Raw genomic sequence first — 71875 nt, forward strand, 5'->3', positions numbered from 1 at the left:
GCTGAGAAGTGTTTTGCTTCCAATTATGTGGTTGATTTTAGAATAAGTGCTATGTGGTGCTGAGAAGAATGTATATTCTGTTGATTTGGGGTGGAGAGTTCTGTAGATGTCTCTTAGGTTCACTTGGTCTAGAGCTGGGTTCATCTGTTTTGTTGATCTGTGTAATATTGACAGTGGGGGTGTTAAAGTCTCCCACTTTTATTGTGTGGGAGTCTAATTCTCTTTTCAGGTCTCTAAGAACTTGTTTCATGAATCTGGATGCTCCTGTATTGGGTGCATATATATTTAGGATAGTTAGCTCTTCTTGTTGCATTGAGCTGTTTGCCATTATGTAATGCCCTTCTTTGTCTTTTTTGATCTTTTTTGGTTTAAAGTCTGTTTTATCAGAGACTAGGATTGCAACCCCTGCTTTTTTCTTGCTTTCCATTTGCTTGGTAAATATTCCTCCATCCCTTTATTTTGAGTCTGTGTGTGTCTTTGTATGTGAGATGGGTCTTCTGAATACAGCATACTGATGGGTCTTGACCCTTTATCCAATTTGCCAGTCTGTGTCTTTTAATTGGAGCATTTAGCCCATTTGCATTTAAGGTTAATATTGTTATGTGTGAATTTGATTCTGTCATCATGATGCTAGCTGGTTATTTTGCATATTAGTTGATGCAGTTTCTTCATAGTGTCATTGGCCTTTATATTTTGGTGTGTTTTTGCAGTGGCTGGTACTGGTTTTTCCTTTCCATATTTAGTGCTTCCTTCAGGAGCTCTTGTAAGGCAGGCCTGGTGGTGACAAAATCCCTCAGCATTTGCTTGTCTGTGAAGGATTTTATTTTTCCTTCACTTATGAAGCTTAGTTTGGCTGGATATGAAATTCTGGGTTGAAAATTGTTTTGTTTAAGAATGTTGAATATTGGCCCCCACTCTTTCCTGGTTTGTCGGATTCCTGCAGAGAGATCCGCTGTTAGTCTGATGGGCTTCCCTTTGTTGGTAACCTGACCTTTCGCTCTGGCTGCCCTTAACATTTTTCCCTTCATTTCAACCTTGGAGAATCTGACGATTATGTGTCTTGGGGTTGCTATTCTGGAGGAGTATCTTCATGCTGTTCTTTGTATTTCCTGAATTTGAATGTTGGCCTGTCTTGCTAGGTTGGGAAATTTCTCCTGGATAATATCCTCAAGAGTGTTTTCCAACTTGGTTCTATTCTGTTCATACTTCAGGTACAACAATCAGTCGTAGGTTTGGTCTTTTCACATAGTCCCATATTTCTTGGATACTTTGTTCATCCTTTTCATTCTTTTCTCTCTAATCCTGTCTTCACACCTTATTTCATTAAGTTGATCTTCAATCTCTGATATCCTTTTTTTCTGCTTGATCAATTCGGCTATTGATACCTGTTTATGTTTCATGAAGTTCTCATGTTGTGTTTTTCAGCTCCATCAAGTCATTTATGTTCTTCTCTAAACTGGTTATTCTAGTTAGCAGTTCCTGCAACATTTTATCAAGGTTCCTAGCTTGCTTGCATTGGGTTAGGACATGCTCCTTTAGCTCAGAGGCATTTGTTATTACCCATCTTCTGAAGCCTACTTTTGTCAGCTCATCAGTCTCATTCTCCATCTACTTTTGTGCCCTTGCTGGAGAGGAGTTGCGATCATTTGGAGGAGAAGAGGCATTCTAGTTTTTGGAATTTTTAGCATTTTGCATTGTTTTTTCCTCATCTTTGTGGATTTATTTACCTTTGATCTTTGAGGCTGATGACCTTTGGATGGGATTTTTTCTTTTGTGGGGGTCCTTTTTGTTGATGTTGATGTTCTTGCTTTCTGTTTGTCAGTTTTTCTTCTAACAGTCAGGCCTCTTCTGCAGATCTTCTGGAGTTTGCTGGAGGCCCACTTCAGACACAGGGGTACCATTTTAAAATCTTTTATCCTTTTTCTTCTTTCTTTTTTTTTGGAGAGGTGGAGTCTCACTACATTGCCCAGCCTGGTCTCAAATATACCATATTTTTACTGCACCTTTTCTATATTTAAATACATAAATATTTACCATTGTGTTACAATTGCCTACAGTATTCAGTACAGTCACATGCTGTACAGGTTTGTAGCCTAGAAGCAATAGGTTATACCATATAGCCCAGGTGTGTAGTAGGCTATACCATCTAGGTTTATGTAAGTACATGCTATCATGTTAACCCATGATGAAATTGCCTAATGATTCGTTTCTCAGAATATATCCTTAAGTAATGCATGTGTGTAAGAGGAAAATTTTAACACACCTTTCACAGTAAATGATACAGTGATACGTTCACAATTCTTTGGGATTTTGGCAATTTGGATGACACAGTTAACAAAATTGACCTAGTGACATCTATAGATGACCATATCCTGAGTGTAGAATATATAATCTTTTAAATCTTACATAGATTTACAAAAAGTTGACAAGTTTTGTTTCAAAGGATTGAAATAATATACTGTATGTTTTCTGATAGGTGGGAATTAGAGTTCAACAATAAATGATAAATGATAAAATAATGCAACTATTTTAAAATTCAACATGTAGAGAAATTGGGTAAGACCTCTCTTAATAAGCAGTGGATCAAAAAATCACTATAATAATTAGAAAGCATTTTGAATAAAAACAATAACACTTTCGGTTATCCTTTGTAGGTTACAACTAGAGAAATTGATGGTGTAAAATTATACATTACAAAAGAAGAAGAGCTGAAAGGTATAGTACTAAACAACCATTAACAGACATTTGAAGAAATGAATTCCAAGAATGAGAGGTAAATAATTAAACTAAGAACAAACTACAATAGAAAGCCTCAATTAGACATAGATGTAAAAGCTGTATATAAAATATTAGAAAAATCAACTCCAGAAATACATTAAAAAACATATGATCAATTGGGTTTGTGTCTATGGTGAAATTTAGATTTAGTATTAAAAATGTATTAAAGTTTGTTACCACATTAACAAATAATGTACTTAGTAGAGCACAGTAAAAAATTTGATAAAATTCAATATTCAGTGGTGATAAAAATGAGTAAACTACAATGCCATCCCCATCAAGCTACCAATGACTTTCTTCACAGAATTGGAAAAAACTAAAGTTCATATCGAACCAAAAAAGAGTCTGCATTGCCAAGTCAATACTAAGCCAAAAGAACAAAGCTGGAGGCATCACGCTACCTGACTTCAAACTATACTACAAGGCTACAGTAACCAAAACAGCATGGTATTGGTACCAAAACAGAGGTATAGATCAATGGAACAGAACAGAGCCCTCAAAAATAATGCCGCATATCTACAACTATCTGATCTTTGACAAAGCTGACAAAAACAAGCAATGGGGAAAGGATTCCCTATTTAATAAATGGTGCTGGGGAAACTGGCTAGCCATATGTAGAAAGCTGAAACTGGATCCCTTCCTTACACCTTATACAAAAATTAATTCAAGATGAATTAAAGACTTAAATGTTAGACCTAAAACCATAAAAACCCTAGAAGAAAACCTAGGCAATACCATTCAGGACATAGGCAAGGGCAAGGACTTCATGTCTAAAACACCAAAAGCAATGTCAGCAAAAGCCAAAATTGACAAATGGGATCTCATTAAACTAAAGAGCTTCTGCACAGCAAAAGAAACTACCATCAGAGTGAACAGGCAACCTACAGAATGGGAGAAAATTTTTGCAATCTACTCATCTGACAAAGGGCTAATATCCAGAATCTACAATGAACTCCAACAAATTTACAAGAAAAAACAAACAACCCCATCAAAAAGTGGGCAAAGGATATGAGCAGACACTTCTCAACAGAAGACATTTATGCAGCCAAAAGACACATGAAAAAATGCTCATCATCACTGGCCATCAGAGAAATGCAAATCAAAACCACAATGAGATACCATCTCACACCAGTTAGAATGGTGATCATTAAAAAGTCAGGAAACAACAGGTACTGGAGAGGATGTGGAGAAATAGGAACACTTTTACACCATTGGTGGGACTGTAAATTAGTTCAACCATTGTGGAAGTCAGTGTGGCAATTGCTCAGGGATCTAGAACTAGAAATACCATTTGACCCAGCCATCCCATTACTGGATATATACCCAAAGGATTATAAATCATGCTGCTATAAAGACACATGCACTTGTATGTTTATTGTGACACTATTCACAATAGCAAAGACTTGGAACCAAGCCAAACGTCCAACAATGATAGACTGTATTCAGAAAATGTGGCACATATACACCATGGAATACTATGCAGCCATAAAAAAACGATGAGTTCATGTCCTTTGTAGGGACATGGATGAAGCTGGAAAACATCATTTTGAGCAAACTATCACAAGGACAAAAAGCCAAACACCACATGTTCTCACTCATAAGTGGGAATTGAACAATGAGAACACATGGACACAGGAAGGGGAACATCACACACTGGGGACTGTTGTGGGGTGGGGGGAGGGGGGAGGGAGAGCATTAGGAGTTAAATGACGAGTTAATGTTAATGTTAATGTTAAATGACGAGTTAAATGTTAAATGACGAGTTAATGGGTGCAGCACACCAACATGGCACATGTATACATATGTAACTAACCTGCACGTTGTGCACATGTACCCTAAAACTTAAAATATAATAAAAAAATGAGTAAACTATTAACATAAAGAAATTCCCTTATTTTGATAAAGGTTCCATCAAATATACCTGGTAGTTAGAAAACATTAAAAAATTACAATAGCATATAAATAATAACTATTTTGAATAAATCTAACAGAACCTTTGTAAGAATGTAAAGGGATAATTATAATGCTTTACTCACGGACACTAAAGACGTAAATAAATGGAGGGATAATATGTTCATGATTTGGCAGTCTTGTGGGATATAGATTGATTCCAATCACAATAAAAATTGCAACCATTTTTAAAAACATTTTATCTTTATACAGCAGTTTTAGGTTCACAGCAAAATTGAGAGGAAGGTATTTCATATTTCCCCTGCCTCCACATATAATTGCCTTCCTCATTATCAACACCCCCAAACAGAGTGGTAAATATGTTACAATTGATGAACTTACATTGACATATTATTATCACTCAGAATCCACAGCTTACACTAGGGTTCACTCTTGGTGTTATACATTCTATGAGTTTAGATCAATGTATAATGACGTATATTCACCATTATAGTATAATACAGAATAGTCTCACTGTCCTAAAAGTCCTCTGTGCTCTGCCTAATTATCCCTCCTTCCACCCAACTCCTGGAAACCACTGATATTTTTATTATTCCTGTAATTTGGCCTTTTCCAGAATATCATATGGTTGGAATCATACAATATGCAGCCTTTTCAGATTGGTTTCTTTCACTAAGTAATGTGCAAATATTTTAGGTTCCTCCATGTCTCTTCATGGTATGATGATAGCTCATTTCATCTTGGCATTGAATAATATTCTATGGTCTGGATGTACCACAGTTTATCCATTCACCTATTGAAGGACATCTTGGTTGCTTCCAAGTTTTGGCAATTATGATTCAGGCTGCTATAAACATTTGTGTGCAAGTTTTTGTGTGGACATGAGTTTTCAACTTCTTTGGTTAAGTACCAGGGAGCACATTGCTGGAGCAGGCACTAAGAGTATATTTGATTTTGTAAGAAACTACCAAGCTGTCTTCCAAAGCGGCTGTACCATTTCCTATTCCCACCAGCACTGAGTGAGAACTTCTGTTGCTCTACATCCTCACCAGCAACTAACTGGTGTTGCAAGTGTTCTGGATTTTAGCCATTCTAATAGGTGTGTAGTGGTATCTCATTCTTTGAATTTGCATTTCCCTGATGACATGTGACATGCAGCATCCTCTCATATGTTTATTTGTCATCTGCATATCTTATTAGGTGAGGTGTCCAGGTATTTGGCCCATTTTTAATTGCATTGTTTGATTCTTTATTGTTAACTTTGAGTACTTTGTATATTTTGGATAACAGTTGTGGAGATAAAGCAACTACATCTTGAATGCTAATTTGCCATGTTGACTTTTGATTAACCCTGGTTCTAAGAAGGCCTCTTAAGATTTCCAGTTTATCTATTGCTCCCTAGGTAAGAGTGTGTAAATCCTGCCTTTAGGTCAAAACAACCTTCATGTCATCGTACTTCAGTTGTCCTACACATCTCTTCTGAATCATGTATTTCCCTTCCCTATGGTATACACCTCTGGATCTAGGGGAAAAAGGCATGGGATCCACCATCTGGTCTCGTTTCCACTGAGGCACAACATGGCTACATGGTTTCTAAGTCCCTATTAAATGTTTCTTTTTAAGAAACTGGATTTGTCAACCACTTTCTTCTGCCCCTTCAGCTTCCTTGGACTTTGGGGTCAGTTTGCATAGATCTGCCCACTCCAGAACAAAAGTCTTTTATCAGTTATGTCTTTTGCAAGTATTTTCTAACAGTGTATGTCTTGCCTTCTCATTCTCTTGAACGATAGGTTTTTTTTTTCTAAAACTTGGCAAGCTGGTCTTAAAATTTACATAATTGGTCAAAAAAATGGGAACACTTAAAAAAAAGAAGGAGGACTTACTGTAACAATATCAAGATAAATCTATGGTAAACAAGATATATTTGTATTGATACAGGAATAAATAAATAGATAAATGAATAAAATAGAGGCTCTGGAAATAGGCATACACACCTTGACTTATGAAAGACAGACTGCAGAACTGTGGATAAAGATGGACTTTTAAATAAATAAATTATTTCAATCCCCAGATGGCTATCCATATGGTCAAATATGCTTTTCTATTCACAAAAATCAATTCCAAGTAGATTTAAAACCTCAATATGATGAGCGAAATTATAAAGTTTTTAGAAGAGAATACTGGAAAAAATTGTCATGGATTTCAGATCAATAAAGACATTAAAAGAGACATAAAGTGCACAAACTCCAAAGGAAAAAATTAGACCATAGTAATATTTAATTATTCTGTTTATTATCATTAAATAAATATGCCATGAGGAAATTAACAAGGTTACCTACTGTATTATTTGGGCTCTCTAGAGAAATAGAATCAATATGAGATGTATATGTCTGTATAATATACCATATATATGTGAGATATATACACACACACGTATACACACACATATACAATAAGGAATTGGCTCCTGTGATTCCCAGTGTCTCAGAAGTCCCAAGATCTGCAGTCAGCAAGGTGGAGATTGAGAAGAGCTAAGGGTATCGTTCCAGTGCAAGTCCAAAGGCCTAAGAACCAGCAGAGGTGACGGTGTAAGTCCTAGTCTAAATTCAAGTCAGGAAAAGGAGAAGACCAATGTTCCAGCTGAAGACAGTCTGACAGAGAGAGTGAATGCTGCCTCTCTCAACCTTTTTATTCCATTCAGGCCTTCAACAGATTAAATGAGGCTCACCCACATTGGTGAAGGCAGTTTGCCTTACTCAGTCTACCCGTTTGAATGTTCATCTCACTGAAAAACGCCTTCACAGTCACCCCCAGAATAACGTTAAACCAAAGATCTGTGCACCTTGTGGCCCAATCAAATTGACATATAAAATTAACCATCACAGTACAGAGTGGTAGAAGATATTCACAATACACATAAACCAGGAGATTCATATTCAGAATATATAAAAGTCTTTTGCAAATTAACCTTAAAAATACAGACAACGAAATAGAAAATTTGGAAAATGATTTCACAATAGAGGGTGTCCAAATGGTCAGTAAATGTTTGAGAAGGGGCTCAACCTCATTAGTAGTTCAGGAAATTTAAAATTGAACCACAATGAGAGAATGATGGTGAGATGAAATCACAAATGTGTCACCTGTGTCAGTCTCCTGATGCTTTTTAAATCCTAGGGCTCTTGTTCCTTACAGTTTAATTAATAAGTATCACAGGTAGGTGTGTAGGACTTCACTGAGACACATCCATATACCTAGAGATGTATAATAGATTGAGTAACTTTATTTACATCATGATTTCTAATTTTAAAATAATTTTTAAGAAGTTGGTAGTCAAGTGGCCCAGACTAAAGCTATGCTAAGAAAAATGCCTCTCAAATTTAATATGCAGGTGAACTACTTGGAAATCTCATTGAAATGCAGTTTGTGATTGATACTGTAAGTCTAGAGTGAAACCTGTTATTTTGCGTCTAACAAGCTCCCAGGTTGCCTATGGCACAGGTGAAGTGTTGCAGCTACTGCCAGCTGATGGGCCATGTTTTGAGAAGATGCTAAGGGGTTTCCCTGGGCTGCCCCAGCAGAGGGTAATTGCAGACAGCTGAATGTGGCCAAAGGTTTATAAGCACTCAAGGAACCCCCAGCTCCTTGCCATTTCTTGTTTTCTATGTTGTGTCTTGGAGTCTGGAGCAATGAAGACCTCTGTGCTCTTAGGTAGGTCCTTCCTCTTTTCTTTATTGTTTTGGAATTCTTCTGGATTCAACCCAGGTATGCATAAGAAATATCTTCAGAGGTGGTGATTTAAACTGATAAGATTACTTTCTAAAACACTGCTGTGTAAAAAGCTGAGATTTTTTTTTTTCCCCCTGATTATAAACCAACAGGTAGGGCTGCCTGTTTCTATTACTCAGTTAAGAAAAAATTACTCTTTCTGGTCACATAAACTGTGCTCAGTCTTCTTTCTCTATAAGCCAATTTGAAAGTTCTCCAGTTTTAGTTTATCTTATGCCATTATCCCTCTTCTAATGTGAGACCCATGTTTCTAACATAACTGGGGCTCCTATAATTTGAAAGAACCAGGGAAAGGAAGGACTACCTTAGAGATCTCTGGGTTTCTGGGGAGGATTACAGGCTCTCTTGGCCTATCCATGGTGCTGGAGAGATAGAATGAAAATTATATAGAGAGTAAGCAGCTGAATTTGGATGAGTTCTAATTGCTTCCTCTATATACTGAAGTTTGGGAAACAGTTGAGCCCCAGCATTGTACTTGTTAGCTGCATGAACTTGGGCAAGTTACTTTTGAAGTCTCTCTAATTTTGGCTGCCAGGAAAAAATTACTAGGAATGTATAGTGTCTTAAAATAAGATGATGAGAGGCCCCGTGAAATGAAAACACTCAAATCTTAGTGCTGGAATTACCGTGAGGTAATGAGAGAATAGTTGTTTGGTTCAGTGCGCCAGAGTGATGTCGGCTGCGTCTAATGTCAGTGTGAGAGGTTTGCCAAATAAAGCAGCCTATGGACTTTCTCCTGTTTCTGTAACCATGCACTGGTTCTCTTCCACCTTTACATTAGAATACTGGTTCTCAGCGGGTGGTTTTGCCCTCCAGGGGACATTTGGCAATGTTTAGAGGGATTTTTGGCTGTCACAACAGCGTTTGTCACTCGTATCTAGTGGATAGTGGTCAAGAATGCCACTACACATTCTGCAATGTATAGCCAACAACCACAAAATCTCTTTGGTTATAATCTCAGTGAGGCTGAGTTGAGAAACCCAGCCTTGTGTTTTATTTTAGCTTAGAAGCACTTTAAGGCACATATTTGTGAGACCCCTTTTCTAAGCAAAACCAGTGCCAGACCTGAAACCAGCTGAAACCACTGCTGCGTTTCACATAATCTTGATTTCTAACAACCGAAGCTAATGACCGCCTCTTTGTACTTCTCAGAGTGAATAAGATTTGTGGGGGGCTACCCAGTATCAAATCTCAAACCTGCGATTACCTTTCTCATAATCAGACTTGGCTTCTCTGTTACACCTGAGTTTGTTTGATCTTTCTTTGAGATTTCAATGCCTTAATGTCTTTTTTGTATGTGGGTCTTTCTCTATTACCATTCCCTGAGACCAAAATTAGGGTATGTAGTTAAGGATGAAATTGAGAACTAAGTGTACTTTAGTCACATTAGACGAATCTAGGGAAACTTAGGGAGTAAAATGAGTTAAAAACCTAGTGCCTGTAGGCCGGGTGCAGTGGCTCACGCCTGTAATCTCAGCACTATGGGAAGCCGAGGCAGGCAGATCACATGAGGTCAGGAGTTCGAGACCAGCCTGACCAATATGGCGAAACCCCGTCTCTACTAAACAAAAAAATACAAAAATTAGTCGGGCATGGTGGTGCGTGCCTGTAATCCCGACTACTCAGGAGGCTGAGGCAGGAGAATCACTTGAACCTGAGAGGCAGAGGTTGCAGTGAGCTGAGATTGCGCCATTGCACTCAAGCCTGGGCGACAGAGCGAGACTCTTTCTCAGAAAAAAAATAAAAAAAAATAACCTAGTGCCTGTAATCCCAACACTTTGGGAGGCCTAGGCAAGAAGATCGCTTGAGCTCAGGAGTTCCAGACCAGACTGGGCAACGTGGTGAAACCCCATCTCTACTAAAAATACAAAAATTAGCCAGGTGTAGTGGTGCATGTGTGTCCGGAATTGGTGGGTTCTTGGTCTGACTTCAAGAATGAAGCCGCGGACCCTCGCGGTGAGTGTTACAGTTCTTAAAGGTGGCGTGTCCGGAGTTTGTTCCTTCTGATGTTCGGATGTGTTCGGCGTTTTCTTCCTTCTGGTGGGTTCGTGGTCTCGCTGGCTCAGGAGTGAAGCTGCAGATCTTCGCGGTGAGTATTAGAGCTCTTAAGGCAGCGCGTCTGGAGTTGTTTGTTCCTCCTGGTGGGTTCGTGGTCTGGCTGGCTTCGGGAGCGAAGCTGCAGACCTTCGCATGAGTGTTACAGCTCATAAAGGCAGTGTGGACCCAAACAGCTGCAGCAAGATTTATTGCAAAAAGCCAAAGAATAAAGCTTCCACAGTTTGGAAGGAGACCCCCAACGGGTTGCCAGTGCTGGTTCAGGCAGCCTGCTTTTATTCCCTTATCTGGCCCCACCCACATCCTGCTGATTGGTCCATTTTACAGAGAGCTGACTGGTCCGTTTTGACAGGGTGCTGATTGGTGCGTTTACAATCCCTGAGCTAGACACAAAAGTTCTCCACATGCCCACTAGATTAGCTAGATACAGAGTGTGGACACAAAGGTTCTCCAAGTCCCCACCAGAGTAGCTAGATACAGAGTGTGGACTGGTGCATTCACAAACGCTGAGCTAGACACAGGGTGCTGATTGGTGTGTTTACAAACCTTGAGCTAGATACAGAGTGCCGATTGGTGTATTTACAATCCCTTAGCTAGACATAAAGATTCTCCAAGTCCCTACCAGACTCAGGAGCCCAGTTGGCTTCACCCAGTGGATCCCATACCGGGGCTGCAGGTGGAGCTGCCTGCCAGTCCCATGCAGTGTGCCCGCACTCCTCAGCCCTTGGATGGTGGATGGGACTGGGCACCCTGGAGCAGGGGGCCCCCGCTTGTTGGGGAGGCTCCTGCCGCTGCAGGAGCCCACGGTGGGGGAGGAGGCTCAGGCATGGCGGGCTGCAGGTCCCCAGCCCTGCCCCGCCAGGAGGCAGATAAGGCCTAGCGAGAAGTCGAGCACAGCAGCTGCTGGTCCAGGTGCTAAGCCCCTCACTGCCCGGGTGGGGGCGGGGGCCAGCCGGCGGCTCCGAGTGTGGGGCAGCGGAGCCCACGCCCACCCAGAACTTGCGCTGGCCTGCAAGCACAGCGAGCAGCCCCGGTTCCCGCCGGCGCCTCTCCCTCCACACCTCCCCGCAAGCTGAGGGAGCTGGCTCTGGCCTTGGCCAGCCCAGAAAGGGGCTCCCACAGTGCAGCGGCGGGCTAAAGGGCTCCTCAAGCGGCCAGAGTGGGCGCCAAGGCCGAGGAGGCGTGGAGAGCGAGCGAGGGCTGTGAGGGCTGCCAGCACGCTGTCACCTCTCACATGCTTGTAGTTCCAGCTACTCCAGAGGCTGAGGCAGAAGAATCACTTGAACCCAGGAGGTGGAGGTTGCAGTGAGCTGAGATCTCACCACTGCACTCCAGCTTGGACGACAGAGGGAGACTCCATCTTTCAAAACAAAACCTAGCTCCTGCTCCCAGAGTACTACCAATCTATTTTTTATGGCATTTTTGTAACTGTGGTCTAGCCATAATGCTTGGCACACACAACGTCTTCCATCCTTGCACTGGAAAGTATTAGTTATATAAAAATTGAATGAATGGCTATGTGAAAGAAATCTGGCCTCTCATCTATCCTTCTCTTCACATGTTTTTACCTGCTTTTATTATATTCAGTGGTCATCTTGCAGCTCTGAATGTTGGTACCTCTTAGACCAGTTCTCAAACTTTGTATATGTAAGTCATCTTGTTATTAAAATGCAAACCGAGTCAATAGGTTAGAGATGAGATCTGGAACTCAGTATTTCTAATGAGTTCTAAGGTGATGTTGATGTTACTGATTTGTGGACCAGACTTTGATTAGTAAGGCTATAAACAAATTACTCACCAACTAGCATTATTAATAGAGAATAGAGAATTCTCTGTGAATAGAGAATAATTAACTGAAACCTGAGTCAGGCACTTACTGTTATTCTAATTCTCACTTTTTCACTCCTACCTCTCCTAAGACACAGATGTTCAGTGGACAAAGAAGACACTGTTTAGATTGCAGCAATGACTGAGTTGACTACTGATGGCCTAGATCACTGTCTGATTGGTATTAGGGCCAGCCACGTTATGTACCGGACTTAAGATTCTTCAAGTAATTTAATGGTTTGAGCATTTAATTTCTTATCTGGAAAATGAAGACATTATCTGTCCTATCTCAGGTTTTCTTTGTTAGACTCAATAACAAGAACATAGGCCGGGTGCCATGGCTCACGCCTGTAATCCCAGCACTTTGGGAGGCTAAGGTGGGGGTGGATCACCTGAGGTCAGGAGTTTGAGACCAGCCTGGCCAGCCTGGCGAAACCCTGTCTCTGCTAAAAATACAAAAAGTAGCTGGGTGTGGTGGCACATGCCTGTAGTCCTAGCTACTCAGGAGGCTGAGACAGGAGAATCACTTGAACCCAGGAGGTGGAGGTTGCAGTGAGCCAAGATCCTGCCACTGCACTCCAGCCTGGGTGACAAAGCAAGACTCTATCTCCAAAAAAAAAAAAAAAAAAAAAAGAATGTGGTGAAATTTGACCTAGGAATTGGTACATAAACAGCAGAACTTCTTATTTAATGTGACAATAAATGTGGGAATCCCCATGGGAACAGGCTTGTGGTCTAACATATTAACCCCTCAATGACAGCCTGGCCCTGCAAGCTTTGCTTTTTAAGATAAATATATCTATCCTTGGGATACAAACAGAAAATACATAGGCTACAGCTCCTTTCTTAGTCTGAATAAAAGGAGGGACTTGATAGTAATTACAATTCCCGTTTCGACATGGACCAAGAAGGACATTGTACCATAGTCCTGCTGCTATGAGGTAAGTGGATTGCAGATTTTTTTTCATCCTCACCCTAAACTTCACTTCTGCAGCTGTCATCACTGTATTTACTATCAGTATCTATCAACTTTCTTATATGAATAACTTATGCTATTAATCTCTCTAGGAAAATGGTTTCTCAAAATTCTAAATGCTGAGTTCCATGTTGTACTTGCGTCTCTGTTCTTCTAGCTGTCCCAAAAAGCATGTATCAAGTTGGTAACCTCAGGTTTCTAGGCCAAATAAGGCTCATTCTAAGCCAAACATTTTACGGAAGACAGAGTTCTGTAGATCCTTGGATACTGCCAACTGTCCTGGGATTAAAACCTGGGTCAATGTCTTCTGTGGTTGGACTAGTCACTTATTTAATTAAAATTCATACTGAAGACCAAATACATGCCATATGGGGATAAAGAGATGAAGATGTGGTTTTTTTTTTTTCCCCTAGGGGTGGGGAGAGATAATAGTAAAATGTGAAATGTCACTGTGTGCCTGATATTGTAAAAATGTTCCTAGGATATAGCCACAGCTTCTTCAGGTTAATATGAGAAGATTGGACTCTGAAACCTAATCTTTTATATAGTATTAAATTCTGATCAGGTTTAGTTTAATTGATACTGAGGATGGATGGATGGAGATCTATCTCTATGGAAGGAATTGGTGGTGGTAGTGTCTTATATAAAGACCATTAAATTGTTTTTACCTTAATAAACATTAATTGAGCATTTAAGTTCTAGGCAGTGTTCCAAGATCTTTTATATGCCTTATTTCATTTAATCATCACAGAACCCTAAAAGGTAGATAATAATGACTACGTTCACTCTAAATATGAATAAATGGTTGCAAAGAAATTAAATAACCAACTAACCTCTCTGTGGATTTTTGCAGCTGTGTAAAGTACAGAGTAGCACAGCAGCCACCGCCCTCAAGGGGCTTTTGAGCACATGAAGTGTGGCCAATTTGAATTGTGCTACAAATACAAAACACACATCAGTTCCAGAAAATTAGTATAAGAAATCTAATCTCAATTTTTGTTTTGTTACATGTTAATGATCATATTTGGGATATATTAGCTTAGATGAAATATATTTTAAACTATACCTGCTTTTTTAAATTTTAATTTTAATGTCTTTTTTTGAGATGGGGGTCTCACTCTGTTGCCCAGGCTGGAGTGCAGTGGCATGGTCTCGACTCACTGCAGCCTCTGCCTCCTGGGCTCAAGCAATTCTCCCACCTCAGTCTCCCAAGTAGCTGGGATTACAGGGGCACGCCACCATGCTTGGATAATTTTTGCATTTTTAGTAGAGATGGGTTTCACCATGTTGGCCAGGCTGGTCTTGAACTCCTGACCTCAGGTGATCCACCTGCCTCGGCCTCCCAGAATGCTGGGATTACAGGCATGAGCCACTGTGCCTGGCCTATACCTGCTTATTTTTGAACATGGCTAATAGGAGACTGAACGCTACCCATGTAGCTTGTGTTATATTTGTCTGTCAGCACTGATAGTGTAATGTCTTGGGAGGAAGTATACTACCATATTACTTTTTGGATTTTTTTTCTTTTAGCAATAACTGCAATGTGCTCTGATGATTGGTTGTTAGTCAGAATGAAAATAAGGCCTTTTGATAAGAACACAGACATTAGAATTGGCGACATACACCTGAGAGATAACTGTCCTGTAACAAGACTGTTGTCATTTAACTACGCGTTTTCTTATCCTGTCACTTCTTGTGGGATCAAGAAAATTGTAAGTGCCATGATGCTTTTCCCTAAAACATATACTGAATTTTTTTTTCAGGGCTACATAGTATCAAAAGTTCCTTCCTAATTAAAATTTTCAAGCATCTTCCTATCTCTTGCAGTGATCAATTGTTAGATAGGACCAGGTGCTTATCTACTTAATTGGGACATTTCAGATAAGGGACTTTAAAAAGGTCATAAGGGGCTGGGCATGGTGGCTCACACCTGTAATCCCACCACTTTGGGAGGCTGGGGTGGGTGGATCACCTGAAGTCAGGAGTTTGAGACCAACCTGGTCAACATGGTTAAACCCAGTCTCTGCTAAAAATACCAAATTTAGCTGGGTGTGGTGGTGGGTACCTGTAATCCCAGCTATTTGGGAGGCTGAGGCAGGAGAATCACTTGAACCTGGGAGGCAGAGGTTGTAGTGAGCTGAGATGGCACTATTGCACTCCAGCCTGGGTGATAAGTGAAACTCTGTCTCAAAGTCATAAGGTACGGTCTGTGCCTTCTCAGTTTTACTACCTCCATCTGCTGTCAGATTTTAATAGCTGGGAACATTGTTTATGAATATATGCAATTGTACTACTTTGGAAAAAGCACATATACTTTAAAACAGACCCAGAGACAATTTTCTCCTATCCCCCATCTGGTATTAGAGATGGGGGCAAAGAAGTTGAAGGACCAGGAGAAAAAGGAGAATAAAGTATTTCTCATGAGGTCTACTATTTTATATCTGTTAAATTAATGTAAAATGCCATTTCCGGATTTTCCTAAAGCAGATTCTATTAAGATCATTAAGCCACCAAAAGAATTTAATGCCTTCTAGTATTAAAACTCTCAATTGTTTCAGATGTTCCAAACAAATGATGACGCCATATTATCAGAGATCAGTTACAAACCAAGGTTGCATACTACCTATGAATTTCCAGTGGTTTGCTTTGTGAAGAGGTATGAGTAGCTACTTCTCTTACACATTCTTAAATTTATTATTTGGTTGATAGATGTTTCTGTTAAGAATGCAGCTATAAAAATGCCCTGGAGGGATGTGTATGGCATAAATTTCTAAAGTTTCTCTAACTCTAAGGAAAATGTTCAAATGTACAGAATTGAAGGAATTTATATATAGTACCTAGATTCTACCATTTTGCTAAACTTTGTTACACAATCATTTCCCCATCTATCAATTTTGATGCACTTCCAATTGAAGACATGAGTACACTTTTCCCTAAGTGCTTCAGCATGCGTATCATGAATCAAGGATCAATAATTTACTTGAAGAAGAACTCACATGCAATTAATATATAAATGTTACACAAGTTAATGCATTTGTCAACTGAGCTTTATGTTTAACATAAAACCCTATTGACATGAGTAAGACTGATTGCTGCAGAAAGTGGATCTTCCCAGTTGGTTCCTGCAGCCACACCTCACTGTTCTTGTCTCTTCTATAACTTTGTAGAAATAGAATCGCAGCATGTATGCTTTTGTGTCTAGCTTATTTCTTTCAGCAGAATGTTTGAAACTCGTTTATGTTGTATATTCCAGTAGCTTGTTTCTTTATATTGCCGAGTGGTATATTTCATTAGATACGTATTATTTGATGAAGACTTGTGCTGTTTTCAGTCTCTGGCTATTATGAATAAATATGCTATCACCATATGTTTGCATATCTTTGGGTGTATGTTTTTGTTTCCTTTAAATACCTAAGAATGGGACTGCTTGATCATAGAGTATGTTTAGTTTTGTAAGAAATGATGAATATTTTCCCAAAATAAGGTGTCCTTTTTGGCACTAATACGAGGAATGTATGGGAGTCCAGTGGTTTCACCCTCTGATGTCAGTTTTTTATTCTAACCATCTGAATAGGTGCATAGTCATATTTAATTTGCATTTTCTGATAACTAATTATTAGTGCTCATTGGCCATTTTTATGTCTCTTGTGAGCCATGTCTTTTGTTCATTTTTACTCTGCATCATCTGTCTTGAGTTGTAAGTGGTCTTCATATCTTAAAGACCAGGACTTTGTCAGATGTATTTCGCCCCAGTCCCCACATTGCTTATTAATTTTCTTAATGTGTTTTTTGATGAGCAGACGTCTTTAATTTTGGAGTTTAATTTATAGACTCTTCCTTCTAGTTATTGCTTTCTGTTCTGTCGTAAAATTCCTTGCTATTGCCAAGTGTTATTTTCTTCTAGAAGTTTTATGGTTTTGAATATATTTGGGTTTATAATCCATCTGAACTTAATTTTTGCATGTAGTGTAAGAAAGGTCAAGATTCTTCCCTCTCCATAGGGACATCCTGTTGATACAGTACCATTAACTGAAATGAAATTTCTTTCATCCTTGAATTGCTCTGACTCTTTCGTTATATCAATGACCTTATAAGCTTGGATTTCTCTGGGCTCTTATTTATGTCTTAATGATCTATTTGATCTTTATCTTGACTACCTAAGTTCATTTGCAACTTAGCAATGCCATTTTCAGCTGTTCAGGATGATTTCAAACAAATTCTCACTATATCCTTATACTTCTTGAAGGGTGGAAAAGGTCAGACAAAATTAAGGCACCCTGCAAGGAATGACTTGAAATCAGCTTTTAAAAGGAACCTCTGTTCTTCAAACTTCGCCAGTCATCTCTAAACCTTTGCTGTCTAACATAGTAACCAGTAGCCACTGGTAATATTACATGTAAATTACTAAAATTAAAACAACAAAAAATTGAGTTGCACGAGCTATTTTTTCAAGTGCTCAGTAGCAGCATGTGGTTAGTGGTAACATTTGCACAGTGTAGACTTAGATTTTTCTGTAATAAAGATTTACTAATCGACAGTGTTGCTACATCAGGATAAACACAATTGTTAACCAGACAGTAGCTAAATATCATAAACATTCATGTTGATCTTAAAGTGGTTCTAACCTTTATTTTTAATTTTCTAAATTTTAACTCTTATTTTAGATCCAGGGAGTACATATATAGGTTTGTTACATAAGTACATTGCATGATTCTGAGGTTTGAGATACTATTGACCCTGCTATCCAGGTACTGGGCATAGTCCCCAGTAGGTAATTTTCTCATTTTCCCCACTCCCGCCCCCACATTCCTTTTCCTCACTGTCACGGAAGGAAAGATTTAACAGTGGGAATGAACACTACAGCTCCTAAAGTAGGATGGTGAAGGGTTGAAATGATAGCCAAAGGTGGTGGAATCTAACTGCTTTTTAGCCTTGGAATGGGGTGTCTCCCTCTCTTGCCTGGCTAAGATTTTGGTGGTAGTCTTTGGTTTTTTAAAGAACATGCTTCCCTGACCATGAGGAATTTTTACAAATTGGTATGAGTCCCCCATACTTCCTGGAACGGGGTAGAAAATGTACCTCTGTTGTATCCTCTTTTAATCTGAGAAAATATGTTTGTTCTTCCAGCCCCCAATGTCTTCTCAACCTCTGTCTATAATATTAGCTGCTATATTGTTATAGGCACCTCCTATCCTCTTCCACTTTATTGACCCAGGGGTTAGCACCTGACTTGGACAATGCCAATTAGTTTTTCAAACAGCCTTTGTAAACTTGTCAGCCTCTAAGCAGGTAAAGGCTATGATATTAAAAAAAAAAAAAAAAAAAAAAAAAGATGATCCCAGCACTTTGGGAGGCCAAGGCAGGCAGATCACTTGAGGCTAGGAGTTCGAAACCAGCCTAACCAATGTGGTGGAACTCTGTCTCTACTAAAAATACAAAAATTAGCCAGGCCTGGTGGCACATGCCCATAATCTCAGTTACTTGGGAGGCTGAGGCAGGAGAATCGCTTGAACCTGGGAGGTGGAGGTTGCAGTGAGCTGAGATAGCGCCACTGCACTCCAGCCTGGGTGACAGAGTGAGATTGTCTTTAAAAAAAAAAGCCGTTAGTCTCCTCCTTTTGGATCATGGAAAGAAGTGGTACTTATGGCAATGGAGTCAAGGCAATGAGCATATAAATGTGGTGATAAGTTACATGTCATTTAAATTCCTACTTCTGATTCCTGAGATCTAGTTGCCTTTTTGCAGTTGATATTGTCATATTCACCTTTTAATTATCAGATAGTCTAAACTTGCAGAAAGTAGTTTCGTAGTCACTGTTTTTTTTTTCTTTTTTTGAGACGGCGTCTCACTCTGTTGCCCAGGCGGGAGTGCAGTGGTGCGATCTCAGCTCACTTCAACCACCGCTTCCTGGGTTCAAGCGATTCTCCTGCCTCAGCCTCCAGAGTAGCTGGGATTACAGGCATACCCCACCATGCCAGACTAATTTTTATATTTTTAGTAGAGATGAGGTTTCACCATGTTGGCCAGGCTCGTCTCGAACTCCTGACCTCAAGTGATCCACCTGCCTCGGCCTCCCAAAGTGGTAGGATTACAGGAATGAGCCACTGCACCTGGCGTGTAATCACTGCTTTTATGCAATGTAAATTTTTCCTCAATGTTTGACATCATCTTGAAGTTCATTTTCTGGTTATTAGACTTGTGAAGCCTAGTGGAATACAACTTAATACTAGATTTTCATACTTAGTTTTCTTCCTTCCCTTCTTTCCAGTTCCAGCTACGCTGGGGTTTGAGTTTTGGAGTATATTCTTAAATGTGATCTTTCTGTGGTTTTAAAATCTATTCTCTTCCCCTACTTTTCCTGTGTTTGCTGGGATAGAGTAATGGTATTAAGACATGAAAAGAGAAAATATCTCTTTGCTGAAATTGTTGTAGGGGTCTTTTGGCCAACACTGAGCATAGATGCCTTCTCCACGGTGGGTCCAAATGCCGGTCTTCCTCACTTAATGACTTTTTGAGTGGGTCTATCATGAACATCAGATTTGATCCTTGGATTTCTCACTTGGTGCTGGCCGTCTTAAGGGGAATCTTAGCAGATGGGATTGAACTATATTGCCGTCTATATAGGCATCCACTGAGCTCTCAAAAAAAAATGGTTTCAATAGCAGATTATAGAAGTAAAGGCTATTATGCCTTATCTATTCGCAGTCCATTTTTCTCCCAGATCAAATAGGCCAGGACATATTAGCCCTTCTAAATTCAACAAGAGATATAGAAAATTTGAATGAGATTTTAGCCTCCCTTTACACATGTACTCTGAATCTGAATCATTCTCCTGGAACTGCCTACATGCTGGCTTTGAGAGACGAGCAAACCACATTCCTTTTTCTTACATGCAGGGAAGGAAAGAGCAGCAGTGGGAATAAACACTACAACTCCTAAGATAGGATGGGGAAGGGTTGAGATGGTAGTTAAAGGTGGTGAAATCCTTTTTAACCTTGGAATGGGGTGTGTCTATGTCTCTATTTCCTGCCTAAGATTTTGGTGGTAGCATCTTTTTGCATACATATGGGTCTCTGTTTTCAATTTCTAATCTTGGGATGTGTGTGTGTGGCCTGGCTTGGTTGAGTCATAGTCCATTCAGCATAGATAGAATGTTTGTCACATCTAACAATCATTTTGCTCTTCAAAACTTTTATTGACCCCGGAGCCTCAAAGTCAAGTCAAGGATCAATTCTGGATCAATAAGTACCATCCTATTCAAGGTTCTGTTACAAACTCTTTATTTAGATTTACTGAGCTACTTTGCCTTTCCTCCACAAGTCAGTTATTTTGGGTTATCACTTATAACGAACCTATCTAATACATATTTTTCCCACAAAAAATCTGTACAGCTATTAATCCTGTGCTTTTCTTTTGTTTGCTCTGCATTTAGGCTTAAATTCCCCTCTGTGATGCATTTTGGAATGAGTGGGTTTGATGCCCACACCTTGAAAGAAATCCCTCAAAAAACAAAAGGACAAGAGTCACCAACTCCCACACAAAGTAAAACATGGACACTTAATTTTAACAGTGTTAATAAGGTGAGAATATTAAGGTTGTTTATTTTATAGTTAACCACAATTTGTTAAATATAACTTCAAGGAAGGCAATGATGTAAATTCCTATTTGAATGCTGCATGCTGAAATTGCTCTGGTTTTAATATGAACCCTGTAGAATTAGGTACCGTAGTCTGTACTTGGATATAGTTATCATTTTCTTGTTGCAGATGAACATGAATAGGTTCCATACTGGTCAGTTTCCTTACCTATTCTCTCAGGTACTAAACTGTTCATTTTCAATATAGCCTGTGACAAAATGAAATTGTTGTCATAGAAGGCCCATACCAGATCTCTAATTTCATACTAATATTTGTAGAAAAACATGTCTATATACATATATGTGTATAAAATAAGTAGGCAGATAGGTAAACTAGGCTTAAATTCAGAGGAAGTCACTACATCTAATTCGCACTTTTCCTAAGATTAATACCTGTAGAAAACACTCTTTTTAATCAGGATTTTTCTACTGAGCTTATTTTAAAAGGATGTCAGAAAACTTGTGCATATTGACAATAGCCTTGAAGTTGACATTTCATAAAGAAATAAGCTTTGTTCTAGAGATCTGAAAACCACTTAAAATCAAAGTTGAAATGTATGATGTAATTACTTGATAGTCTCAGAAAGGCAGTCATCTAGCCAACACATAGATGCTAATCACTTCTAATAGCATAATATCTAATGGTTATATTTGATATAGCTGGTTAGTTCCATAGATTACATTTTAGGGTAGAAATGTGATTTTTTTTTCCACATTACTTCTAATTGAGCACCCATGAGTTCTCTGAACGTGTTTTCTTTTTAGGTAAGGTTATATTTAAGCAGCTCTTAACTGCTTTTCCCCCCTATCCTACAGGAGCAACTATCCAAGAAGTCACTGTATCAATAATGCCTGTGTTATAACACCCTCTCCTCCCTAAAGCAAGGGAACAAGTGATACATCTTGTCTGAAAACCAGTTTCATCAATACTGTTGATGTGTCTGTACAAAGATGAGTAGCAACATCTGTTACCAGTTTCACTACATTTTGGAGTTTTGAATAACATATCTATACCATGATATTTATACTTTTTAATGAGTTAATTTTAAGTGAAATTGCCATTCTAACTCTGAAATCAAGCTCATACATAATAAAGCTTGCCCATACCCAGTGTGTTCTTTTCTGAATTAACATTCAGCATTTTTATGATTTAGTTGCTCACTTTAGTTTTACCCATTATTCTTCGTAACCGTGTCTTAGTGAAATATATTGAAGTCTCCCTCTTTTATAATGCACTCAAAAGGAGGATTTTCCCATGAGCCCTTCATCTGTGGCTTTCTATACTGCTTTTTTCTTTTCTGTTTCCTGATAATGTCTCATGAGGAAACATTGTAAACTTATTTTGACATTGTGCATTTCTTTTCTATTACCTTGATAAAGCAAGAATCTAGAAGAAAATATTTCAGTTGCTTTTTGGCCTAATTCTGAAAGTGTTGTAACCATACAGGGCCACAACTACACTGTCACACCACCCTTCCCACCATCAGTGCTTTGGTGGAGATTTTCTTAGTGAACAAGATGACTTGCTCTTCCTTTTGAGGCTCCTGAATTGATCGGCAAAATGTCGAGTAGGGAGATCCAGCTATGAATCCCAAATAAGAATTCCCATTGCATGGAGGGTGGCAAAAATAATAGTGCCAAGCACCAGGAGTGGGAGCTCACATATCTAGACCCACTGAATCTATCTTGGAGTTGCCAAGGATGACTTGGCACACACAAGGCACTGGTTGGAACCAGTGTCTTTTTTTGTGTGTCCGGAGAGAAGGAAAGGTGAAGCAAGGAGAAAAGATGAAGCAAAATCAGCATTTGTTGTGTGTATTAGTCTCCCATGTAGGTCCCTCCTGATAGCCAATGCAAAGTGGGGGATGCATGCACCCCTCTGGAGCTGTAGGCAAAGACCCTGATACCTTACCACAGGGGGTAGGTATACCTATACCGATACCAGCCAAGTGCCATGTGACACCCACACCTTAAGCAATACAGCGAATGTGCCTTGTGTACCCAGAACAGGGAAATGATTTATTCTAATAAAGAACCTGGAACCAAGTGACAACTTCGCTCCCAGCTTCCATATAGCACAGTGTCCCAGGCCCAGTGAAAATCCCTTAGAGGGACGGCAGGCTCCACAATAGCTGCTTATTCCAACACAAAAGTGCTCAAAACTCAGATCATGCTGATCACAGCTTGCATCCCAGGTGGAAAGATATCTAATTCTTCTCTTAATTTAAATTGCTTAGTATATCTCTGGAAGTGAAGTCTTGTGCCTTTGAGTATACTGTAAAAGAGTACAGGTGCCAAACTCATTCCAGGGAGCCTGAACCAGAAAGTACCACATACATGAGCAGGGATGCATGCACACAAATGATCTTTACTCAAAGCAGGGTCAGTCTTCTTCCATAGGGAAAATGTAGTTGGGGCAGAACATTCTTATGGCTAGACTTCTTGCTCCTGGGAGGGAGAAAAACTCATGGACACAAGAAAATGTGAAAAAGGTCTCTCTCCACCTCTTTAGACACAATTTATTTTTGCTAAATCTGAAAGTACCTCTCTTTCCCCTCTAGAAATGGGGATTTTTGTTCCAAGAGAATACAAAGACATCTAAATTTGAGTCATCTAGAACTGCTAAATAACTTAGCTGAGCTGCTGGGCTTGGTTGACTAACAGGTACCTAACTATGTCAATTTCCTGATCTTCAATCCTTCCCAAGACAGCTGAAGCTGGAAAAGAGCTGGGATTGGTTGAAGGGACTGAATACTTTTGTTTTTGAAATGAAAATGACAGTAAAATTTTGTCATCTGAATATATGTGATTCTTTTACTATTTTTATTTCTTTCCACCTTGAGTAAAATTAAAGATGCAGCATGACTTGGCCTGACCTTTCTTTTTTATTTGATTTTTGAGATGGAGTCTCGCTCTGTCACCCAGGCTGGGATTCAATGGGCACGATCTTGGCTCACTGCAACCTCTGCCTCCCGGGTTCAAATGATTCTCCCACCTCAGCCTCCTGAGTAGCTGGGATTACAGGCACCCATCATGCCTGGCTAATTTTTGTATGTTTGTAGAGATGGGGTTTCACTATGTTGGCCAGGCTGGTCTTGAACTCCTGACCTCAGGTGATCCACCCACCTCGGCCTCCCAAAGTACTGGGATTACAGGGGTGAGGACACTTGGCCTAATCTTTCATTTCGATAAACCCTAGTAGATTTTTGACTACTCCTGGAAATATAAATCCCAATTAAAAGATATTTTTGGGCTCTTATAAAAAAGTTAAAAAAATTACAGATGCTTGCCAGGTTGCAGAGAAAAGGGAACAATTACCTACTGCTGGTGGGAATGTAAATTAGCTCAGCATTGTGGAAAGCAGGGTGGCAATTCCTCCAAAAACTTAGGGCTATCATTCGACCCAGAAATCCCATTATTGGTTATATACCCAAAGGAATATAAATCATTCTACCATAAAGACACATGTTTGTCCCAGCACTATTCACAATAGCAAAGCCATGGAATCAATCTAAATGCTCATCAATAGTAGACTGGGTACAGATAATATGGTGCATATACACCATGGAACTCTACACAGCCATAAAAATGAGGCATGTCCTTTGCAACAACATGGATGGAGCTGGAGGCCATAATCGTAAGTGAAATAATGCAGGAACAGAAAACCTAATACCGCATATTCTCACCTATAAGTAGGAGCCAGACCTTGAGTACACGTGGAGACAAATCAGGGAACAACACACACCAGGGCCTACTTGAGGGATGGAGGGTAGGAGGAGGGAGAGGATAGAACACTACCCATCAGTTACTATGCTTATTACCTGGGTGACTAATCTGTACACCAAGCCCCGTGACACGCAGTTTACCTATATAACAAACCTGCACATGTACCCCTGAACCTAAAATTTAAAAATAGCCATCTGTGGCCCTCATTGCAATAGGATACATGCATTTATTTAACAATCACTACAGTAATGAGGCAGGTACTCATTAACTCAACCTAAAAAGTCTCAATGGTGAATTCAATTGACCAAAATCTCTACATGTCAGAATGAGGTTTTGATCCAGATGCTTTTGGTTTTAGATCTTAATTTTTGACATTTAATGTCTGATACTTTGAAAAATCTTAAGTTTTTAAAATTAACTTTTAATGTAAGTATTCACTAATTCCAATAATAATGATTTCAGGGATATACAGTGTATCAAAGGGAGATCAGATGGATAACAATCTGTTTTATTTTTGACAAGGATTTGTGCAGCTGTGAAATTGAAGAAACAATGTCTCTGGGTTAAAGAATCTTGTTAATTTCCTGGAGACATAGCAGTAACAGGCTGACCAGAAAGTTGGCGAAAATTGTTTTTGACTTGAAAGGTTAGAGCCAAGGGTCAAGAGAAGTGGTACAATTGAGGATATATTTTGCGGGATATTAAAACATACAAATGGTTTGGACACAGAGTGTGAGAAACACACTGGAATCAAGCATGTCTCCTGTGATTGGGGGCTATAAGTGGGTGACTTGTGGTGCTATTTAGATGGGAAAGATTTCTTTGGGAGTCAACACTTAATGTTTGTGCAGGCTTAAAAATTTAACATCTTTTAAATTTAGCAGTTTTTGTGGTTTTCTTTCTATCTTGCGTTCTTCATCAGTATTCAGACAGGATTTTTGCTAATCACTCCAAAAAAGGCTGGACTCAAACTTAATGTGGTTAGGGGAGTTAGCAGGTTTTGTCCTCCTTAGTAGTTGTGACAAAATGTAGAATAAAGGCAAACTGAAAGTCAGTCCTGTGGGTGCCCTGGTCAGAGAATGGGACAAAGTGGGGCACAGGGAGGTGTCAGATAGGTATGATCAGAGATGGCCTCTACAACTGCTGGCACCCGAATAATCCTAACAAAGGAATTTAAGTAATGCAGTCTTCCCATCCCTTTACTTCTAGCATATATAGTGTAACCTAGATAGCTACAGAGAAAACTGCTGTAATATTTATTGTTTAATTTTGATAAAGCTAATCAATTATTTACACATATGAGTTCATTATGCTAAGATATGCTTTGGGTAATACAAATAATTACACATGGGGTCTCTGCCAAGCATACTCTGAACAAAGTGTGTATAACAACTTTAAAATTTCCTTATGCACTTGCTTTATTCTGCATGTGTATCATAGAAAGGTTGTTTTACATTGGGATAAGGTCACAGTGGTGGTATAGTTTGAGTTGCCCCAAATCTTACACAAACAGACAGTGCAACCAATATATTGAAACAAAGCACACAGACTGTTATCTTTAGAACTTAGTGATCAGGTATCCCTAAAAATTGTAGAACACAATGAATGGGGCCAACCAACTGCCAATATGAGGCCCTCTACAGGGTTTCATGAAAACTCGGGAACAATTACTAATGGGATTCTTTTATTCTCGTTTTTTTTTTTTTGAATTGGATCAATGAATCCAAATTAGCACATATGACTGCTTTAAGTTTTTTTTTGAGTAGTAATATCCATCATGCTTGTTGAATTTTTAATCAGTTTAATAATTTGTTAGTTGATTCTCTTTTTTTAATAAGTTGATTATATCAGCTGAAACTAATATTGATATTAACTATTTCAGGCCAGGCACAGTGGCTCACACCTGTAATCCTAGCACTTTGGGAGGCCAAGGCAGGTGGATTGCTTGAGCCCAGGAGTTTGAGACCAGCCTGGGCAACATGGCAAAACCTCATCTCTACAAAAATTAGCCAGACATGGTGGTGGGTGCCTGTAGTCCCAGCTACTCAGGAGGCTGAGGTAGGAGGATCATCTGAGCCCAGGAGGTCGAGACTGCAGTGAGCCATGATCATGCCACTGCACTCCAGCCTGAGTGACAGAGTGAGATCCTGTCTCAAACAAAAAGTAACTATTTCAAATATATAAACTTTTTGTCTCTTGTCGGAGTGCAATAAGTTTTTTTTTTCTGCAATAGCAAAGTTAGAGGCCTTGTTTTGTGCTTAGTTTTAATAGAAATAATTATTCTCAGTATGATGTATCTCTGGGTATATTATTGATATATTAATTCTTCTGGCCAAATTTTTAAAAAATCTTGCTTCTGCAATAGCATCCTTTCTCAGTGATCACTGTTTGTCTTTAGTAGATCCTCTGTGGTTGATATTTCTCTTCTTTTCTAGCTTATTGGGGTTCCTAGGGATTGGACATTGAACTGCTCACCCCATCTCTACATATCCACTCCCTTGGAGAGTTCATTCAATCTCATTGTTTTAACTAACATCCCTGTGCTGATGGCTTCAAGTTACATCTCTATCCTGGACTTCACCCCTGAAATGCAGACTCAGTTATTCATTTTCCTCTACAACATATTCACGTGGCTGTTCAAAACACTGTTTAACCAAAGTATGTATAACATGAATGCTCCTATTTGGAGGTTTGTGGAATGGAGGTTTCCCACTCCAAACCTCCACCTTTAGCCTTCCCTATCAGAATGTCACAAAGATATTCTGTCCTACGTATTTCTCTTAAAAAATTACAGTCTTGCTTTTCACATTTAGATATGTAATGTAATAGTTTTAATTTTATTTTTAATAAGATCATATAACATAAAATTTACCATCTTAACCATTTTAAGTGTACAATTCTGTAGTGTTTAGTACATTTACATTGTCATGTAACAGAACTCTTCATCTTGTAAAACTGTAACTCTGTAGCCGTTAAACAACTTTGCAGCCACAATGCAATAATGCTGGCTGCTTAGACTTTAAAAACTTTTTAATTTTTGCAGGTATATAGTAGGTGTATATATTTATGGGGTCCCTGAGATATTTTGATACAGGCATGCAGTGCATAATAGTTGCACCATGGAGAATGGGATATCCATCTCCTCAAGCATGTACCCTTTGCATCATGAAGAATCTGATTACACTCTTCATTATTTTAAAATGTACAATTACGTTATTACTGACTGTAGTCACCCTTTTGTGCTATCAAATAGTCTTATTCTATTTTTTTTGTACCCGTTAACCATCCCTATCTCCCCCGTACTACTTTTCCCAGCCTCTGGTAACCATCCTTCTACTCTCTATGTCCATGAGTTCAATTGTTTTGATTTTTAGATCCCACAAATAAGTGAGACCATGTGATGTTTGTCTTTCTATGCCTGGCTTATTTTACTTAGCATAATGGCCTCTAGCTCCATCCCCGTTGTTGCAAAAGACGGGATCTCATACTTTTTATGGCTGAATAGCACTTCATAGTTTATATGTACCACATTTTCTTTATCCATTCATCTGTTGATGGACACTTAGGTTGTTTCCAAATCTTAGCTATTGTTAACAGTTCTGCAACAAACAGGAGTGTAGATATCTCTTCAATATACTGATTTCCTTTCTTTGGGGTATATATGCTGCTCAGAATTTTTGATGTCAGGACTCCTTTAGACTGTTAAAAATATTGAATTACAAAGAGCTTTTATTTATATGGGCTTTATCCATCCACATTACCACATTAGAAATTAAAACTGAGTTAAAAATATTTATTAAATAATTAAAATAGCTAATAAACCCAACAGGTGTTAACATAAAATAGTGAACATTTAGTGAAAAATTACTGTTTTCCAAAAAAAGAGTGACATCATTTTATATTCGCATTTTTGCAAGTCTCTTGTCTGGCTAACTAGAAGAAAATTGGATTATCATATCTGCTTCTGCGTTCGGTCTTTGTAATATGTCACTTTGGTTAATGTACATAAAGAAAACCCTGCCTCACACAGATACGTGGTTGGAAAAAAGGAGAGTATTTTAAAAGCCTTTTCAGATAATTGTGGCTTTTTTTTTTTTTTTGATACTGCACCAAAACTTACTAAGGGGCAGTATCTTCGAGGTTTGTTGCAACATGGGATCTGAAAATATATCAATAAACTCTTCATACTTATTCCCATTAAAATCCACTGGTCCCTCTTGTACTTTGCCCATGAATGTTTCTGTAACATCATGTGCAGATAATTGGGAAAATTTTAGTTCAGAGTTATGCAGATGTTTTAAGTGATGATATTTTATTATGCAATACAAGAAATCATAGTTAAGATATCACCAGTGAGCTTCCAAGCTCATAGTAGAGAATACAACTTTTTCAAAATGCTAATTTTTCCTTTAAGCTTGAATTTTATCACTGAGTTTAATTGTTGTTAGTTGTTTTCTTTGAAGTGACAAGTTTACATCATTCAATTTCAAAAAATGTCGAATACCCACGGGCGAATAATCATTGTTTGTCTGATAGTCATTCTTTAAGTAAAGATGGTGTTCTATGTAACAAGTGGCTAGTTCAGCTCACAGCTCCAATAACTGCACAGATTTTCCTTGAGACACTCTTCATACTTTGATACGCAGCAAAAGTGTATTATGCATACTTTCTATTTTATCACTCTGAATAGTAAAAAGGCATGCATTCAACGGTTGGCATTTAATAAAACAGATACTTTTTACTGCTTCAAGACTTAAGTGAAACTGGCTTTTTCCCTTTACTGTGAGTGCACAGGGGTGAAGAATACAATGGTGACTAACAAACTAACACATTCTTATGCTACTACCTTGATTGGTGCTCAAGAGGCAGGAGCATTTCCCACCACTGTTTTTGCACACCTGTGCAAATGTCGACATTATGAAAAAGAAAATGTGTTATTGTGAAAATAGATCTGATCCCATGGACCCCTCCATCATCTAAGTTCCAATTATTGAGAAGCACTCTAGTAGAAGAATGGCCTTATTTGTTGGATATATACTTCAAAATATTTACAGTCAAGGGAACATCTTACCAGCAACCTGCTCTCAAAAGGTCCAGGAAAAAGAAAGTTTTTTTGTACTATAGTTGCAACATTTCCCTAAGTTATAAATTGTTTTAAAATATTTGTTTTATCTCTGCTTTATCTCCATTTTACATTAAAGTTATATTTAAATTCCATTACTGTTTCACAGTAAAATTCTGTATTAAAATTGGAATTTTTGGAAAATGAACTTTGTTCATTCTGCGGCTTTGAGTAATCCTTGAAACATTGCATAAAGTCCTGTTACTAACTGTGCTTCAAGATACAGGAAATAGTCATATATTAGATATTTTTTGTACGCTATTGACTTGAGCAAGACAGTTTACATTTGCTATGTCTTATTCACAATAAGTTTAGAGAGAATATATCTCCTTTTTACAGCGTATGAACAGCAGCCTTAGCTTGTTTAACTTTCTCAAACTGAAATACAAGAAACTGGCCAATGATTCCTTTTGGAACAATATTAGATGTTTACATAGGCAAGATTTAAAAGCTGCATATGAAGTTAATAAATTTTAGATCCTGAAAATGTTCTTAACATCAGAAAAATGTTTAAAGAAATGAAAGATGAAAAAATAACATGTAGACTTGCCCTTCTCTTTCTCTAATACTCTTTCCCCATTGGTGGTTGGGCGACTGGATTCTCCAGGCTTTCCTGATGCAGAGCACTGTGTGGGTCACAGCTTTGGGGATCTCACTGTCCACAAGAGAATGTAATGTCAGAAATAGAAGTCCTTCTTAAATGCATAGGGAAGCTCTGTGCATGTAGTCATTTGACAGCAGACTGTAACATTGAAAATATAATTCAGATATGACTAAAAGCAATAATAGGCATTTAATTCAGCCTCTTTGAATTTTATTTACTGTTAGCCTTTGATTTTCAATTACCCTTAAAACCACGCAGTCACATTCAGGCCGTGACTAACATTTTAAAAAAATACAATAAAAATCTTTGGCTGGAACTTTTATTCTACTTCAGTATTGAAAAAATCATAAATATAAATTATTATACATATACAGTTATGTGTATATATATGCATATAAAATATTCTCTTGTCTCAGGTTTGAAATGACTAAAGTTACCAACACCTTAATTTAGAAAGAATCAACAGAGAGGGAATTGTCAACTTTCCTAATACCAATAGACTTGACTTTCCTTTGGGTGCCTGTCCCCTCCTAGAGATTTATGTTCCTGGTCAAGTCAGTTTATCATGTCTGCTTTGCTTCTTCCAGCCAAACCCATAGAAATGAAGAAATAATAGTCTTTTGATTTCAAGTATGAAAGATCTAGGCTGTTCTCATATTAGATGGAAACTTAAAACACCTGAACGTTAGCTAGTAAGAACAGTTTCCTGTAATTTAGTATTTACTGGAAGCATTGTGTGCCATGCCATCCTCCTGATGTTTGTAACAGGACTTGTAAAGACTGTTATCAAATAACACTTTTTTCTTGATATGTCTCTTTGAGCTTCAGTGTTTGGATAATCAAGAGAGTCTCAGCCTTTAGGTAGCTGACACTGTGATAAGAGCATCCTGTGAACTACCCAAATAAGGAGGAAAACGAACGCAGCTGAGCATGGGATGCCATATAAAAATCACTTAAACCAGTCGCCACTCCTTGTTTCCTGAGTTGTCCTGTGCTGGAGGTCTGCTCAGACGAAGGTCTCCATGGCGTTAGAAGTCTTGATGCTCCTCGCTGTCTTGATTTGGACCGGTGCTGAGAACCTCCATGGTAAATAACAAGTTTTAGAGAATGCTTCCTCGAAGGAGTTAATCATAATGATCGCTTTCCATGCAGGTGTTTTACTCCCTGAAGAAATCTGATCTTATTCTAACTGGCTAGAAGAAGAAGCGCTTTCAGGCCAAGTAGACTTGTGTCAATATACGGAGGATACATTTTCTCTTTCTGCCTAAATGTCCCAGTTCTCAGGCTTTTATTTCTCTCTCTCTCTGTTTTGGTCTTCTCTCTAACTTGAGACTCATTTTCAGAGGTTCTTCAGGAATAGTCCTTGGCTCTCTTTCAGTCTAACATTTCAAACCCCTGCCAATTACTGGTGCTTGATTGTATCACATTGTAAGATATTCAGTTGCATCTTAGCTGATCTTCCTGCTTCCAGACTCATATTTTTGCTTAATGCTGATATTATTGCTGTTTTGTTCCCTTAAAAAGACTGCTCTGAACTTCACCCATGTTAAACTCATCAACGGTTCTGCAAAGTTAATAGGAGAAAGCTAAGTCAGCGCGTTGCTGTCTACAAGTTGATTCCAATGTATCTTTTCTGTTTTGCCTGGAATCCAAATGCTTGCCAGCTCCAAGGCCTGACTAAATGTAATCTGTAAAGTAGCATTTCAATATTACTTTTTATGTTCTTTATGGTTTCTTTTTGTAGACTTTTTTTGGTAATTTGAAAGGGGGTTTTTCTTTGAAACTGATACGTCAATTTCTTACCCATTTGGCCTGTAATACCTTTGGAAGCAAAGATCACATATAGCTCCTGATATTTTTCCATTTTACCTAAGATGAATTTTAAGAATGCCTAGATCAGTGAAGCTCACCAGGTAACAGTTAACAGTTAATTATTGAAATGAACAGCACATGGAGAGAAAGAGCCACTGTGAATTCTGGCTATTTAGGGTGGGTAGGGTGTTTAGGCCCTAACTGTCTTTCAGGAAGCCTGAGCAAAGGAAGATTCTGCTGCAGTGAAAGTATCTATGTGTGTTTCTCAGGCTTTTCTCAGCTATTTGATAGAACGTCAGACTAAAACTGAGTTTCTGGCTGGGCACGGTGGCTGATACCTGTAATCCCAGCACTTTGGGAAGCCGAGACGGGTGGATCACCAGAGGTCAGGAGGAGTTCGAGACCAGCTTGGCCAACATGGTGAAACCTCGTCTCTACTAAAAATACAAAAAGTAGCCTTGTGTAGTGGTGGGCGCCTGTAATCCCAGCTACACGGGAGGCTCAGGCAGGAGAATCACTTGAACCCGGGAGGCGGAGCTTGCAGTGAGCTGAGATCACACCACTGCACTCCAGCCTGGGTGACAGAGCGAGACTCTGTCTCAAAAAAAAAAAAAAAAAAAAGCAAAACTCCGTCTGAAAAACAGGCTGGGTACACGGTGGCTCACGCCTGTAATCCCAGCACTTTGGGAGCCCAAGGTGGGCGGATCACGAGGTCAGCCAGGCGTGATGGCGGGTGCCTGTAGCCTGTAGTCCCAGCTACTCGGGAGGCTGAGGCAGGAGAATGGCATGAACCTGGGAGGCGGAGCTTGCAGTGAGCGGAGACAGCGCCACTGCACTCCATCCTGGGTGACAGAGCGAGACTCCGTCTCAAAACAAACAAACAAAAAAACCCCCCCAAAACTCGACTTTCTAATGTTACTGTGAAAAAAAATGCAGTGAAATCATAAGTATGGGCTTTCTGTGTGTCATGCCCACTTCTCCTTTCCATCCATCTTTAATCTTAGCTGCTGGAATTTATTTTCCTTTAGGAAGGACCTTCCTGATCATCTTTCCTAGGTGATGTGAGAACAGTATTTCAAACACGTAGAGAGACGTGATTTAAAGGTTATGATCACTAATGCAGGACATTTGCCTCTACACCTTTTCTGAAATGTGCATTGTCTTACCTTGTTGATGATTTCTCTCTAAAGGCGGAACTTCCAAGCTCCAGTGGTGGTGGAGTCCTCTGTGGCCACTTGCTCATTAATAATTTAAATATGTACCTTTTAATGCTGAAAAGACTCAGTTCCTCCAAATGAATCTATTGCAAATAATGATTATTATTGACTTACTGACGATTTAAATATAGAGGATAAAGATGGGTTTTACAACAAAACGTGCATGGAGCTAACATCCCAAATAAAGGGCTTTCTCTCTCTTTTTCCTTTTATGGCTGAGATTGTTTCTGGTTCTGGCTGCTCTAGACAAGAATTCTACTGTTCTAGAACCACCCTTTCTCCTCTTTCTCTTTCCAAAAGTATACTGGGATGATATCGCTTTTATTCTAACACATTGCAATTCACTTCTGCCCCTTATGTTTTGTCCTAAATATATCCCCCTCCATGGAATATTTAGGAAATATTAAGGGGCTATACGGTTATGGTTTTTCATTTTCTTTCTTATTTTTTTTTTCTTTTTTGGAGTCTCTCTCTGTCACCCAGGCTGGAGTGCAGTGGCGCGATCTTGGTTCACTGCAAGCCCCGCCTCCTGGGTTCTCGCCGTTCTCCTGCCTCAGCCTCCCGAGTAGCTGGGACTACAGGCGCTTGCCACCACACCCGGCTAATTTTTTGTATTTTTAGTAGAGACGGGGTTTCACTGTGTTAGCCAGGACGGTCTCGATCTCCTGACCTTGTAATGCGCCCGCCTCGGCCTCCCAAAAGGCTGGGATTACAGGCGTCAGCCACTGCGCCCGGCCCATTTATGCTTTTTCTTATTCTTGCATGTTGATCCTCCCACCTCCTCCATGAAATTGCTGAAATCTAGTTACATGGGGGCATAATTAGTTAGGTATTTTGGAAAATAATTTTAATAATGTTTGTAAGAAAACCTTTAAGCCATGGTTACCCTTGCCAGAGAAATAAATGCCTTTTATTTATCACAGAGGGCAGAGTTGACTATTCTTTGAACACTTTCTTAAGATAGACACCCTTCTGATGCTTTTCATATGGTTCTTTCCACAGTGAAAATAAGTTGCTCTCTGGACTGGTTGATGGTCTCAGTTATCCCAGTTGCAGAAAGCAGAAATCTGTATATATTTGCGGATGAATTACATCTGGGAATGGGCTGCCCTGCAAATCGGATACATACATATGTATATGAGTTTATATATCTTGTTCGTGATTGTGGCATCAGGACAAGGGTAAGAACAGTGATTGTTTGTAAAAAATACTGCATGTTTTGTCAGACTTTTATGCCTAGTATTAAAATTGTCTTTTAAAAAAATAATGTTTGCTTCTCATTGTAGTAATTTATGGGCAGGGGACAACGGAATTTATCATTATTTTTCACTGAATATTGGGTCATTCTGTGTGCACAGGACCTTAGATCACAGATTTATAAATTGGCTAGGGAACTGATTCTAAGTTGCCCTTAGGCTACTATTATATTTTACTAAATATTAGCAGACTGCTTTAAATTTTGTGTGATTCTTCTAATGTGGAAGGTCACCAATCTTGGGAAGCTCCATCATGTTCAATGTTAGGTCATTTGAAATCTATCCATGTTCCATGAGGATTTGTGTAAATATATAGTGGATTTTCATTGAAATGAAATCTCTTGTCATTCAGCTAGGCACAAATCCTAAATTGCGTTGTTATCCTGGGATATTATCTTCTCACAGATTCCCAAATTTAAGCAATTTATATTCACACTACACAAATATTTTGGGCCAGTGACCAATGATAATAACAATCATTTTTGAATAAAGTATTTTATTTTAGAAATTGGGAACTTGGAGCTTCAGAAGGTGCTTTACCAGCTTTTCCAGGGATGCACTGCTTGTTGGTGGTAGTTTAGATACCAAACCAGGATGAATACTCTCCGAAGCTTGTGCTTTAAACCACTCTCCGTTATTTGACTTACAAATCACCTTTCTCAAAGGAACTGTTGGAAACCTTTTCATTAATGAATCATAAAGATGGCTGTAAGCGGCAGTTTAAATTTGCTGCAATGAATTAAGATTGTTTTGCCCCCAGGCATTTTAAATTCACTCTTAGGGATAACACTCCTCTTCTGTCCCAGTGAGTTGTCATATCTTTATTTATATTTAAGAATGACAGTAGCCATTTTTGAGATCATGAATGTTTTTTACATCCTATTCAAGTGTGTGTATTCCTCATCTGTTACTCCAAATATCTTCCACTGAAACTTCATGCTCTCCTAGGTAGTTTCTGAGGAAACTCTCCTTTTTCAAACCGAGCTGTACTTTACCCCAAGGAATATAGATCATGACCCTCAGGAAATCCATTTGGAGTGTTCCACCTCTAGGTAAGTCCAGCAGATTTGATTCCTTTGGAATGTTTTAGCTTTACCTTTGCTTATGAGAAGCTTCTGCAGAAGCATAGACTTTAGAGAATATAACATGATTCACCCATAAGTATAATTGTAAACAAACCCCAAATTAGTATTTACACAAATATTTTAATGAGTACTTTAAAATGTTTTAATATTTTGAATGTAATGTTTATTTTAGAATAAAAACATATAGATTTATAATGGTCCTAACAATCTAGTGTAACTATGTTATTTTATAATAACTCAACTACAAAGCAGAGTCATTAAATACTCTGTCACCTTTAGTAAGTGATAGGATTAAGCACTGATATTATCTTTCAATGTTTTGTCTTTTATAATATTCTGATACATTTTATTGCTCAATTTCATCTTATAAGAGTAAGTGGCTAAAAACATAAGAAAATCAGTCCTTCATTTAATACTAACTCATGGAGAATACATGAAGGGAGGGCTTATCAGCCTAATTATTAAATGTACTTTGCTTGCAATTTTGTGGAACTGAGATATTGAATCCCAAGAGCCTCGTGTGAACTTTGAGACTAAGTGGAAAGGTATCCTGATACACTTTTTTTTTTTTTGCCATGCCATTGAAATATTTATGTTAAGTCTTATAAATCTGAGTGAAGAACCTTGGAAACTATCTCAAAACCACAGGAAAATTTTTATCCTTGCTTAATATGTGAAAATAGTTGACATCAAAATAAGAATTTAGAGCTCAGCCAATGTGCAATGTCTTAATGTGATTATAGTACTTTTTCTCAAGGAGAGGCAGAATTTTTTTTTAATTTTGGTAAAATATACATAATCTTGTACATTTGTACAAGTTGTAAATTTGTTAAAATGTATATAATCTTTTTTAATTTTGGGAAAATGTACAAATCTTTTAATTTTGGTAAAATGTACATAATCTAAGATACCATTTTAAGTGTACAGTTCAGTGGCATTAAGTCCATTCACATTGTTAATACTTTTACTCTTCCCTTTAACTTATTTTCATAAAGTATTTTCATAATACTTTTACTCTTCCCTTTAACTTATTTTCATAAAGGCTGAGGGATTTAGTGATATTCAGGAACATAGCTGAACTCTAAATAGAAACCACCCCTTGATTCTCTGTCTCTATCTCTGTCTCTGTCCTTGTCTGTCCCTGTCTTTCTGGTCTGTCCCTGTTTCTCTGGCCTGTCTCTCTGGTCTGTCCCTCTGTCTCTCACTCTGCCTTTGCCTCTGTCTCTGTCTGTCTGTCTGTCTCTCTGTCTTTGTCTGTCTCTCTCTGTCTGTCTCTCTCTCTCTGTCTCTGTCCCTGTCTCTCTGGTCTGTCCCTGTCTCTCTGGCCTGTCTCTCTGTCTCTCTGGTCTCTCTGTCTCTCGCTCTGCCTCTCTCTCGGTTTCTCTGTCTCTCTCTCTCTCTCTGTCTCTCTCTCTTTCTCCCTGTCTCTCTCCATCTCCATCTCTTTGTCTCTGTCTACCTTTCACACACATACATATGTTTTCAATTCTATGAACTACCCAAAGCTTGGAGCAACACAGAGTTCTGATCTAATGCCTCAGAACTACTGCCTTTCCGTAGGCTGCCAGAGTAATCATGATAAATAGATATTCCTATTTTGATAGTAACTACTATGTTGCTTGAAGCCTACTTTCCTTAAAAAAAAAATGAAGACTTGGCCAACAAAGTTGTCTGTTTAGGTTTTGGGTGCATGAATTTTAATGTTGTAGTCTCTCTCTCTCATATTCACTTACTCACATTGACATATAGAACTTTGCTGCCACTACAGTGGGACAGATTAAGCTTTTGGTGGCTTTTTCTTACTGTTCTTAGGATCCATTTGGCTGAGTCTGTTTTGCTGGGTACATTGGTACTCTTCTAATGCAAGCATCACAAATTATCTAAGACCATTCGTCTTTCTACTCAGTGTTTGATGCAGAAATCATGGGGAGACTATCTGGAATTAGTTCTTCTGTAAGCCTATCTGCTCAAATCCTGTACCAAGAGTCCACGAGGATCTAGAAGGCATAGTATGCTGGCTCTATGCCATACTCCTGAATGACTATTCTGTATATGATCATGATATTAAACAGTGGTAAAACTGACTTGATCCCAAGTGCTCCAACACTATCTGCTTTCTGTTTCCCTTTTCTTTAGGAAATCAGTGTGGCTTACACCAGTTTCTACTGAGAATGAAATAAAATTGGATCCTAGTCCTTTTATTGCTGACTTTCAGACAACAGCAGAAGAGTTAGGATTATTATCTTCTAGTCCAAACTTGCTCTGAGCTAAAGGAGAAATGGAAACTTGAAGCTGGTGTTATGTATTTTGCAGGAAAACAGTTTCATTTTTTCATAGCAAAAATATAGTTGGTGTATATCTCTCCTTAAGTCTCTGGTTTCTAAAAACCCTACTTCAGTAAAGGTCCTGATTAGTTGATTAGTGAATGTGTATTTCTAAATATTTGTATTCAGTAGGGGTATGGCTGATTAATTTAACATTAACTATTAGGTAATTCATATTATACATTTAAGTTCTTTCTGTTCTGTGTAGAAGATTCAGAAATATGTCTTCAAAGACAATGACTTGATCTAATTGATAAGAACCTCCAATAAATATGTTCTAATATTTTTCAGGAAGAATAAAGAATAGAGAGAGACATATAAATGTGCAAGAGGCAAAACTTTGAGCATAGTGTAAAATTTAACATATTAACTCTCACGAAAGGCAAAATCCTTTTATGTGCAGATACTTTAATTCATGTAGATTTTCCTATTAATCAGTAAAGTTGAATCCTAACAATAATGCCATGTGACAACCTATTTAGATTATTCCAGAATTAAATTCAATTTATTTTCTAGAGCTCAAGTAACCACTACCTTAACTGAAATTTGATGTTAGGTTTCCCTTGTTCCTCCGAATGGTTCTTCCACACTCAAAATAATTGAATGGTTGAGTTGGTTAAGCAAAGAGTTATCCTGCCACCTAAGAGCATTCATTAAATGATTATTTATTACCACCTACTTTATACTATCTTCCTTTCTTTAAACATGGAGTCTAAATATGTAATATATCAAAAAATACTTCTGATTTGGTAGATTTCTTATATCAAGGGTGAGAATTGAACTGTGCCATTGGCTATTCAATAGCTTATTGAATGTATGTTTTGGATGCCACATCCTCCTGGAAGCAAATTTTGCCAAGATACTGTTTATTATTATTTTTAATTAAAGTGATACTATTCCATTTTCAATTAAATGCTGTCTGTAGCTGTTAACTTGTCAGATAAAGAATTTGACCCTGTCATAGTGAACATCTGTCTTTACCAGTTAACATGCAGCTAAGAGGTAATACTTCTATGGGACTTCCTAAGGGTCAGAATATGGTACAAGTACATTGCGATAAATTATTTAATCTTCTTAAAGAGTGAAATATATCATGATTATCCCAATTTTACAGATAAGCAAACAGAGGTTAAATCATTTGCCTGAGTCACATAACTTGTTGGTGTTGGTTCAAGATTTAAAATAGGGCAATCTGCCTTTAGATCTGTCTCTATACTCTCTCTTTGTATATTAGCCACTATACTCTACTGCTTGGAATCATCTTAAGTTGCTGAACTTTAGTTCTCTAGAAAACAATTGCTATTCAAGCAGTTATACAACTCTCAATAAAACTTAAAGTTGAGCAATAGTGTTTCTCTTGAATATAGAAGTAAAATTATTTTATATAAACCGATTTCAGAGAATATTGGGCAGGTGAATGGTTGCTGAAAACAAAGTAAATTATTGAGTGTGAGATAATACGTATGTACAAGATAAAGAGTGATGTGGCTGGATTTTAGAAGGGTGGCTCTAAAGCCTCTTCATTTTTTTCTTTTTTTTTTTTTTTTTTTTTGTTTTTTTTGTTTTCTTTCTTTTTTTTTTTTTATTATACTCTAAGTTTTAGGGTACATGTGCACATTGTGCAGGTTAGTTACATATGTATACATGTGCCATGCTGGTGTGCTGCACCCACTAATGTGTCATCTAGCATTAGGTATATCTCCCAATGCTATCCCTCCCCCCTCCCCCGACCCCACCACAGTCCCCAGAGTGTGATATTCCCCTTCCTGTGTCCATGTGATCTCATTGTTCAATTCCCACCTATGAGTGAGAATATGCGGTGTTTGGTTTTTTGTTCTTGCGATAGTTTACTGAGAATGATGGTTTCCAATTTCATCCATGTCCCTACAAAGGATATGAACTCATCATTTTTTATGGCTGCATAGTATTCCATGGTGTATATGTGCCACATTTTCTTAATCCAGTCTATCATTGTTGGACATTTGGGTTGGTTCCAAGTCTTTGCTATTGTGAATAGTGCCGCAATAAACATACATGTGCATGTGTCTTTATAGCAGCATGATTTATACTCATTTGGGTATATACCCAGTAATGGGATGGCTGGGTCAAATGGTATTTCTAGTTCTAGATCCCTGAGGAATCGCCACACTGACTTCCACAATGGTTGAACTAGTTTACAGTCCCACCAACAGTGTAAAAGTGTTCCTATTTCTCCGCATCCTCTCCAGCACCTGTTGTTTCCTGACTTTTTAATGATTGCCATTCTAACTGGTGTGAGATGATATCTCATAGTGGTTTTGATTTGCATTTCTCTGATGGCCAGTGATGATGAGCATTTCTTCATGTGTTTTTTGGCTGCATAAATGTCTTCTTTTGAGAAGTGTCTGTTCATGTCCTTCGCCCACTTTTTGATGGGGTTGTTTGTTTTTTTCTTGTAAATTTGTTTGAGTTCATTGTAGATTCTGGATATTAGCCCTTTGTCAGATGAGTAGGTTGTGAAAATTTTCTCCCATTTTGTAGGTTGCCTGTTCACTCTGACGGTAGTTTCTTTTGCTGTGCAGAAGCTCTTTAGTTTAATGAGATCCCATTTGTCAATTTTGGCTTTTGTTGCCATTGCTTTTGGTGTTTTAGTCATGAAGTCCTTGCCCATGCCTATGTCCTGAATGGTAATGCCTAGGTTTTCTTCTAGGGTTTTTATGGTTTTAGGTCTAACGTTTAAGTCTTTAATCCATCTTGAATTAATTTTTGTATAAGGTGTAAGGAAGGGATCCAGTTTCAGCTTTCTACATATGGCTAGCCACTTTCCCCAGCACCATTTATTAAATAGGGAATCCTTTCCCCATTGCTTGTTTTTCTCAGGTTTGTCAAAGATCAGATAGTTGTAGATATGCAGCGTTATTTCTGAGGGCTCTGTTCTGTTCCATTGATCTATATCTCTGTTTTGGTACCAGTACCATGCTGTTTTGGTTACTGTAGCCTTGTAGTATAGTTTGAAGTCAGGTAGCATGATGCCTCCAGCTTTGTTCTTTTGGCTTAGGATTGACTTGGTGATGCAAACTCTTTTTTGGTGCCATATGAACTTTAAAGTAGTTTTTTCCAATTCTGTGAAGAAAGTCATTGATAACTTGATGGGGATGGCATTGAATCTATAAATTACCTTGGGCAGTATGGCCATTTTCACGATATTGATTCTTCCTACCCATGAGCATGGAATGTTCTTCCATTTGTTTGTATCCTCTTTTATTTCATTGAGCAGTGGTTTGTAGTTCTCCTTGAAGAGGTCCTTCACGTCCCTTGTAAGTTGGATTCCTAGGTATTTTATTCTCTTTGAAGCAATTGTGAATGGGAGTTCACTCATGATTTGGCTCTCTGTTTGTCTGTTATTGGTGTATAAGAATGCTTGTGATTTTTGTACATTGATTTTGTATCCTGAGACTTTGCTGAAGTTGCTTATCAGCTTAAGGAGATTTTGGGCTGAGTCAACAGGGTTTTCTAGATATACAATCATGTCATCTGCAAACAGGGACAATTTGACTTCCTCTTTTCCTAATTGAATACCCTTTATGTCCTTCTCCTGCCTGATTGCCCTGGCCAGAACTTCCAACACTATGTTGAATAGGAGTGGTGAGAGAGGGCATCCCTGTCTTGTGCCAGTTTTCAAAGGGAATGCTTCCAATTTTTGCCCATTCAGTAAGATATTGGCTGTGGGTATGTCATAGATAGCTCTTATTATTTTGAGATACGTCCCATCAATACCTAATTTATTGAGAGATTTTAGCATGAAGGTTGTTGAATTTTGTCAAAGGCCTTTTCTGCATCTGTTGAGATAATCATGTGGTTTTTGTCTTTGGTTATATCAAATTTACAAGAAAAAAAAAACCCGTCAAAAAGTGGGCGAAGGACATGAACAGACACTTCTTAAAAGAAGACATTTATGCAGCCAAAAAACACATGAAAAAATGCTCACCATCACTGGCCATCAGAGAAATGCAAATCAAAACCACAATGAGATACCATCTCACACCAGTTAGAATGGCAATCATTAAAAAGTCAGGAAACAACAGGTGCTGGAGAGGATGTGGAGAAATAGGAACACTTTTACACTGTTGGTGGGACTGTAAACTAGTTCAACCATTGTGGAAGTCAGTGTGGCGATTCCTCAGGGATCTAGAACTAGAAATACCATTTGACCCAGCCATCCCATTACTGGGTATATACCCAAAGGACTATAAATCATGCTGCTATAAAGACACATGCATACGTATGTTTATTGTGGCACTATTCACAATAGCAAAGACTTGGAACCAACCCAAATGTCCAACAATGATAGACTGGATTAAGAAAATGTGGCACATATACACCATGGAATACTATGCAGCCATAAAAAATGATGAGTTCATGTCCTTTGTAGGGACATGGATGAAATTGGAAATCATCATTCTCAGTAAACTATTGCAAGAACAAAAAACCAAACACCGCATATTCTCACTCATAGGTGGGAATGGAACAATGAGAACACATGGACACAGGAAGGGGAACTTCACACTCTGGGGACTGTTGTGGGGTGGGGGGAGGGGGGAGGGATAGCATTAGGAGATATACCTAATGCTAAATGACGAGTTAATGGGTGCAGCACACCAGCATGGCACATGTATACATATGTAACTAATCTGCACATTGTGCACATGTACCCTAAAACTTAAAGTATAATAATAATAAAATAAAAATAAAGTCTCTCTTGCCATAAAAAAAAAAAAGAATGTGTTCATGTAGAACTCAATGGTTACCTTTCGTGAGGAGAATGCAAATCAAGGCAAAAGAAGATTAAAGAGCTGTAATATTTCACATGAAGCCCATCTTGCACTATAGAAAATGTACTTATCAGGATGAAATCCCATTAAAATGGCTGTCAAAAATGAAATCTGTTTAACTCCAAACTAAGATACAATTTTACACCCTAAAATAAAGTACATAGGCCACCCTAGTAGAAGAGGTGATCTTTCTTAGAGAAATGCATTTGTTTTTTCCTATCTTATTTCCAACTATCTCGTTATAAAGGTCTTTTAGACATACCCAGTAGTTCTACAATCTGGCTTCACATTAGCGTTACCTTGGGACCTTTAAAAAATGTTTGTGTTGGGCTGAGTGCAGTGGCTCATGCCTGTAATCCTAGCACCTTGGGAGTTTGAGGCGCGTGGATTACTTGAGGCCAGGAGTTCAAGACCAGCCTGGTCAACATGGTGAAACCCTGTCTCTACTAAAAAAAATAGAAAAATTAACTGGGCATGGTGGTGTGCCCCTGTAATCCCACCTACTCAGGAGGCTGAGGCACAAGAATCGCCTGAACCTGGGAGGCAGAGGCTGCAGTGAGCCGAGATTGTGCCATGGCACTCCAGCCTGGGCAACAGAGTAAGACTGTCTCAAAAAAAAAAAAAAAAAAAAGTTCACCTTCATGTTGGGTTCATGACAAATATCCTGATTTAATGTCTTATAAACTTCCCAGAAGATTCCACTAGGTAGTTGAAAGTAGAACTGTTGTATTAGCATTTTCTATCTAGGCTATTTCCATGTTTACCAATAAATGACATGATAAATTCTTCCAGTTTTCTTAGGACCTCTAAAACAACAGTGCCTTCATTCAAATGCTAAGATTGGATTTCTAGTCCATTTTCCTCGTTTATTTGAAAACACAGCATGAGGTCAAAACAAGAATGAATCAAAGGTAGTTTCTGATTGTTGGTTTTATTTGATGGCTCATTATTTCAAGACCTCTTGGAACAACAATCCTTGTCCGTCTTAATCTTTTATTAATCTTACAATTATAGTAACTAATGCCATTTCAACGTGATTTCAACTTGTGACTTTTGCAACATTATAAACTGGTAAATTATGAATTAAACACGTTTAATGCACCCCAAAGTCAAAAACCTTAGGTGGTTAAGTGTTTTAAGAGCTTATACATGTGTTAAGATATATAAAGGTACTGCTTCATGAAGAATGTGATTTTAATATGTACACACATGGGCATGAGTGTGTATGGGGGGGTAAAACAGACAGTGCAAGCAATAATATTTAGTAAGTAGATAAGACCAGCAAGTCTTGAGAAATATATTGCTTTTTAGTCAAATGGGGCACTTGTAAATGAATAGCTAGACTATAGGTGAATTCACTCGAAGATTTCCTTTTCCTTTTGGAAATTTGCTACTTGAGTTTTGAACTTGATTATTCTTTAAGGTATTTCAGCACTGAAAGCTAGTCAGTCTCTCCTTGATCATGTCTCCTTGCCATTGGGAAATATTGCATGCAAGTGGAAAAAAGGTCTATGAATCTTCTATTTTTCCCTTTTTAATTTGTTTAAAAAATTTTTTAATTTATTTATTTTTATTTATCAGCCATAAAAAAGAATAAGATCCAGTCATTTGCAACAACATGAATGGAACTGGAGATCATTCTGTCAAGTGCAATAAGCCAGGCACAGAAAAACAAACATCACATGTTCTCACTTGTGGGATCTAAAAACCAAAACAATTGAACTCATGAAGACAGAAAGTAGAAGGATGGTTACCAGAGGCTGGGAAGGGTAGTGGGGGCCTGGGAGGGGAGGTGGGGATGGTTAATGGGTACAAAAAAATAGAATAAATAAGACCCACTATTTGATAGCAAAACAGGGTGACTGTAGTCAATAACTGTACATTTTTAAGATAAAGAGTGTAATTGGATTGTTTGCAATGCAATGGATAACTGCTTAAGGGGATGGATACCCCATTCTTCATGATGTGAGTATTATGCATTTCATGCCTGTATCAAAATGTCTCATGTACCTCATAAGTATATACACTAGGTACTTACAAAAATGGAAAAAATAGGGGGCCGGGCGTGGTGGCTCATGCCTGTAATCCCAGCACTTTGGGAGGCCGAGGCAGGTGGATCACGAGGTCAAGAGATCGAGACAATCCTGCCCAACGTGGTGAAACCCCATCTCTACTGAAAATACAAAAATTAGCTGGGCGTTGTGGTGTGTGCCTGTAGTCCCAGCTACTCGGGAGTCTGAGGCAGGAGAATTGCTTGAACCCGGAGGCGGAGCTTGCAGTGAGCTGAGATCGCGCCACTGCACTCCAGCCTGGTGACAGAGTGAGACTCTGTCTCAAATAAATACATAAAAAATAAAAATAATTTTTATGTATTTATTTTACTGTTCCCCCCTCAGCTTTAATGAGGTACAGTCAGATACATATGTTCTGCAGATCTAATGAACAGCATGATAACTGAAGTTAATACTGTACTATGTACTTGAAGTTTAAGAGAGGAGATCTTAAATGTTCTCACCACCACCACCAAAAAAAAAAAAAGATGATTATGTGATCTGATGTGATCAGTAGATTATCTGCTTTGTGTTAGTGACTTCACAATGCACACATGTGTCAAAACATGTTGTACATGGTAAGTATATTAAATTTTTATTTGTGAATCTTCCTTTGAAAGCAGTTTCTCACAATCATTCTCTAAGGAATTGAAGAAAGAGCTCAATCATTTTTATTATTTACTTTGAACTCATGTGAAGATCTTAGTTATTAAGACCTTTACATGCATTCTGTCATTTATACTTTATACCCCAAAGTGGGCACTATGATCTTCAACTTACAAATGGGAGAACCGAAGTCTTAGAGTTTAAGTAACTTCCTTTCATGGCTTTTTCTACAGCTCCAAATTCAAAAAGAGCATGTTGAAAGCATCCACTCTTTCCTTTCATTTCTTCAGATTTCTTTCTCTTCTTCGCTGAAGGCATTTTCTTGTCATCTCTTTCTTCTTCAGTATTCCATTTGCAATGGTTCTGGATAAAACGGGGAGGGAAGGATCTTATCTTTACCACCTTCCTTTTGGCTATTTCCTTCTGACTTCTGTCTCTGTCTCTGTCTTCTCTTTCATCAGTCCCTTCCTTCGCTCCTAAATGTAGACCCTGGAGAGCCGCTGCCCTAGGGCTCAGGTGCCAGCTCTCTTAGCAGAAGCACCTGTGCAGAAATTTTCTGGCAACTGGGCCCCTGCTCATTTCATATTCACAATCTCTGCCCACACACTATGTTTTGGTCTTGGTAACTGGCCCTCTTTCTCTTTCCTGTGATCACGTCCCCACTGACGCTCCTGTTTGTAGGACTAGGACCTCGCTTTCCTTGCTGTGAACATTCTTCTCTGTCTCACAGACTCCCCTGGGGCATGGATCAGGGGCTGTGCCCTCATTCTTTCTCTCAGGCCTGGCCCTGTGACCTTCATAAGGATTGTGGTTTGAATCTTCACGTTACCTACTTCCTTACTCCTTGTCACTTGGCTCTGATCTTTCTATTGCCTATTTTAGGACATTTATTTAGGATAAGCATATAATTTGGCCACTTTTGAAACTGAAAGGAGGCCGGGCGCGATGGCTCATGCCTGTAATCCCAGCACTTTGGGAGGCTGAGGCAGGTGAATCACCGGAGGTCAGGAGTTCGAGACCAGCATGACCAATACGGTGAAACCCTGTCTCTACTAAAAATACAAAAATTAGCTGGGAGTGGTGGTGCATGCCTGTAGTTGCAGCTATTCAGGAGGCTGGAACAGGAGAATTGCTTGAACCCGGGAGGCGGAGGTTGCAGTAAGCCAAGATTGCACCATTGCATTCCAGCCTGGATGACAGAGTGAGACGCCATCTCAATAAACAAACGAAACAAACAAACAAATACAAAAAACCTAAAAAAACCAAAAAACAAAAAAGAAACTGAAAGGAGGGGTTTTAACAATCATATTAGGATAACAGGCACACTTCGGGCTTCACCATTGTACAAAACAGAGATTTTGCACAGGGCTTTTCCAGTTAAATTTTAGGAAAGCTGGGTAACATTTCTATACCATAGTTTTCTCTACCATAACATCGGGTTAATAGTAGTACCTGGGTCCTGGGTTATTGTGAGGATGAGATGAATTAACATATGTAAAGCATTCAGAACAATGACCTGTATGTAGTAACCATTTAATACATTTAAACAATAATTAGCATTATTATTATATCTGTGATATTGGGCAAAGTAATTAACCTCTCTAAGCATGTAAGAATTGAATGTCATCACGCATATAAGGTACATAGCACCGTTGCTGGCACATCATGTAAAATAAGTGCCTGAGTGACCACCTCCCTCCTCCAGATGCTTCTCTTACAGTGTGACTTTGTCTCTTCTTGCTATGCACCTAACACTGTTCTACCTCCAACCCACAACCTCTTCCCACTTGTCTACCCATATTGTTGCTTGTGTTTCCTGTTCCAGCAATGTGTTAAGCAACATCTGAAAGCCAGAAGACAGTTATCCCTCACACCAGTTTCCTAATCATCACTAAGCCCTGGGGAAACACAATGGATCAGCGAGGCCCCAAATGCAGATGTGATTAGCACACTGGTCAGTCAGCCCGCAAAACACTTTCACCAAGTCCTCTAAAGTGTTGCATAAGGCAAAGATAACGTTAAGTCTGTGGAGGCTTCCGTTATCGGGAAAAGATGCTGTAGTGATCTTTTCTGAGTGTCTCCTACTTGCGACAAGGTGGACTTGGGAGGAAAGCCGTCTGCCAAAGCCTGAAGCCTCCAAGGTATAGATTCCCTCTCCATAGACATTCCCCTTTCTTTTATATCTTTCGTTAAAATGCCTCCCAGTGGACTACTGGGGATGTCTGCAAAGGTCTCTGTTTGGTTGCTATGTAGAGGTTTGGAACATTTAACTGTGAACATGGCTTCTCTTTAGGATGTGATGATTCCTTTGGAGCCATGATAAAAAGTGTTAGACATAATAATACAGCAATTTCTTTGGGAAAATGTGGGTATGGATACACACACATGCACACGCACCTCTTAGGTACATTAAATCCCACTGGCTGCACCTGAGTTTGTCTGCCAGCTCTGATGATGAGGGGTGGTCTCGATATGCCTGAAGTATGGGGTCTGCAAAGTGCATTTTAGCATAGCTCAGGGGACAGTGGAGTGTAATGATAGCTTGAGGTTCTGATTTTTAGCTTCTCAAATTGCTGGCTGTGTGGGCTTGGGAAAGCTACTTAACTTCTTTGTTCCTCAGCTTCTTCATCTGTTAGATGGAAAGGATCATAGCAGTAGTACCCATTCATCTGATGTTGTGAGAACTAAATTAGTAAACATGGATAAAGCCCTTAGAACAAATGCCTGCCACATACTAAGAGCTGGAGAGATGAACTTAACTGGCAGTTTCCTAGAAAATCTACATTTCTCTGATTTTGTGTGTGTGTGTGTGTGTGTGAGAGAGAGACAGAGTCTCGCTCTGTCACCCAGGCTGGAGTGCAATGGCACGATTTCGGCTCACTGCAAACTCCGCCTCATGGGTTCAAACAATTCTCCTGCCTCAGCCTCCTGAGTAGCTGGGATTACAGGCGCGTGCTGTCACAACCAGCTAATTTTATGTGTTTTTAGTAGAAACAGGGTTTCACCATGTTAGCAAGGATGATCTCAATCTCCTGACCTTGAGATCCTCCCGCCTCTGCCTCCCAAAGTGCTGGGATTACAGGCATGAGCCACTGCACCCGGACCATTTCTCTGATTTTTTTAAAAATAAATAACTGATTTAACCAAATTTTAGAAAACATAGTTTGTTTCACCTGGAGGCTGAAAATTCTCCCTGATTATTTTGATTATTTGAAACAAATCAAGTTAAATAATATGGTTAGATATTTGCTCTCTTCAGAAATGCTCTTGGAGTTTCTTGAGATGAGAGGCTCCAGTGCTTGCAGAGGTATTTTCCATCATCATTTATCAGGATGGCTACCTTGGGCTGGACCAAAAGTCTGGTTACTGATTGAACATGTGTGTTAACTGAGTGCTTGCCATCTGATGATTCTGAGCTAGGCACTGGAGTTGCAGTGATGAGTAGACAACGAGGTAACAGACAAGTATCCAGGCAATTAAAGCTCAGGCTGATTAAGTGGTATGAGAAGGAAAGTTGAGGAAATTTTGAGAGCAACCCAAAGGGGTGCATGCTTCTTCCAGAGTTGGCCAGGACTAAAAACAGCATCCTGGAAGTATGACATGTGGGCTGAAAATCAGTCTGGAAGGGCCGGGCGCATTGATTCACGCCTGTAATCCCAGCACTTTGGGAGGCTGAGGTGGGTGGATCACCTAGGTCAAGAGTTCGAGACCAGCCTGGCCAACATGGTAAAACCCCATCTCTACTAAAAGTACAAAAATTAGCTGGGTGTGGTGGTGCACGCCTGTAATCCCAGCTACTTGGGAGGCTGAGGCAGGATCATAGCTTGAGCCCAGGAGGCGGAGGTTGCAGTGAGCTGAGATCGGGCCTCTGCACTCCAGCCTGGGAGACAGAGCAAAGCTCCAACTCAAAAAAAAAAAAAAAAAAAAAAAAAAAAAAAAAAAATTCAGTCTGGAAGGAGAGCAGAAATTATCCAGGTGAAGCTTGAGGGGACTTGTCTTTCAGGAATGGGGGATAGCACAGAGGATTGAAGACATTTGAGGGTTTAGAACTTCTGAAGGAAGACAAATCAAGAAAATAAGGCTGGATGGAGTTTTGAGATAGGGATGGGTGAGGGGTGAGGCAGGAGACGTAGGCGAGAGATTATCTGGTCATAAAGCAGCAACATTCTCCGTATTGCATGCATCTTAGTTCATTAGATATTTAATCCAAAATACACACAAATTTCCCAGTGGATAAATTTGAAGTCTTGGCTTTTTGGCTATTCTTATTTATACTTTTTGCAGATAATTACGTTAGGAACTTATTCACATAGAGTTTGCTTTAAGCTTTATTGATCTTCCCTCGCTCTTGGGTTCTGTACAGTGTTGAACACGGGGGGTTAAGGGTTCCTTGTCATTTCACATTTATCCATACTTAAATACATACAGAATGTAATTTAATCTTGGCATGAAAATCAATATTGGTAGGAAACTTTGATGAAGAGTATTGGTAGCAAAATTTTATGACATTTATAATAAATGTTTTATCAGTATTGGTAGAGAATTTTATGAATTTTTATAGCAATTCCCAGTGTAATAATAAAACATGGCTTGACTCTCACTTTTAGTCAATGCTTAGTAAATTTGTCATCACACTTAAATGAGTCATACACACCCCCAGAGTAGAGTATCAGAAAGGTAAACATCCTGAAAGTGGCGTGTATTTAGCTTGACAAAAAATTAAGTTATTAGAAAAATGGATCTAGTATATAATTTGTAACAAAGAGTAGAAATTAAGATACTATACTTTCTTTTTCAATAAAAAGCTTTTATTTTAGGTTTACGGGTACATGTACAGGTTCGTTATATAGGTAAATTCGTGCCACAGGGGTGTGTTGTGCAGATTGTCACCCAGGTACTAAGCCTAGTACTCAATAGTTATTTTTCCCGATCTCCTCCCTCCTCTCTCTGATAATCTCCAGTTGTTTTGTTCCCCTCTATGTGTCCATTTGTTCTTAGCATTTAGCTCCCACTTATAAGTGAGAATATGTGGTATTTGGTTTTCTGTTCCTGTATTAGCTTTCTAAGGATAATGGCTTCTACTTCATCCATGTTCCTGCAAAAGACATGATCTCATTCCTTTTTATGGCTGCATAGTATTCCACAGTGTGTATGTACCACATTTTCTTCATCCAGTCTACAAATGATGGACATTTAGGTTGATTCTATGTCTTTGCTATTGTGAATAGTGCTGCAATGAACATTCACGTGCATGTGTTTTATGGTAGAATGATTTATATTAAGATCTTATTCTTAACCCAATCGATAGTTATGGCAGAATACAGCATCATTTTATGTGTTTGTTTATGGTTCATCTCATGCCATCTCCCTCATCAGTTATAAAAGCATATAAGCATTTTACAACTATTTTGTGTAGGAGGGTACTATGAATTAGGAAGTTATCTTGCCCAACATTCAGAAGTCCAATGTAAGCATTCTGTGTGTACTTTAGTGATACATATTTTTCAGCTGTAATGATTGAGGTGGTTGTTTTGTGACCCTTATATATATACAAACTTGAAGTCCTTTTTGTTAGAAGGCAGAGTATAAGTTAAAAGCTGATACCACCTGTTCACAGGTTGAGAATTCCGTACATTATCAAAGTCAACTCTCGCAATGTTAATATAAAATTAAAATTATTCCCATTTTTACAGAAGTGAAAACTGAGGTTCCCACTACAAGGTCATGCAACTAGTAAGTGATGAAATCTGGATTTGAATTGGAATCTTCCATAGTGCTTAAACTCTGAAAACTGAGGTTCCCATTACTAGGTCATGCAACTAGTAAATGATGAAATCTGGATTTGAATTTGGATCTTCCATAGTGCTTAAACTCTACCATGCTATGTTGGTACTCAGAAAGACGTCTTCTATATAGTACTATATAATGTGGTGATTTGAAAAATATTGGACCTTAGAGTAGAATGTTTTTAGTAAAATCTGAAATGATTTATAAGCCATATGAGTTTGGGTAAGTTTCTCGGTCTCTCTATACCTCAATTTTTTTCATCTGTGAAACGGGAATAATAATAATATTATAACAGGATTAAGTATATTAATACATTCACAGCATCCAGACAGTGCTTGGCATATAGTAATAAGTACTAAATAAATGACACCTACTATTATTACTGGAATGTGACTAAAGCCATTATTCTTATAAAGAGACCACTGCTCAGAGAAACCATATGTCTGGTTGCCCTTGACTGACTTGAAGAAAGGCAGGGACTATATATCAGTGCATGCAAAATGAGAAAGAAATTGCTCTTTACCATTCCAAAGTTAAGTGAAGCACCAAGGCCTACTACAATGACCCGATGATGTCTACTACTCCAAGGCAAGACAGAATTGAATATTGTACAAACTCTGTTACTCTGCCCTGGTGTCCCATTTGTGGAGAGTCATTGTAATGTATGGACAGAATTGAACCCTTCTGTAACACTCAAAATTTTAGTAGCTAGTGGAAAAAGGGAAAGCATGAAGGCTTTGGATTTCTTTTCTATCACAGCCATAAACAACCCCAATGGCCTCCCACGAAGTTGATAATGCAGAGCTGGGGTCAGCCTCTGCCCATGGTACCCCAGGCAGTGAGGCGGGACCAGAAGAGCTGAATACTTCTGTCTACCAGCCCATAGATGGATCACCAGATTATCAGAAAGCAAAATTACAAGTTCTTGGGGTAAGTCAGCCTTAGTTTAAACACTGATTTAAGAGGGAAGAAAATAAATACAGTTGACCTGTGAATAACGTGCGTTTGAACTGTGAGGATTCCCTTACATGTGGATTTCTTCCACCTCTGTTTGCCATCCCGAGACAGCAAGAACAACCCCTGCTCTCCCTCTTCTTCCTCAGTCTATTCAACGTGAAGAGGATGAGGATGAAGACCTTTATGATAATCTACTTCCACTTAATGAATAGTAAATACATTTTCTCTTTCTTATGATTTCCTTAACGTTTTTAGTTTCTCTAGCTTATTGTATATAATATGTCACATACAAAATATGTGATAATCGACTGTTTATATTAATAGTAAGACTTCTGGTCAACAGTAGGCTATTAGTAGTTAAGTTTTTGGGAAGTCATAAGTTTTACGTGGATTTACCACCATGAAAGGGTGGGCATTCCAAACCCCAATGTTGTTCAAGAGCCAACTGTATCATGTAGAAAACCTTGCTTATGCTGAGAAGGAGGAAATTCTGAGTTATTTATCACTGACTTAATAATGATTGGAGAAAAGACAGGGACTTCTTATAGATCTGGGGAGCAGAAATGCAAAGGCATTTTCTCATGGTAGAAAACATCAAACCTTGGAGAACAGATTCCAAGACCCTTCATTTTTTGTTTTGTGCCTTTTGACCAGCCATTTGAGGAGGCTGAGCTCTATGAAGCTTATATTCTATATTTTAAATTTAAAAATTGGGTTGAGAGAAGGGTTAAAAATTGGGTTGAGAGAAAGGCTGAGTAGGATATGGCTTATCCTCTGTCTGCCTTCATCATATTATGATGCAAAAGCATGCTGGGAAGAGACTTTGACTCCATCTACCTTACCAATCATGTCTGTTTTACTGTCCTGCCACTTTCTGAGAGGAGTTCGTGAGAATGAACAGAAATGTGGGGGAGAGGTGAAGACAAAATGCTGCCACTGGAATTGGTGTGGATAGCGTGGAATAAAAAACTCTTTCAGATAAGCTCTCGTTCTGTTAATTTAGGCTTGACACTTTAACCATTTCAAGCACCGACATCTCCTTTCTGAGGAAAATTAAAATGGCCTGTTTTCAGTGTCCACTTTAGTATATGACTGTTACGCCTTTTTCCCCTTTCTTCTTTCAGGCCATCCAGATCCTGAATGCAGCAATGATTCTGGCTTTGGGTGTCTTTCTGGGTTCCTTGCAATACCCATACCACTTCCAAAAGCACTTCTTTTTCTTCACCTTCTACACAGGCTACCCGATTTGGGGTGCTGTGTTTGTGAGTATTCGTACTCCCCTGGCTATATGTTATTTCTTAGATACCACTGCTGGAGATGTGTTTGATGACAAAAATATTGTTTGTAGGTTATTGGAAGGTTGCATGCTGTGGTTTTGATTTGCAATTCTTGATATAAACAATTAGAGACGATAAACTCTTTTTTATTTTTTAATTTAATTAATTACTTAATTAATTTATTTTTTGAGACAAAGTCTCGATCTGCCATCCAGGCTGGAGTGCAGTGGCATGATCTCTGCCCACTGAAACCCTCTGCCTCCCCAGTTCAAGTGATTCTCTTGCCTCAGTCTCCTGAGTGGCTGGGATTACAGGCATGCACCACCATGCCCACCTAATTTTTGTTTTTGTATTTTTAGTAGAGACAGGGATTCACCATGTTTTCCAGGATGGTCTCGAACTCCTGACCACAAGTGGTCCTCCCAGCTTGGCCTCCCAAAATGCTGGAATTGCCAGGCATGAGCCCTGATGCCAGGCCAAAAATCTCTTTCTGATTAAGAGAAACCACATTTGCCAAGTACAAATGAAGTCCTAAAAATTATCTTATATATAACTATATGTTACATTTATAGATACTTAAAAAATTGAATGAAAAATGGGTATTGATGAATTGCCTTGTGGTACAGCAGAGAGTCCTGGCTTGAGAGTTAAGAAATTTGTCTGCTGATTACTGTCTGAAAGTCAGAAGAATCATTTCCATTATCTGGGTCAACATTCAATCAGAAGAAATAGGGGTGATTTTAAAATGTATTCATTCAGTTTTGATTATTTATTACTTCCCTGATGGTTCATTTTTAAAAAGTGAATGATATGTTTGTTGGCCATTTGTATATCTTCTTTTGAGAATTGTCTATTCATGTCCTTAGCCCATTTTTTGATGGGATTGTTTGTTTATTTCTTGGTGATTTGTTTGGGTTCATTGCAGATTCTGGATATTAGTCCTTTGTTAGATGTATAGATTGTGAAGATTTTCTCCCACTCTATGGGTTGTCTGTTTACTCTGCTGACTGTTCCTTTTGCCGTGCAAAAGCTCCTTAGTTTAATTAGGTCCCAGCTATTTATCTTTGATTTTATTGCATTTGTTTTTGGCTTCTTCGTCATTAAATCCTTGCATAAGCCATTATCCTAAGTGAAGTAACTCAGGAGTGGAAAATCAAACATCATATGTTCTCACTTATAAGCGGGAGCTAAGCTATGAGGATGCAAAGGCATAAGAATGACACAATGGACTTTGGGGACTCAGGGGGAAAGGTGGGAAGGAGGTGAGGGATAAAAGGCTACAAATTGTGTGCAGTGTATACTGTTTGGGTGATGGGTGCACCAAAATCTCACAAATTACCACTAAAGAACTTATCCATGTAACCAAACACCACCTGTTCCCCAATAACGTATGGAAATAAAAAAAATTTAAAAAATAAAATGAATAAAACTAATTGCATGGAAAGACTAAATAAATAAATAAATAAATAAATAAATAAATAAAGTGAGCAGCATCAAGTACAATTCTGTGTCCTAGGATGTGAATTTAAAAGGGAGGTTTGTATGACTATTGCTGGATATCTGCTAATTGAGGGAGGACCAAGAAGAAAATGGTTGAGACTTAATATTCCTTTATCTGTTTTCCTTCCTATTTTCAAACAGTTCTGTAGTTCAGGAACCTTGTCTGTTGTAGCAGGGATAAAACCCACAAGAACATGGGTAAGTAGCACTTCCTCTTTTTCTATGATCAGAGGAGTAGAAATATATTATTCATAAACAGTAGGACAGTAAGTGTCCATGAATACAACTGAGACACTGAGTATCATTTAATGCACAAAATATTAGTTTTCTTAACGTGTTCAGATGGTAGGTCAGCAGATCACATACATTGTGAGGATGCATTCCTGGGATGCTTGCTCTTAATATTGGTGAACTTGAAGCTTAGAAAAAGTCTTCTTGATTTTTATGTGTTGTCAAGTTTGACCAATTCTAATTATTTGGAAGTAAGAACTCCCACCACTAACTAGTTTGACAACTGAAAGTCCAAACTTCTATTCTAAACAACTGCTAAGTCTCTATGATGTGTTCTTAGTGAGTCACGTAGCCACTGATACTCCACTTTCCTACTCCATTCATTCACTTTCCCTCCTCCATGGATAGCTATTTTACCATTTTATTGTATCCTCAAACACCAATCCCACTTCTGTCATCCTTACTCTCTGCTGATGATTTTTCTGTCTCTTCTGAGAAAACTGAAGCCATTAGAAGGGAATTTTCAGACCTCCACTACTAATGGACTAGATCTGTACCAATGTATTTTTTTCTTCTAGCCTCTTACCATAGGAAAATTTTGTGATTTTCTTTAAAGCTGATCTCCCTACTTGAGTATAAGATTCCATTCTTTTTTTCCCCACACAAGTGCATCACTTTAATTTTTGTCTCTCTGCTATATATATATTTTTCGAGTCTCACTCTGTCACCCAGATGGGAGTGCAGTGGTGTGGTCACAGCTCACTACAGCCTCCACCTTCCAGGGCTCATGCAATCCTCCCACCTCAGCCTCTCACATAGCTGGGACTACAGGTGTGTGCCACCATCCCTGGCTAATTTTTGTCTTTTTTTTTTTTTTTTTTGTAGAGACAGGATCTTGCCATGTTGCCCAGGCTGGTCTCAAAATCTTGGGCTCAAGCAGTCCTCCTGCCTCAGCCTCCCAAAAGGCTGGGGTTACAGGCGTGAGTTACCTTGCCCCATCTCTAATCAGCATGTAAACATCCAGTTACTGTTCTCAACTTAAAAACAAAACAAAACAAAACAAAACAAGAAAACCTTGACATTATTTCTCCCTGCTAGGGACAGGCACAATTTGTATTTTCCTTCTGTAGCTAAACTCCTTCAAAGGAATCATCATGTTCTTTCTCTGATTTCCATCTACCGGTTTGAATCAAACCCACTTCAATAAGACTTTATTTTATTCCCTACTATCCTTCTGTAACTGCTGTCTTTAAGATCACTGAAAACTTCCACCCTGCTAAAACAACGGTCAACTCTTGTTCCTCATCTAACTTAAGCTATGAGTAGCATTTAGCATAGTTAGTCGCCCACTCCTCCTTCCAGGAATTTCCTCACTTGGCTTCCAGCATACATTGCTTGGCTGGTTTTCCTCCCATCTTTTGCTTTCTCCATCTCAGTCTCCTTTCCTGGTTCCTCTCCTTGTCTCTGACCTTTTAATGTTCTGGTGCCCCAGAGCTGAATTCTTTGCCACCTGCTCTTCTCAATCTATACGTACTTCTTCTGTGATCTCACACATTCTTATGACTTCAAGTAATATCTGTATGCCCACAACCCTGAAATAAGTATTTCCAGCCCAGGTGTCTCTCCTGATCATCAGACTGGCATGTAAAGATCCAAAGCTCAACTCCCAGTCTTCTTCCTCAAACCTTCTCCTCATGTCAGCTGATGGGAATGTCATCCTTCCAGATTCCCAGACCAAACACCTTAGAATAACCAAGAGTCTTCTTTCTTTCACAATCCTGAATCCTATTTATCAGCAAATAATGTTGGCTCTACTTTCAAGCTATTATTATATCCAGTTTTGACCTTTTCTTATCTTTCTATTGATGACATTTCATCCAATCCACCTTGTCTCTCCTAATTGGGCTTCTAGCTTTTATCGTTGAACTTCTCTTTGCCTTGCTAGAAACAGTGATCCCTTGAAACCATAAAGCCAAGTATATCATTTATTTGCTCCAAATCCTTCATTGGCTTTGTATTTTTCTTAGAGTTAGAAACAAGTTCCTTTTCATGATCTGCAGAGCCCCACATGATTTGGCTCTCTGTTAACTTTCCTTCTTCTTCATTTCCTAGTATTGACTACGTGCCTCCAACGCCCTTGACCCCTTTGCTGCCCCAGAAGATTCTGGCCTCAGGATTTTGAGTGTTTCCCTAATTTCAAGGATATTCCCCCAGATATCCTCCTGGCTGGCACCCACAGCTCTTTCATGCCTCTCCCCAGTGTCATTTCTATTTAATATCATGAACCCCCACTCCTCTCTTTGGATTCCCAGATTCTCCTTATCCCATTCTGTTAGCCCCTAGTACTTAATCACTTTCAAAAATATTATGTAATTTACCTATAGTATGTTTACTTTTTTCTTTGTTTTTATTGCTAGAATATAAGCTCCATGGAGGGTGGGGGACAGAAATCTTTCTTTGGTCATTGATGTTAGCCTCGCATCTAGGATATCAGTGGGTGTGTAAACAATATTCAATCAATGTTTGTTTCAATGAATTGTTGCCAAAGGAATGAAGTACGTGCTGCATATATTAATTGAAAATTCTTATTCTTTTTTAGATACAGAACAGTTTTGGAATGAACATTGCCAGTGCTACAATTGCACTAGTGGGGACTGCTTTTCTCTCACTAAATATAGCAGTTAATATCCAGTCATTAAGGAGTTGTCACTCTTCATCAGAGTCACCGGACCTATGCAATTACATGGGCTCCATATCAAATGTATGTTTCTGAAAAATATGTATAAGTATAAAATATTTCAAACAATCCAGGATGTACAGAAAAATAATATATCAGGTACCAATGTGCCATAATTTGAATCTTTTTTTTTTTTTTTTTTGAGACGGAGTCTCGCTCTGTCGCCCAGGCTGGAGTACAGTGGAGTGATCTCGGCTCACTGCAAGCTCCGCCCTCCTGGGTTCACAGCATTCTCCTGCCTCAGCCTCCCGAGTAGCTGGGACTACAGGCGGCCACCACCATGCCCAGCTAATTTTTTGTATTTTTTTAGTAGAGACGGGGTTTTACCGTGTTAACCAGGATGGTCTTGATCTCCTGACCTCGTGACCCGCCCGCCTCGGCCTCCCAAAGTGCTGGGATAAGGGGCGTGAGCCACCGCGCCCATCCCATAATTTGAATCTTGGGTCTGTCGCCTATTTGCTTTATAATGAAGGGCAAATTAGATAATCCCTTGAATTTTCTCATTTTTGAAATGAGGATAACAATAGTACCCGTCTCATAGGATTTATGTGAGTATTTAAAAAGTTAACATATGATAAGCAATTAAAACAAGGCTTAGCATATCATGATACACAATTATTATTACCACAACTACTACTATTACACTCCCCAGAGAGATTTTTTTTTAAGTTTCATTTCACCGGGCGCGGTGGCTCACGCCTGTAATCCCAGAACTTTGGGAGGCCGAGGCAGGCGGATCACGAGGTCGAGAGATCGAGACCACCCTGGCCAACATGGTGAAACCCCGTCTCTACTAAAAATACAAAAAAAAAAATTAGCCGGGCATGGTGGCAGGCGCCTGTAATCCCAGCTACTTGGGAGGCTGAGGCAGGAGAATCACTTGAACCCGGGAGGCGGAGGTTGCGGTGAGCCGAGATTGCGCCATTGCACTCCAGCCTGGGCAAAAAGAGTGAAACTGTCTCAAAAAATAAAAAAATAAAAAAATAAAGTTTCATTTCATATCTCCTTGCTTAATAAAACAAACTTGAGAGATTTACAACTTTCTCTGCAATCTGGAATGTTCAAATAATGACTTGAAGTTTTGAAGGACTGCGCTTTAGAATGAAATTAGCATGGTGTTTTCAAAGGAAAGCTCTTTAATAACCTTACCTTTTTTTTTTTTTTTTTTTGAGACGGAGTCTTGCTCTGTCACCCAGGCTGGAGTGCAGTGGCGCCATCTCGGCTCACTGCAAGCTCCGCCTCCTGGGTTCACGCCATTCTCCTGCCTCAGCCTCCCGAGTAGCTGGGACTACAGGCGCCCGCCACCACGCCCGGCTAATTGTTTTTTTTTTTTTTTTGTATTTTTAGTAGAGACGGGGTTTCACTGTGTTAGCCAGGATGGTCTCGATCTCCTGACCTCGTGATCCGCCCGCCTCTGCCTCCCAAAGTGCTGGGATTACAGGCATGAGCCACCGCGCCCAGCCAACCTTACCAATTTTTTAAAAATTTGTGTTCAGGTACTCTACCTCTTCTGAACTCTACTTAGAAATTAATATTTTCCTTTGGAATTATCCATTTCATCCCAGTGATCTATGAACTGTTAATTACAGACTCACTCCTAAGCTTCCTGTTTTCTTTTTATTATTATTATTATACTTGAAGTTCTAGGGTACACGTGCACAACGTTCAGGTTTGTTACATATGTATACATGTGTCGTGTTTGTTTGCTGCATCTATTAACATGTCATTTACATTAGGTATTTCTGTTAATGCTATCCCTCCCCCAGCCCCCCACCCCACGACAGGCCCTGGTGTGTGATGTTCCCCGCCTTGCGTCCAAGTGTTCTCATTGTTCAGTTCCCACCTATGGGTGAGACACTACTTATGGAAGTTTGTGTTCTCATTTTCTTTATTACATTTTTAATGATCTAAATTTATATTTGTCGGAGCCTGATTTTTCTGTGAATTTGGAGGTATTTTTCCTCCAGGGATATATTGTATTGGTTGCTTCTAGGTGCCTCAGTAATAATAGTAGAATCATTAGCCCAACAATTTTATTTTTTGTTTATATTAGCTCAGTGTTTTAGTTTCTAGGGATAATGTAAATGCCTAAACCCCTATGAAGTGCTAATGAAATTGTGGAAGGGCCATTTTTGTTCATTTTTCTAAACTGCCTACTCCTCTCCTTAGTTTACTACTATTCAGATTGGAAGATGTTAGTGATAATGTCAGAATTTTGTTTCTACAGCTTCTTCCCCCTGTAGCTACTTCACATGCGTTGACATAGAAATGTGACACATCTTTCTCATTAGAGAAAATGTTTTCATGCTTTTAGATTGAGATACTATCTCTTCTACAGTGTTATATGTGTCTCTGTCTTTAATTTATGGTTCACTTTGTTCCACTTTACGGGAGGGAGATGTTGTAGTCTGGTTTCCTGCTGACATTTTTTTTTTTACCTCTGGATGTTGCCACTGGGTTTGATATAAGGCATCATATCCCCTAGGGCATGGTGTCTCTACTGCTGATTCTCACCTTGCTGGAATTATGCGTAACCATCTCTACCATAGCCATGTGGTGCAATGCAAACTGCTGTAATTCAAGAGAGGTGAGATTTTTCAAATGATTAATCATTCACATGATCTCAAAGCCTCCCTGTAGGGTTTGAAGTTGTTTCTGATGCTTAGAAATAAACCTTTATGTGGTAATGATTTGTGGAGTTCCTGGAATTAGAGATTGTATGAATGTTAGAGATGGAATGAAGGGTAGAAAAGAATTTGGATGTGAACATGCAAGAGGAAATACTGTACTTGATATATAAGAGCATACTTTCTTATACAGCTGTAATTAAGTTTTATTATTTTCTTATAACTTGTAACTTTCTAATTGTATGACCTAGGAAAAATTAATAATTCTTTCTAAATTTTAGATATATTAACTGTAAAATGAAAATAATATTTTCATTCTCTTCTAATGTTTGTTGTGAGTACTGTGTATATAATCTTTATGGCATTTGGCACAGTAAACATCAATGAATGGATTTTATTGTTGATGATTATGATGATAACAGGAAGGGATGGGAGGAGAAGGAGATAATGATCCTGTTCTTGGACATTAATGTTGTTTTATTTTCTAGGAAATTTCCTCACCTCCCAATTCTGTGTAATCAAGAATACCTCCTTAATTCTGAGAGCATGAATATTTGACCTTAAATCTCCAGTGACTCAGAGCTTCACCCACAAACTCAGGAGAACATAAGCCTGCTCGTAAAGCTCAATCCTTCTATCATGGCACCAATCACAAGAACCTTGGACGTTTGACTGACTCTATCCTTTCTCTCCTAACTATAAATCCTATTTGTGTGTCGTGGGTATGGAAGGACAGATATATTTCTTTAGGCATTCTTGGATATCTGTAACTTCTATGATCATTACTCCAAAGTTGTTTCCAGAAATTGGTTCTATTTCTTCTTATCCACCTACTCCATTGCTTTATGAGGTTTAAGGAAGGAAGGCGGTATAATCCCTATTCAATATATTTTTTCTAAAATCCAACTTCTGACCGCCCAGTAGGAAGAAAAATGAGACATTTTTTCCATTACAGAGAAATGCTTCTTGACTTTAACATCAGCATTATAAAAAGTGTCAAATAAAAAATTACCATCATTATCATTAAAATAAATTTTCACTGTATTTGAGATGGGAGGGTTAAGGCTCAGGGATTTTATTTCAGTGAACTGCTGGAACTCACACATGCCCTGATATGTAAATGATGATTTATGTTGGCGAGTCTGAGAGCAAGCCCAAATGTGTTCTTCAAAGGACAATGGGAAACTGTAAAGTAGAGAACTAAAGAATAAGGCCTTTAGAATCTGACACATCTGGGTTCAAATTCTGAAACTGTCACTTATTACCTGTATGAACATGGGCAAATTATCTAATCTCTCTGATCTATTTTTCCTCATCTGTAAAATAGGTGTAATAATAACAACTACTTTGTCGGTTGCTCTGAGGGTTAAATGAAAATAAAAAGAAAATGTGAAACAGCACCACAGGTACTTGACAATGATGTTGCTGTTGTTGTTGGTCTTGCTGTTGCTGGTGAAAGCTAAGGTGGGATTGTGGTCAGATGTGCTGGAGAGATACAGTGGAAAACTTACTTACACTTCCATTGTGGCTCCTCGTATAACCTCCAACAACTCCAATAGCCATCTTTTCGAGGTGGCAATGTGGCGTGAAAACTTCCCTCAGTTCCTCGTTTATAAATCTGCTAAAGCACTTATATTTCTTATTCATAAATATCCAAGAAAAATAAAATTTATGAATAAGAAATATAAGCACTTATTGTGTCCATAAATTTATACCAATAATTTATTCTTAGTTACGTGTATATCGTATGTGCAAAGGTTCTTTTCTAACACTTGTATCCTACTTATATAATAATTATTTCTTTATTTTTTAATCCATTCTGCAGCGGGATAATTAAGGAACCAGAGAGACTGAGGGGTTGAGGAGGAATTATTTAATTATTTAGGTGCACCGACCCAGTCGGATTAACATCCAAAGGACTGAGCCCCAAACAAAGAGTCCGGTTACCTTTTAAGCATTTTGTGCAGCGGGGGACGATCTGTGCAGGGGGAAGCATATTACAGAAGTGAGAAACAAAGACAGTTATTCAATTAAGACATGTATTACATTATTTCTTATTTTTTCAAGGAAAAACATGTTTTACGACTTGAGTTTATCTGCCTAGTGACCTTGCACCTGCACAGCTAGAGAAATAGGGTCTTCACAATGCCTGGGAAAGGGAGAGATAAGGCTCACTAGCCGCAGAAAAACAGGCAGTTAATTTTAAAGGACTCCAGCTCTTTCTCTTCTTCAGGGGGAATTGGGTTTCTCTTACATACAACCGAGCTTTTGCTTACACATTCTTTAATTTCTTTTAATTCCTGTTCTAATTCAACAATCATTTAGGGAGTGCCTACAGTGTGTCACGTATTGTGCTAAGAGCTTGGCATATAATAGAGAATGATGCAAAATCTCTGCTCTTAAGTTGCTTGTAGTGGGAGATACAGACCCCTAGAAACACACAAGGGCTCTCATAGGAAGAGTATAGGAATCTTGAGAAGCACGTAGGACGAGCTTCTAACCCAGATTAGAAGACATGTCAGTGATAATTTTTTAGAACACTTTTCTTCTCAACTGAGTTCTTAAAGATAACTGAGCGTTAACATGATGGAAGGCAAATGGAAGAAAAGAGGATACATTAAAAGCCTTTAAGTTAGAAAAAATTTTGAATATTCAAAGAATAAACTAGAGACTTTAGTGGGTCTAACTTCAGTGTATAATGGGCAGATGGAAAAATAAAAGTTTGGAGAGAGGTGTACATCACAAGAGATTATAAAATGACAGCACTGTGAGTTTTTTTTTATTTTTTTTATTTTTTATTTTTTATTTATTTATTTTTTTATTGATCATTCTTGGGTGTTTCTCACAGAGGGGGATTTGGCAGGGTCATAGGACAATAGTGGAGGGAAGGTCAGCAGATAAACAAGTGAACAAAGGTCTCTGGTTTTCCTAGGCAGAGGACCCTGCGGCCTTCCGAGGTGTTTGTGTCCCTGGGTACTTGAGATTAGGGAGTGGTGATGACTCTTAACGAGCATGCTGCCTTCAAGCATCTGTTTAACAAAGCACATCTTGCACCGCCCTTAATCCATTGAACCCTGAGTGGACACAGCACATGTTTCAGAGAGCACAGGGTTGGGGGTAAGGTCATAGATCAACAGCATCCCAAGGCAGAAAAATTTTTCTTAGTACAGAACAAAATGAAGTCTCCCATGTCTACTTCTTTCTACACAGACACAGCAACAATCTGATTTCTCTATCTTTTCCCCACCTTTCCCCCTTTTCTATTCCACAAAACTGCCATCGTCATCATGGCCCGTTCTCAATGCGCTGTTGGGTACACCTCCCAGACAGGTTGGTGGCCGGGCAGAGGGGCTCCTCACTTCCCAGAAGGGGCGGCCGGGCAGAGGCGCCCCCCACCTCCCTCCCAGACGGGGCGGCTGGCCTGGTGGGGGCTGACCCCCCACCTCCCTCCTGGATGGGGCGGCTGGCCGGGCGGGGGCTGCCCCCACCTCCCTCCCGGACAGGGTGGCTGCCAGGCAGAGACGCTCCTCACTTCCCAGATGGGGCGGCTGCCAGGCGGAGGGGCTCCTCACTTCTCAGATGGGGCGGCCGGGCAGAGACGCTCCTCACCTCCCAGACGGGGTCGCAGCCGGGCAGAGGCGCTCCTCACGTCCCAGACGGGGCGGCGGGGCAGAGGCGCTCCCCACATCTCAGACGATGGGCGGCCGGGCAGAGACACTCCTCACTTCCTAGACAGGATGTCGGCTGGGAAGAGGCGCTCCTCACTTCCCAGACTGGGCCGCGGGGCAGAGGGGCTCCTTACATCCCAGACGGGGTGGCAGCCGGGCAGAGGCTGCAATCTTGGCACTTTGGGAGGCCAAGGCAGGCGGCTGGGAGGTGGAGGTTGTAGCGAGCTGAGATCACGCCACTGCACTCCAGCCTGGGCAACATTGAGCACTGAGTGAACTAGACTCCGTCTGCAATCCTGGCACCCCAGGAGGCCGAGGCTGGCGGATCACTCGCAGTTAGGAGCTGGAGACCAGCCCGGCCAACACAGCGAAACCGCGTCTCCACCAAAAAAAATATGAAAACCAGTCAGGCATGGCGGCGCGTGCCTGCAATCGCAGGCACTCGGCAGGCTGAGGCAGGAGAATCAGGCAGGGAGGTTGCAGTGAGCCGAGATGGCAGCAGTACAGTCCAGCTTTGGCTCGGCATCAGAGGGAGACCGTGGAAAGAGAGGGAGAGAGAGACCGTGGGGAGCGGCAGCGGGAGCAGGAGCGGGAGAGGGAGAGGGAGAGGGCAGCACTATGAGTTTTAAGAAGCAATTGAAAATGTATGCAGGTTCCAGGCACGGTGGCTCACACCTGTGATCCCAGCACTTTGGGAGGCCAAGATGGGTGGATCACTTGAGATCAGGAGTTTGAGACCAGCTTGGCCAACATGGTGAAATCCCGTCTCTACTAAAAATACACAAATTGGTCATGTGTGGTGGCATGTGCCTGTAATCCCAGCTACTCAGGAGGCTGAGGCAGGAGAATCGCTTGAACCTGGGAGGCAGAGGTTGCAGTGAACTGAGATTGCGCCACTGCACTCCAGCCTGGGCAACAGAGTGAGACTCCATCTAAAAAAAAAAAAAAGAAAGAAATTTACACAGGAATGTCCTGAGACTGGCTTATATTGGTTTGTGGAAGTCAATTTTAAATTTTCAGGGAGCACAGGTCAACATAGTTTGGGTAGCCTGAAGTTAGCTCTGATGGGAGGATTTACACCACAGAGATGGGGAAAAACCACAAGTTTTAGGATTCATGTGTAGATTTTGCCTGCAGCAAATACCATTGTGTTGTTCAAAAGGTGATTTTGTTTCCCTCATTTCTCCTTTATTTATCATTTAAATGTTTCAGTAAGGAAGATTTGTATCTTCTTTCATTTGTTTATTAAAGTATTTATATTGTTATGTACTCATGAATATTTATATTATTCTTTTGGTTATGAGCAATATTTGTTTTGTTTCTCAAAGTTTTCCAGCTTTGGCCATTGGGAGCTGAGTTGGCTCCTGTGTAGTTTTGACATGCTGCACCCCACTCTCCCCTTTTTAGCACTTCCATATTTTCTGGAACTACAGGATTCTTCATGTTATTTCACCTGCTACAGACCTAGAATTTTCATTTCTTCAGGGAGCCCTGGTTTCTTTACTTAGAGAACTATATTTAGAAAACCTGACCTGGAGGCAAGATGTGCTCATTGCTACTGTATGTCACTGCTTTTAGCCCCCCTCAGGAGACAAAGCTAAGAAATATATGCATGTACACTGACCCATGCATGCACATGTCTATATTTATTATCATATGTATGTATCTATCCATCTCTCTCTCTCCATCATGAATTCCTACTGATAAATTCCACTCAAATATGGCCACACAGGGTCCATTCTAGCAACCTCTCAACCTTGCTTATTTATAACCTGTTTTCTGAATATAATAAATCTGGCAACAATTTCCACAATTTATTTCCTTACCTGTTTAACATTAGTATACATGTAAATTCATTTCAGAATTGCTAACCAGTATTTTTGTGAGAAATAAATTTACCACCTAGAGTACACTGTTTGTGTACAGTTCTTTTTATCCTTAGCTTTAAGGTATGCAGTCAGAGTAGTTGTTTTTTATAGGTACTTAGGCCAGCTCCTTTTAACCTCTACCTCTTTCGGTGAGGTTGGCATGCATTTCTAATGTTGTTTAATTTATTTTTCACAGTTTAAATTTCATCCTGCATTCCATAGGTATCTTGGTGAATTTTTATTTTAAACTAGCCTACAGTAAAGTTCATTATTTGCAAAACATCATTTTATCAGTTTTAACGAAACATAGAGTTATGTATCCATAGTACCATACAAAGCAGTTTCATCATCCTAAGAGTTCCCTTCTGTAATCTCTTGAAAATCAACTTCTCTCCCCACCCCAAACTCTGGTAACAACCAAACTATTTTCCATATTAATAGATATATAGATATAGTCTTTTCATATGATATTCTGGAAAATACTATATCTATATATCTATTCATATGGAGGCAGTAGGGTGAGAAGGAGTGAAGGCAGAGATCCAGTCATAAAGCAATGGGTGTTATGGAATGGATTTCAGAGGATGGTGATATTACTAATAATGCCAATTTGAAAGGTCACTATGGCTGCATTATGAATAACAGCTTTGAGAGGGCTGGTACATAAGTGAATATGTAAAAAAGAAACCCAGTGGTACATAAGTGAATATGTAAAAAAGAAACCCAGTAAGAATGGTATTAACAGTGTAAAGTTGGACAATAATATGAGCTTGGATAACTGCTGTGCCAGTGAAAATCAAACAAGTATACAAAATCAAGATAGTTTTAGAATTGGGAAATTTGAGACAAAAATAATGGTGTTAGGAAAGCTAGATATTTACATGGAACAAAGTGATATTGGACCCTTATACCATATACACAAATTAACTCAAAATGAATTAGAGACTTCAGTGTAAGATCTGAGATGATGAAAATTCTAAAAGAAAACATAGGGAAATCTCCTTGACATTGGTCTTGGCAATAATTTTTTTGATAAGACACCAAAAGCACAGGTGACAAAAGCAAAAATAAATAACTGGAGTCACATCAAACTAAAAAGTTTCTGCATAGCAAAGGAAACTAACAAAATGAAAAGTCAATATATAGAATGGGAGAAAACATTTGCAAGCCATTTATCTGATAAGAGGTAAATATGCAATATATGTAAGGAACTCCTACAATTCAGAAGAAAAAAACCACATAACCTTATTTTTAAAAATGGGCAAATGACCTGAATAGACATTTTTCTAAAGAAGACATACATGTGGCCAACAGCTACATAAAACATGCTCAACATTACTAATTATTAGAGAAATACAAATCAAAACCATAATGAGCTATCACCTCACAGCTGTTAGAAGAGCTATTATCAAAAAGACCAAAGATAGCAAGTGTTGGCCAGGGTATAGAGAAAAGCGAACCCTTGTGCACTGTTGGTAGGAACATAAATTGGTACAGCCATAGGGAAAACTGTGTGGGGGTTTCTCAAAAAGTTAAAAATAGGTCCAGCAATCCCACTTCTGGTATATATCCAAAGGAATTGAAATCAGTGTGCTGAAGAGATATCTGTACTCCCACGTTCATTGCAGCAATATTTACAATGGCCAAGATATGGAAACATCCTAACTATCCATGAACAGATAAATGGATAAAGAAAATGTGGAATACATATATAATGGAATATATTTTTTAGTGATAAAAAGGAAGGAAATCCTTCCATTTGTGATAACACGAATGGAACTGGAAGTCATTATTCTAAGTGAAATAAGCTAGGCACAGAAAAACAAATACTGTATGAGCTCATTTATTTGTGAAACCCAAAAAATTTGAACTAATAAAAGCAGAGAGTAGAACGATGATTATCAGAGACTGGGGAGCAGGGGACGGGAGGGAAGTTTGGCTAAAGGGTACAAAACTTCAGTTACAAAATAAACAGGAGCTTTCGAGCAGCGAGATCCAGGGACAGAATCTCAGCTTCCTGCTGCGGCTGCTGCTGCCTAGAGACTGCTGAACCCCTGTCCGTCTACTTCCACCTACTCCGGACACAGAGCATCCAGTCATGGATAAAAATGAACTGGTTCAGAAGGACAAACTGGCGAGTAAGCTGAGCAATATGATGACACTGCAGTCTGCATGAAGTCCCTAACTGAGAAAGAAGGCGAATTATCCAATGAGGAGAGGAATCGTCTTTCAGTTCCTTATAAAAATGTTGTAGGAGTCTGTAGGTCATCTTGCAGGGTCATCTCAAGTATTGAGCAAAAGACAGAAGGTGCTGAGAAAAAAACAGCAGATGCCTTGAGAATACAGAGAGAAAATTGAGAAGGAGCTAAGAGATATCTACAATGATGTGCTATGTACTATGTCTTTTGGAAAAGTTCTTGATCTCCAATGCCTCAGAAGCAGAGAGCAAAATATTCTATTTAAAAATGAAGGAGGGCTGGGTGTGGTGGCTCACGCCTGTAATCCCGGCCCTCTGGGAGGCCGAGGCGGGCGGATCACGAGATCACAAGTTCGAGACCAGCTTGGCCAATATGGTGAAACCCCATCTCTACTAAAAATACAAACATTAACCGGTCGTGGTGGCATGCGCCTGTAGTCTGAGCTACTCAGGAGGTTGAGGCAGAAGCATCGTTTGAACCCGGGAGGTGGAGGTTGCAGTGAGCCGAGACCGCGCCATTGCACTCCAGCCTGGGGGAGGGAGCAATGCTCCATTTCAACAACAACAACAACAACAACAACAACAACAACAACAACAACAACAAAGAGACTACTATTTTTACTTGGCCTGAGGCTGCTGCTGGTTATGACACAAAAGGGATCCTAGATCAGTCACAACAAGCATACCAAGAAGCTTGTGAAATCACCAAAAAGGAAATGCAACCAACAGATCCTATCAGATTGGGTATGGCTCTAAACTTCTCTGTCTTCTATTATGAGCTTCTGAACTCCCCAGAGAAATCTCATTCACTTGTAAAGGCAGCTTTTGATGAAGCCCTTGCTGAACTTGATACATTAAGTGAAGAGTCATACAAAGATCGCCTGCTAATGCAGTTACTGAGAGACAACTTGACACTGTGGACATTGGATACTCAAGGAGATGAAACTGAAGCAAGAGGAAGAAAAAGTTAACCAGCCCTCCGACTTTTTTCTGCCTCATCCTAAAATTTACACAGTAGACCATTTGTCATCCATGCTGTCCCACAAATAGTTTTTTGTTTAGCTTTATGACAGGTTTATGTGTATTGCAGCAATATTCAGAATGGCCAAGATATGGAATTTCTATTTAAATTTTAATATTTCCCATGTGGTTTTTATGTTTAATATTAGAAGATTAGAGCCAGTCAACATTTAGCGAGTTATCTTTTTTCATCTTGAGATGGCAAATATGGGGATGTGGAATTTTTATACAAGTTATAAATGTTTGGCATAGGACTTTTGGTACATTGTGACTTCACAATGTCCAGAGTTAAAACTGCTTCCATGTCTGAGTGAAGAAAACTGCCTACATATTGATTTGTCCCCATGGGGAATAAAAGGGATAATTCGTTCCAGTCACAGATATAGTAACTGTGGGTACTTTAAGGTCTGGAGCACTTACAAGGCTGTGGTAGAAACAGATATGCTATGGATATCACATGTTAAACCACATATATCTGCAGAGTACTCAATCTCAACGTGCACACATTTGACTACAGCTGCAGAAGTGCTCCTTTAGACAGAGCTGAGACCAATTTACTCTGGATACGGGCAGAAGTGGTTTATATTCCATATTTGTAAAGTTCACTGCTGTTTGCTTTCAGTATTTTTGCTACGCTCATTATCTTTGTATTTAAATGTTTTAGGCAACCTAAGAACAAATGTAAAAGTAAAGATGCAGTAAAAGCGAATTGCTTGATAGTCATTACTTCATGTACATCAAGCAAATCAGTAAAATTAAAAAAAAAGTATTTAATTGTTAAAGTGTTTTTTCTTTTATGCCTTTTTTTGATACTTGCCTCACATGCATGTACTGTAAAAGTAGTTAACAGAGAAGTAACTGGACATGATGCACAGTTTTGTTTCATATCTTATGAAATTTTTATGGACAATCCAACATAATTGTTAATAACACATGTATTATGTTCATGTAAGTGGAATAAACGCTGTATAAATAGACTTTCCAGCTGCTTTCTCTATAGCTTTTCATGTAAATTAGTCTTTTGATTCTGAAATTTCTCTAAAGGAAATTGTCCATTTTTTGAAATTTATTCCTCATTCTCCCTTGGCAGTTAATGAAATTTTACCAAGTTTAAACACAAAATTTATCATAGCAAAAATACTACTAACATAACTACTGTTTGCAGCCATGCCCCATGTTCCCCTCTGCTCCTCCTCACCCTGAAAAAAATGAGTTTCTGTTTTTTCTAGTGGAAGGGGATTGATTGGAAAAAAGTAATATGTTCCTTTTTAAATTTTAATATACAGCATTTTCTAACTTAGGAAGCCACAATGTTCTTGGTCCATCATGACATTGGGTAGCATTAACTGTAAGTTTTGGGCTTCCAAATCACTTTTGATTTTTTAAGAATAATTTATAGATACTATTATAGGCTGCCTTTGATTTTGATCCTTTATTCTTTCTATTTTTCAGGAGCACAAGATTACCTTCCTTTTTTAGCCTTCTCTCTTGTCACCAACCATTCCTACTTGGTGGCCGTTTACTTGGAAAAAGGCCGCATGATCTGTCTGGCTCCACTCAGTGTTTAAAACACTCTGCTTCCTTTGCCTGCATCCCATAAACTATTTCCCTCATCCTATTTACTGCAACAAACCTCTCCTTAGTTTGTGTTTATCTCTCTTTAAACCTTATCTATCCTGAATATTCTGTCATTGTCTGCCTTTAAAATCCTTCCTCTTTCTCTTCCTCTATTCTCTAAATAATGATGGGGTAAAGTTATATCCAAAGTTCGCTCTACAGAATATTTTCTCAATACTCTGCAGAAAACACCAAACCAACCATTTTAAAAGAGGCATTTTTTTGTTTTGTTTTGTTTTTTTAGAATGTAATCTCCTCAAGAGCAGGGACAATGTTGTCTCTATGTTCTATTGTGCCTCACACATTGTAAATGCTCAATAAATATTGATGACAGGAGGCATTGAGTCCTGATTATAAGGGTGAGAAATTGAAATCCCAAACACTGTTTTGTTGCTTGTTTTATTATGACCTTAGATTAAGTTGGAAAATATTTGTCCTTTTGAATAACTGTCCCAAATATTACATTCAAATAAAAGTCCAATGGAGGAAAAAAAAAAGACTAACAAGTTCTGGGTTTCTAAGGTGATGTGGTTTGGCTGTGTCCCCACCCAAATCTCATCTTGAATTGTAGTTTCCATCATTCCCATGTGTCGTGGGAGGGACCCTGTGGGAGGTAATTGAATCATGGAGGGGGCTGTTCTCATGACACTGAGTGAGTTCTCACAAGATCTGACGGTTTTTTAAGGGGCTTTTCCCTCTTTCCTCAGCACTTCTCCTTCCTGCCCTCATGTGAAGAAGGACATATTTGCTTCCCCTTCTGCCATCATTGTAAGTTTCCCGAGGCCTTCCCAGCCATGTGGAACTGT

At 39.1% G+C, this 71875-nt stretch overlaps 3 protein-coding genes and 1 pseudogene across 6 annotated transcripts; all 4 read left to right on the forward strand.

Moving 5' to 3' along the window:
• Window positions 1-8164: 8164 nt before the first annotated feature.
• On the forward strand, window positions 8165-22079 carry OOSP4B (oocyte secreted protein family member 4B). Its single transcript, NM_001395278.3, has 5 exons — window positions 8165-8397; window positions 14864-15045; window positions 15892-15989; window positions 20766-20913; window positions 21786-22079. The coding sequence occupies exons 1-5, from the start codon at window positions 8376-8378 to the stop codon at window positions 21816-21818; spliced, it is 483 nt and encodes a 160-aa protein (NP_001382207.2). The 5' UTR covers window positions 8165-8375; the 3' UTR covers window positions 21819-22079.
• Window positions 22080-31392: 9313 nt separating this feature from the next.
• Window positions 31393-39028, forward strand: OOSP2 (oocyte secreted protein 2). The gene is made up of 4 exons (NM_173801.5): window positions 31393-31507; window positions 34453-34631; window positions 35655-35758; window positions 37928-39028. The coding sequence occupies exons 1-4, from the start codon at window positions 31444-31446 to the stop codon at window positions 38055-38057; spliced, it is 477 nt and encodes a 158-aa protein (NP_776162.2). The 5' UTR covers window positions 31393-31443; the 3' UTR covers window positions 38058-39028.
• Window positions 39029-47648: 8620 nt separating this feature from the next.
• MS4A3 (membrane spanning 4-domains A3) lies at window positions 47649-62099 on the forward strand. Of its 4 annotated transcripts, NM_006138.5 has the most exons (7): window positions 47649-47724; window positions 52130-52300; window positions 53452-53589; window positions 55246-55302; window positions 57935-58096; window positions 60558-60659; window positions 61188-62099. In NM_006138.5, the coding sequence occupies exons 2-7, from the start codon at window positions 52145-52147 to the stop codon at window positions 61215-61217; spliced, it is 645 nt and encodes a 214-aa protein (NP_006129.4). In that variant the 5' UTR covers window positions 47649-47724; window positions 52130-52144; the 3' UTR covers window positions 61218-62099. The 4 variants fall into 4 exon arrangements, with proteins under 4 accessions (NP_006129.4, NP_001026979.1, NP_001026836.1 ...); NM_001031809.2 differs by lacking the exon at window positions 53452-53589; XM_011545363.4 differs by lacking the exons at window positions 47649-47724; window positions 52130-52300 and adding an exon at window positions 52507-52538.
• Window positions 68301-71555, forward strand: YWHAZP9 (tyrosine 3-monooxygenase/tryptophan 5-monooxygenase activation protein zeta pseudogene 9; annotated as a pseudogene).

This window comes from Homo sapiens, chromosome 11 (genome assembly GCF_000001405.40).
Source record: "Homo sapiens chromosome 11, GRCh38.p14 Primary Assembly".
In the NCBI taxonomy this organism is placed as follows: domain Eukaryota; kingdom Metazoa; phylum Chordata; class Mammalia; order Primates; family Hominidae; genus Homo; species Homo sapiens.

What these genes read in the sequence shown, in the direction of transcription:
- OOSP4B (NM_001395278.3), top strand. Translation starts at nt 8,376, where the DNA reads ATGAAGACCTCTGTGCTCTTAG. An exon ending in GAAGACCTCTGTGCTCTTAG is followed by an intron (nt 8,398 to 14,863) that starts GTAGGTCCTTCC and finishes TTTTTCTTTTAG; the next exon opens with CAATAACTGCAATGTGCTCT. An exon ending in ATTTTAACAGTGTTAATAAG is followed by an intron (nt 20,914 to 21,785) that starts GTGAGAATATTA and finishes CCTATCCTACAG; the next exon opens with GAGCAACTATCCAAGAAGTC.
- OOSP2 (NM_173801.5), top strand. Translation starts at nt 31,444, where the DNA reads ATGGCGTTAGAAGTCTTGATGCTCCTCGCTGTCTTGATTTGGACCGGT. An exon ending in CGGTGCTGAGAACCTCCATG is followed by an intron (nt 31,508 to 34,452) that starts GTAAATAACAAG and finishes TTCTTTCCACAG; the next exon opens with TGAAAATAAGTTGCTCTCTG. An exon ending in ATTGTGGCATCAGGACAAGG is followed by an intron (nt 34,632 to 35,654) that starts GTAAGAACAGTG and finishes ATGCTCTCCTAG; the next exon opens with GTAGTTTCTGAGGAAACTCT.
- MS4A3 (NM_006138.5), top strand. Translation starts at nt 52,145, where the DNA reads ATGGCCTCCCACGAAGTTGATAATGCAGAGCTGGGGTCAGCCTCTGCC. An exon ending in TAAAACCCACAAGAACATGG is followed by an intron (nt 55,303 to 57,934) that starts GTAAGTAGCACT and finishes ATTCTTTTTTAG; the next exon opens with ATACAGAACAGTTTTGGAAT. An exon ending in ACATGGGCTCCATATCAAAT is followed by an intron (nt 58,097 to 60,557) that starts GTATGTTTCTGA and finishes CATATCCCCTAG; the next exon opens with GGCATGGTGTCTCTACTGCT.